The sequence below is a fragment of the Alosa alosa genome, chromosome 19, assembly GCF_017589495.1.
Source record: "Alosa alosa isolate M-15738 ecotype Scorff River chromosome 19, AALO_Geno_1.1, whole genome shotgun sequence".
Lineage (NCBI taxonomy): Eukaryota > Metazoa > Chordata > Actinopteri > Clupeiformes > Clupeidae > Alosa > Alosa alosa.
The window spans coordinates 26,189,046-26,261,134 of record NC_063207.1 but is presented as its reverse complement, the minus strand read 5'-3'; the positions used below and the strand labels follow the sequence as shown (position 1 = coordinate 26,261,134).

Here is a 72,089-nt window from a genome sequence, read left to right as displayed (position 1 = left end):
GGAATAAGTTGTGCAACAGCAACAAAAAAGAGCTATGGAGCGACATGGACTACACAGCGTTTTTGCGTCATGCAAGGACACGTTGGATCGCTGCCATAGGCCTAGTTGGTCGCTTACTGGACACCACCATGCTTACCCATTTATAGATCTTAGCCATTTAGAGGCAAATTCTTTGCCAGCTTTTAATTATCAAAAGTGATTGGCAATTTGAACGCTTTAATGACATTACTAAATAGCTAATTACCACCATATTAGTTCTGATACCAAATAAAGTAAACTTCATTAATAGGCCTGCATCCATTGCGAACATATTTTATTAGTCTTAAAATGTCCATAACATAAAATCATCGTTGAGCCACAACATTGTCAACATACTGTCGGCCTACCATAGTTTGACTTGTAGCCTACTGAGCTGCGCTGATTTCTAAAGACTGCTGCACAGTGGCGGCGACTAGCGTCTTGAGAGCTCAAACAACGCTAAGAGAGAGCTTACGAATGATCCAGATCAACCTTACGAAAGTGTGACTTACAGAAGATATACTTAGCGTACGAACGTGTCGGGAATCGTGCCATAACGTTAAGAGAGAGGTTAAGGAATAGGTTAAGAACTACTTAGCGATAAGAACCTTTTGGGAAACCGGCCCCAGATCTTTTGTGCTGAAGGATAGGGCCAAGGTCAAATAACAAGTGCCACTCAAGAAATAAGTAATACTGCCAAAATGATCAAATGAATACAAATATCTTAGCACACAGCTATTGGGGGATTCACATGCTTAAGTTAGAGGTTGTTGGAAGTGTGTCATCTGCGTTTTCTCAGTAAATCTCATACATTTTGAACAATGCTGAAGCATCTGTTGAAAAGCACCCAGACTGTACTGTGGTCACAGCTATTTACTGTACAGCTGGGAGAGCACAAATCATCCACAGAACCTGCTAATCCTACTGCTAACTGCTCAAGCCACAGTGGGGAAACATGTCTTTGCTTAGGAGAAAAGCTTTCTTTCCACCCATGTACCTTTATTGTATCAACCTTGTAATGACCTTGATTTGTTGCTCGTTCATCGGGATTCTTTCATTTTATTGGTTAGAATGTCTCCTAATAACTCTCATGACCCCCATTGCATATATTTTATGTTTGATAGGACACCTATAGTATGTCCCATATAAGGGAAATGCTCTCATGGGGGGTGTGTGTGTGGGGGCCCACTGCAGAACTCTCAAAATGCCCACAAGCGATGAGCTTATACTCTTTAAATGGTTTTCGTTCAGGCTATATATGACATCTAAGATGCATCTAGGGAGCCACATGTAAAAAAAAAAAACTGCTCACTTTCTGCTCTATTAAAGATAGGTAGTAGAGTAGATAGGTAGGACTGAGAAGTGATATGGCCTGCCTATTTGATTTATTGATGAAGTATGACCAGAGTCCTTGGTAATGCATCTAAGGCAGTTATTTTGGGAAGCTATTCAAATGAATGGGGAGGCATAGGTAAGGGAGGTCATATTGACATAAAAAGTACATCAGACAAATTTGTGTTTAAATCTCCTTCCAAATCGCTAAAATAATGCTAAAAAATGGCAAAATGCATTTGGTTACTTACATTACAGGAAGGGGCAGGATATGCGCAGAGAACTGCCATATTGGTGTTACAAACTAACCCCATGCATTTCTATGGAGAATTCCTTGAGAGCTTCCTCTCCTCTGGTTTGTCTGGTTTGACTCAGTCTTGAGTTTATACACTCTGCAAATCCTTCCCCTGTCTAGCGCTATGATATCCATCTCTTCACATTTGAAGTGTTTGATTTGTCAGGATTTCTCTCTGAATCTAAAGAGGTGCAACTTGAAAGTAGTTCTTATTTGTTTATTTTTGTATCACAAACTTTGCAAGATATTCGGTTACACTTTACTTGACAGTGCCGAGTGACATGACACTCTCATAAATGTGTCATAAACAAGTCATAAACATTTATGACATAAAACTTCTGTTATTAAAGTGTCATTCGATTTTTGTCATAACAGGTTAGGATTAGGGTTAAAGGTTATGGGATTAGGGTTAGGGTTAGGGTTTATGTGTCATGACAGTGTCATGTGTTCATGACAGTGTCATGTCACTCTTATGTCGATACTGTCAAGTAAAGTGTTACCAGATATTCAATATATATTTTTGCTGGCACCTTATGTGAAATATATGAAGATGAATTCACAAAACATAAACCAAATTGGATACTTCAGAACAGCATGTGACTTTATCTTTCTCCGTGAAGAAAGAAGGATTGAGGAAGACTGAGAGGGTCAATTGGTTGTCTTCAAAAGCATGAGCAGGAGAAATATGTCTCTACATGGTTTTCAGTAAAACGCTGAGAAGGTCTCTTTCTAAAAATAATGGCAGTGCATTATTCATGACCCGGACCTGCGCGATCATCAGAGAGATGTGAGGGCCTTACGTAGCCTCCCCGTTTTTACCCTATCAGCCGTAAAGCAGACAGATGGGGGCCTGCGATTCATAACTTCAACCCAATTCACGGTGACTCACGGCTCATAACTCAGTAATGCCACACGCTTAATTTACAGTACAAGCATCCACCACCCAAGTGACACGAGGAAAATTGCATTTTATTCAGTTGTAAATCAGGCTAGCGAAGACAAAGAGGGAGAACACCAAAATAGCTCGTCAGATGTCTGAGATAAAAAAACCCTTGGAGCTTGCACTGATCAGCTCTGTTTTTTTTTTAGACATCCAGAATCAAACTCAATCAGGGCAGATAATGGCCCATCTCCTCTAGGCTGACCACTCCTGCTGTTGACCTTTGGCTTAGAGTAGCGGCTTGTCATTTTCACTTAAAGTGCCGAGTGTGTGTGTGTGTGTACAGCATAGTTTGCCACAACACCATGCCTATCAGGCCAATGCTAAATGACTTAGTGTCAGAGCTGGTGGTGGTGGTGTGTGTGTGTGTGGGGGGTGCAGGGGGCTCATCCTCATCTTTGTCATTCCCATTTATGTGTTAATGATGTGTGAGAGTTGCATATCGTGTCTGAAATCGGTCATGTGCGTAATTCCAAGATGCCAGCCTCCATTGAAATGCTAACTGCAGAGATTTTAATCGCAATATTAAGATGTGTTTATGAGAAGATGGTTTTCTGTGGCCGCCTGCAAATGGGATAATTTTATGAGCCAGTGAGTTTTCTGATCCAAGAAATGGATCTCAGACTTAAAGCAAATTCATTTGTTGCATCGACAGACTTCATTTCGTTCGGTCATAAATTATTGATGTTCAAGAGCACCACATCCTTCTTCTGACATATCTAAATGTATTTATAATTGAATTAAACAAAGTTTGTGATTTGACAAGGTCACAGTGTCAGCTTGTCACTTCAATCATTCAAATTGAATGCATTACACAGCCCATTCAATCTGACTGATGGTGAGCTGATTGTATTGTCAGGATTGAAATATCAGTGTTCCCGTCTCCTCCACAGTCATCTTAAATTGGCTTTAAAAAAAAGAAAGAAGCCACCGTCTGCCATATTTCCTTTATTGGATCTATGTTTTGCCTGGGTGTGGAACATCAGGGCAGTAATATACCACAGAGTGATGTTTCTTTCTTGATGTTTCTGCTGACTATATAAGCCTAACTCAATCTGAAACAGGAGTGATGAATGGCTCACTCACTGTTGAGAGCACTTGGCTGGAAACACTCAAGGGGCTTTTCTGTTTGATGGCAAAAGAAGACGGCTTCAGAGATTTAGTGCTTTCATACATGTTTCATGTGAGTCACGAGAGAGATGTGCATTTGGTTCTCCTGCCTTGATGTTTTGTGACACAGGTGTTTGTGAGAGTGACCTCTGATCTTTCACATAATGATGAAGAGATGGACCAAGCCGGTGACCTGCTCTGCCTTTCTCAGATTAAATAGGGTGTTTGTTATAATTAAGTGGTTTAACTCACTTTATATTTAGTAGGATAAGTGATATTAAAATCAGAGGCTCTTGAAGGTCGGACTGTTTTTTCTTCATTTGTTTCAGAGAATTCCAAGGACATGTTTGTGATTTGGACACCTGCAGATAAGCCTCTGCAAAAATGAGCAACTGATCCAAGCAAGATATAAATTAGACAAAAGACAATGGTCAAGTTTCATCATTCACTGATTAAAATTCCTGAGATGTCCTTTCAAGTTATCATCAAGTGTCATCTTAAGCATAAGTCATGCCAAGCTCATCACTCCTCCTTCATGAACCACTGACCGCACTTGGCACACGATCATGCCAGGTGAGTAAAGTTTAGAGTCTATGAAGCTTCAACTGGTCATGAAAATGTTAAATATATTACATAACACTGCCATTGATAATATATTGAATCTATTATATTTGAAAGACATATGAGTTACTTGAATTTGAACAACATGTATTTAGTTCAATTTAATCAATTGAATTAAGATTAATTAAATGCAGCTCTTTGCAAATGACTGTGCCACACAGGAATATTAAGGTTGGCATGCTAGAACTCCTTCTTATAGGAAAGTTGGTAGCACAAGAAAAGTCAAGGTTTGGGACTTATTCTGCATTTGTTCCCTGGATGACACTCTTGAACTTTGACTCTCGAACCTGACTTTTAGCACATGTGTCTCCATGCTACGATCATACCATTGCGCTAGTCCATCCATTCTACTTAAACGGAAGTGCAATCACTGATCATCATCTTTCACTGTGACCCTTGTGTCCATCGTAAATCATACTACATGACAACACATCCAGACAATTTTAAAATGAGTGGTGACGTCGCATGCGGCCAATGTCATAACTGTTACCTTGAGGGGGGTCTAACGGCAGGCTCTTGTGACTCCTGTGGGCGAATTGCAAATCAGGAGCATGTGATTGACCCGTCTGTGTGTATGTAATGGAGACGATAACAAGGAATTGCACCGAGAGGAAAATTAAAAAGCTAACCCGGAGGGCATGACAGGCAAGGATGCTGGCCTCTGCCGGCCCCATCTTCTCCTATCTGTAAAATGTTAAAATGGGGAGATGGTTAAACAGCACTGACAAACACGTGATTGATTATCATTGTGTTAAGGTCAGTCCTTGACCTTGGCTGCCGATAAAGCCATATTGAGAGGCACTGACACACACACACACACGCACACTCACACACGCATACGCCCCAACATGTGCAGGAGAGGGGATCTAAGCTCAGGGCCACCCGCTGGAAGAGTTTTCATTTGACATGATGCTGAGCAATAGCCATCATTTCCATTTGCTTGTGGCTGATAGGTTAACTCATTCCAGCAGGTCTCATGATGGGTTGCATGTTACCAGGTGGTCCACAGGAGACACTGGGTCATGGATGTTCGGGCCCCCTGCTCTTCTTATCTGCAGACAGATAGGCCTATTCATGACAAGGGCATTATATCAGCCATACTCTCCACCTATTTATCTTCAGGGTCACCATCAAATCTCTGTGACCTTTTCAGGGCTTCAGTTGGATAGTTTGTGTGAGGATTTATAATGAGTGCAGCATTTACTTTTTAGCGGTATATGCCAACATATGCACACTCTTTCCCATTTCCCTGTTACCCTTTAGAAGTGCCTGTGGAATAATACATGCTTAGCCAGTGGAGACTCCTCATTTTCTGGTCTTAGTTAGGGAATAGTGTTATAGAGTTTGAACAGCTATAAGTCAGACTACGCCCCACTCCCATTCTAAGGTGTCACCATTAGCTGATTCAAAGAAAGCTTATTATTAGGAAGTGACTGAACCCTATGGAATTTTGAAAATTAAATTGTGACAAGAGGGATGCTGGAAAATTAGAATTAACAAAAAGCTTCATTCAGGAGATGAAGGTGGAGAGCACACTCACTCACTGGGGGAAGCGTGGCCATGGCAGAGCTCTCTCCCCTGGGGCTTCAGGGAGAGAAGTCACGCACAAGGGAGGGGACAGGGGAATCTCCCTCATCTTACATGAATCACTGCAATGACCTACAGTGAAGCATTTGGGAAGCATTCTCTCCAACTGCTCTAGTTTTATTTACAATATACCCTTACCTTTTCTGGCTTTATCTTCTGTCATTTAACGAGCAGTACGATGGCATGGGCCCAAAGCTGTGTATTGATGACAGCAGGTCTGGTAGCAAGTATACCCGTCCTTGCCTACACATTAAGCATTGTGTGGTGTGGTTCAGTTCTATGATTGCAGCCCTTTCCATTTTCATTCTCTCATTTCAGATCTACTCCAGAGTCTCAAAGACTGACTGTATGCTGGCGTGACATGAATAACCATTCCACTTCCCTTCTCACATATAGCACTCTTTAGTGCTGGGGAATCCATCAAGGTGCTCCATATGTTAGGAATAGGAGACAGAGTTATTTTTTTCTCCTCTGAGTCCGCTGTGATCTTTGAAGTTAAAGGGGACCAAGGTATGCCATATTTTATGAAGAGAGTGAAATGAGCTCACTCTTTTCAAATGGGGGTCACCCTCAAGGGACATATTCAGAGATGGATGCGTGCAGTTTTGCGATTAACTCTGCATGTGCTGACGTTTTTACTGGAGCTGGGTGATATCACTTGACTTTGCAAGGATTGAGACAATGCACTCTCAGGCTTGAAAGTCGTGCTGATCACACATTTTTTTGTAATATATATAAATGGAGGAAAATCAGATCAGTGTAGAGCAATGCATTGCTCATCTCTTTTAGAATGTGGTTGTTTCACGTTTCCTGAGAATTTCAAAAGGAAATGTACTTACTTACTTTAATTTGGCTAAAACTTTTATCCAAAGTTACTTACATATATACATTCTTACAAGGGCCAGTTTACCCAGAGCAACTCAGAGTTAGGTGACTTGCTCAAGGACACAGCGACAGCCAGAAATTTAACTTCTCTGGCTAACATATATCTCTATTTTACTTGAAGTTTCTTTGGATAAAATAAAAGATTAAATGTATGGATAAAATTAATGAATAGACATATATTTTTTATGTTTTCAATCAGTTACAGCAAAAAGCATCGTTTGATCAAACAGTGAGTGCCACTGCCATGAAGTCTTGAATTGATTATGCTATCACTGGAAATCTGGACTTTCCCCTCTGGAGCCCAAATATTGGCACCTAGATGTGATTCAGTAAACATCTGGGTGTCCCCGCATGAAATGACCCAAAACAAGAGATGGTATTGCGCTCTCTGGGCCTCCTCAGAATAGCTCACTCTGCCTGAGGTCAATCGAGTACCTGTGGAGGAGCGCTTCAGCAGGGATGGATTACTACACGTGCCTACCGGGCCCAGGCCCAGGGGCCCAAGGGGTCAGGGGGCCCTGAAGCCCAAGCCTCTGCATGGAATCATTGCCTCAATATCAGCAAATCAGGATGAAGGCTATGAATCTGATTAAATTTAGTATTGGCCATCCCCAAAATGCACCAGAATACAGGAAATCACATCAAAAAAATGTAAAAATTTCTGGGGGAGGGCCCCCAAACCCCCCCCCTCCCACATATACGACAATAAGTGGGGGGCCCTTAATACATCTGGGCCCAGGGGCCCGAAAGTTCATAATCCGCCCATGCGCTCCAGATGCGGCCCGGCCTCTCTGGCTACATGCCACAGCATAATAACTCAGAGTGCTGCTCTGGCCTGGACCGGTCAGATTCCGCTGCGGCTGCTGCTGCTGGTATCTTTACTAGACTCCCCAGAGGATGACACATATTCACTATTCTCTCCAACAGACCGGCGGCTAATTGCGCTTTCCAAAGAAAAGAAATAATGGCATCAGCGGGGCCATCGTGAGCTTGCAGGATATGTAGGGTTTAAAGAATCTTCTCCAAACAGAAGGGTCCAGATGGGGACTACAATAGGCTGGGGCCACCAGGGTGAAAGCAAAGTGCTGGTGACACAGATTGAACCTCCTCCTCCTCCTCCTCCCTCTTCCTCTTCAACTCTCTCCCTCATTTCCCCCCTAGTTTCTGCCCCACTAGGTAGGAGCCTACAAAGACATGAATACTGCAATGATATGGTCATGAAATTGATACTTGCAAAAAGGAACTTCTAAAAATAAAGAAAACTATTCTGCTGAACTTCCTCTGATGTCAGAAGTTCAAAATGGGGCTTCATGGCCTTATTTAACCCCCGTTCAGTGCACGTTCAGCAATATCTCCTGGATGAAAAAAAAAACATAAATTCCTCCCATCACTAAGCCTTTGGAGTGTTTCCCAACATTAATTTGACACCTGATGAGTTGCTGTGCTCGATTGTCAGTGAATTTTAATGATCAATGAATATTTATATTGTTGGATCTGGGCACTGACTGAAGAAAATCTGAGCTATCTTGTGTAAGACACATCAGAGCTCAGGGCCTTGAAAATTGTTTGTGATTTTGAGGCCATGATCTGATCTCAGTTTCTGTCAAGTTTTTTTTCACAACCTGTTTCAGAACATTTTTAAGAGCAAGCAATGCTCTGGAGAGGCAATGTTTCATGCTTTTGTATTTCATCACAGTCATAATTACTTCAGTTTTGACTTCTTTACAGTTCTCATAGGAATCTCTGTGTAAATTACAACATGGCATTTGTGTGTGTGTGTGTGTGTGTGTGTGTGTGTGTGTGTGTGTGTGTGTGTGTGTGTGTATATGTGTCTGTGTCTGCTCAGGGTAGGACATGGTTCATAAACCTGAATGTCCACTCTGGTCTGTGTTATGCTCGGGTGTGGTCCTGCAGAAAGAGCAATGGATTATTTCTGTGGGGAGTATGTTAAAAGGTCGTATTTATCCGCACGGCTCATGGAAACACAGGATCCCTCTCCCATGGGTGAAATTATGTTGGAAGCGCTCATGACAGAAGTGTTTTTAAAAATCAAATCATCATAATCCCATCTACGGCAGATTAATGGATGCTGGACATGTACCGTTTCAAAAGCTTTGAACCTCTCAAATGATTTTGCTCACTTCAGAGAGAATGAAGGTCAATACAGAACAACTTCTGCTTGTACTTTTGTTTGTGTTTATGGCAAGTGACACTAGATGGCAGTATAACCCAGCAGAAACGAGAGGAGAGTACTACAAATAGCATGATGTGAGACTGTGTACATCACCCCAGCAGAAATGGAAAAGGCTGGAGGAGCAGCTTCTGATTAGCCGTCCTGCTGGAGGTGGTCGTCAATCAGCGGCTCATGTAACGCTATTGCTTTTCATTTCCACTCCGTGGCTGTTCATCTTTAGTTACAAGATGGGAGTTAACAGCCGCAGCAAATTTCGCTTAGGTGACACGGGGGTGTGTTGCAGTGTTTTTCCTGGAACCTTAATGGATGAGCTAGCGTGGAGTCCTAAGTGGTTTGTCCACGTCACCCCGAAAGGCTCATTTGAAAATGAAAAATAGAAATCCCCCGAAATGCGTTCCTCTGGCCCTGTCTTTTTGAGGAAAGAGCGGAACAATCAGATGGCTTGTTTGGAGAGAGCGCAAAGTTTACTCAATATGGAATCTCCAAAGCAAACACTTGTGTGTCTCCAATAATATAAAAGATGTCTGCTGTGACTATGCAGTGGTGCTGTAAAATATGTACTCTGTGAAAGCTCCCCACGGCTGCAGAAGAAGCCAGTTTTACACAGAGCATGTGCATCTTTGTAAAGATAAATAGCAAGAATTTCATCTTAACGGTTTATTCTTTTTGAATTCAGAAGCTGGGACAACCAGTCATATTTGTGGTTTAGTGCTGACAGTATAAACAGACGCTTGTTTTAAAGATGCAGTGAGGCAGGAGAATGTATGGTGTTTAAGAGAGCAGGTTTACACAGTGGTCCTGAATCAAAGCACTTGACAGCCAAGTGGTAAATTATCAACTGGCTTAATTAAAGGTGGTTCCCCTCCCTCCTTAAGCCTACTGCTCACTCCTGGCATGGTACTAAATAAGGCTGAGTCTCAGAGAGAGAAAAAACTCACAGGAATCACAGCAATCACAGCTGCTGGATGTTGGAATGTAAGCATTTAAACTTTCTTGGTGCTAAATGACCGTGGCTGAATTTCAGGTTGTTATATCACTTCTGGATATGGGGCAGCAAACTGCTTTAGTGCAGTACTTTAAAATGGATGGATTTAATACCCAAGAGATAGTCCTCGAACAATGGCCTTGTCCTTGCCATCACTACACACAAAGAAACTGCCTTTCCAAGCACGCCTCTGTGGACCATGCGCTATCCACCATCCTGTTCACCTTTTGCTGCATCTGGTTAAAGTTCTCTCCAGCTCTCCACAAATACTTTAGCCTCCACCGTTCCCTTGTGTGTAGAACATGGGAAAATATGTGTTTTCATAAAAAATATATATTTGTACCCCGACAAGGAATGTTCTACTTTTTCAGCTTTCTAGAGAATGTGTTTAACTGCATTGTCTACACTTGAATGCTTCGAGCAAATGGAGTGGTAGCAAATCTGTTGTTGACTGCATGTATACACAGCCTGTTTTAATTCACATCACACATTTAGTGCTGGGTTGCAACAGAGAAGTATTTTGATTCAAGCCATACTGTATATATTAAAACACTTGTAGACATTTGGTATTCCTATGAAAACTATTCACTACTTGTTTTTTGTTCTCCATCCTGCATGAAGATTTATTCTTTGCAACGTGTTCTAAAATGTAAGTAGTCTTGTTAAAAGATATGTTATGTATGGTTAAGGATTGTTTACCCACAATCAAAGTGGGAAATTAAGCAAAGATATCTCTGATGTTATTTAATTTCGGAGTAGATTTTGAATGTCAGTTTTGAAATGAGATTTTCTTTTTTTCTGTCTACGTCTGGTACATCTGTGATTAGTTTGGCAAAGGAAGCCAGACCAGAGTTCTCTGTTGATATATTGAAATGACTGCTCTAAAAACATCTATCAGAAAATGTGAAACAGATGACAAATCTATTAATTTTATTCAAAATGCATATTGAAATTGGACAATTCAATGCATTTATTTTTTCATGATACAAAGGCCCTGCTTGGCTTGATAACCCCGTTGGCAGGGAACTGGTAATTCACATTTATGCTCCAACTGGACTCAACACAAATGCAGATATACTTATACACAGACTATGACGCTGGCTATTAAATATCTCTCCACAGTAAATCAGAAGCTGTTTGAAATGTGCCGTATCTTGTAAAGAACAAGCAGCAGATACAGTATTGCACACCTGGCCTGCATGCTTTGTGATCCATTTGCCTCTGAAATACCAATAACCCATTTACTTGTAAATACAAAATTGCAATACTTGTCTGCGATTGACCAAAGAAAGGCCAAATCCAGGTCAAATTCTGTTGTGCTGACCAGTACTATTTTAAAAGGTTTGCTAAATCGATAGCCGTGCCAGCAACGATTTGGAGTTTTGAATTACCAGTAATCTGAAATTTGATAACAATGAAACACATGCCTGGCAGTAGACTCGCTCCCCTCCAAATAGTTGGCAGCAAAGGGAAGAAAGAATGATTACTCACACATTAATGTGATTATACTGAGGGAAGTAAGCAGATTGCAAACTCGCAATAGCCAAGCCTCCATGTAAATGTAGACTTTTTGGTATGGTAAAATGCAATCTTTCATGGTTAACAGGAGAATTTAATCCAAATATCTTCTCAGTGGATACCTTCAAATAGAACATTTTTCATTGCTTTTGCCTGATGATGAAGACTCTGCTGAAGACTACTTTACTATCAAAAACAGTGGCCTGCAGAAACAAGCAAGGGAGCAAATTCACTTAATATAGTTAACTGAGCTGCTAAGCCAATGCAGGAGCCACGTCTGCTTTTGTGGTTGTCCAGCAGAGCGTGTGACCACTGATGTTCACTCTGGACAGAGCTGGTCTCCCCTGAGTGTCTGTCTCACACAAGGGAGCCACAGTACAGTAGTCCTTGGCCTCCGCGTCCGCCAGTGATGTAATTAGGTTGACTGAAATCTCCTTTCCTTCAGCACAACTCATGGCAAACAGCCTCTCCCCAGTGGTGGGAACAAGGCTCAGCGTGCCTGGTGAAAAGCATGGAGAAACGCGTTGCCGGGACCCATATGTTAATCGTTTAAGCGCTGGCAGAGGCAGGATGTAGCAACCGATGGTCCAGATTTTCTGGTTCAGAAGACAGGAGATAAATCAAGTCGACTCGGAGGAAAGGTTCTCCTGCCCCCAGCGATCCAAAAAGGTCAAGGCGAAAATAAGCTCTGAAGAAGTAACTTCCTGTTTGAGATGGTCAGCTATCTGGACTGCTGAAGATGGACTATAAATTAGACATGTCTGCCATGTAATTCATGAGGCAGGAACCTTGATCTTACTTGGGAATAAATACTCACTTTTACACATTCTGTAGGTATACGTAGGTATATCCAGACATCTTGCTAAGAACTATCAAGCTATTTTTTTGGACTGTCAAAATGTAAAAACTCATGTTGGATGAGTGTAGAAACAGGCACAATAACAAATACTACTTAGGATATATATCCTGACAAAAAGTAAGGCCACTGCAGAGTTGGATCAAATCTGGCCTAGTCCCATGTGCTGCTTGTCTTATACCCTCACCACATGATCTCAATTTGTATATCGATTATGTTTATACATTCATCTGGTCATGTCTGTAAATGCCTTGAATATGAAACCCATACAGTAATCAGATGGTTAAGTAGGACCCTGCTAGACAGTCAAATGGTGTGAGTTGTTTTTTTTAACCTCCTTGAGACAATAAAACGCCTCACAGAGGTAGTCTGGCTAATGGTGGTAGTCTGACAACGGCTGGGTCTGCAAGAACTAAAAAAACAGCCGTAAAGATGTCACCGATTGTCATAAACGGGGAAAATGGAAGTGCGTTTTGGCCATCCTGTTGCACTGCTTTTCATCCAGATGATTTCCCGCCCACTGTTTTGCTATGGTTTCAGAGGACCTGAGGAATCACTAGGAACCGCGTCTCCCTGTTGCTAATTCAACTGTTCCATACCATTGAATCGGGGATGTCATTGTTATGACTGTACTGTAGGGTTAGCATCTGTTGTCTTTTGGCGTGTTTATGTGCAGCAAGATATCTGGGGAGAAAGGAATTCTATATTAAGTGTTTGACCAAACGAGTGAGGAGTTGAGAAGAAAACCATTTGTGCAGAGATGTTGACAGATTTCATTTCCTGAGAACTGTCATGTTTGAAGTTGTGTGGGAGCTCTGTTTCTCCCATTTACAATCATTTACAGTAACTTATGACCACAAATGTCACAGCATTGAAAAGCAACAGTGCTTTGGCATAAATAGAGTGATTTTAAGGTTTCATGGCACAAACTGCATCTGGCATAAATGCAACATAACTTCACTCCAGTTCAAGCATTGCTTAGGGCATATGTGATATAAATTTAAATAGCCCTCCTAATATGCCAGGAGGTTGTTTGATTTTTGTGTGCTTTTGGTGCAGAAAAGACAAAAAATGGTTAAGCATTCAGTGTCTACTCAGTACAACGCACAGTTGTGGACATACAGAAGTGATGAGTAATGTAAGCCTCCATGGAGTAAGAGCTGCCTTTCCCTTCCATCATCCTGGCTTTGGGGTCATCCTTTGGCAAAGTGAATCTGACTGGTGAGAGTGGCAGCCCAGCCAATGCGGTTCAGTGTGGTTAAACCCCTCATGAAATGACACAAATGCAATTACGAGCTTTTCCGAAGAGCACAGAATCCGCTCAATGTGCCATGAAGTGCAGTAAGCGTTGACCTCACCGCCGCTGCGGCATCACTCTCGGTTACCAGACGTGGCACAGCAGCAGCGACGGCAGTGACGGCAGCGACGGCAGCGATGGTGAAAAACACCAACGGGGTCATCAGGGAGAGAGGAGGATTAGGTAATGAGTTTGTCATCTCGCAGGGCGGAGACCTCTCTGACTCTTGCGGTCAGGACCGCTCTCCCCGGGACGTGGTTTCGTTCAGGGCGGGGGTGTGGAGGTGGAAGGGTGTGTGTATGTGTGTGTGTGTGTGTGGGGTGCATGGAGGACTGCACTACTGCCACTGACTAATGTCAGCTTCAGTCATCTGGCACCATGGGCAGGCCACAGCCAACACTGACTTCAGCCCCACCGAGCGCAAGAGCGCTCAACAGCACGATTATAAAAAGAACAGTTAGTTCTCTTTTTACCCACAAGGGCATAGGGATGTGACATTACACAGAAAAAAATGCTATGAATCACAAAATGAGGAGTATGTGTGTATATATATATATATGTGTGTGTGTGTGTGTGTGTTTGTGTGTTATTTATGTATTTGTGTGAGGATAGGTGTATGAATGCCCATGTGTCTATGTGTGTGTGTATCTGTGTGTAGTTTTGGGGCCTTAGGCTCTTTGACATGGCCCTCTGGAGAAACAAATTAACAGCATGTTCACTGGTCCGGTTACAGATGGCTCGCATTTCCTGCACTGTTTAATGTGCTCTGAAGGGACTTGACAAAGCTGGGAAAAGAGCGGGGAACGGGGCCCGCAGCCCGTCCAGGATGACTTACAACCTCGAGCTGCTGCCTCGCTTCCAGCTACCCCGGCCTTCCAGAGGGCGAGGTGCTACAATCACACAGGCCATTTTCAAATGGGTTTTGAGAGAGGGCATGTTATGTCAATGACCTGTCCTATGTAATGAATTAAACTTCTATAGGTTCTTTAAATAATCAGGTGCCATATCTTATCTAAGTTATATATTATGTGAGAAGAGAGTGGTGAATTAAGTGGGGGTGGTTCCGGCTCTGGATCTCCCTATTGCCTTATTGGTTATTCAAATCCAGAGGCCAGAGCAGATGTGTGGCTGACAGTGTGAGGTGGTGCGAGTGTGTGCAGGCTAACCAACACAGACACAGCTCTCAGGGAGATAGGTGATAAATGCACACTCATGACCACTTATTTCAGTACCTTCAAGCTAAAAAGAAATCTGTCCAGTGTTGCTGACAAAAGGATTCTGTGTCCTCACAGAGGGCAATGGCATATCATAGTTATAGCAGTGCGAATGAGGGAAATTACTTTTTGTAAAGACATTCACAGATAAATGTCCATAAGAAAGTTTTGTATCTCATCTTGTGTCACTCATTCGTCTTGCCAAAATATACACAGCATAGCATTTCTGAATCTGCACAAAACTGCACGTACGGTATAGGAAATAAATCAACCTTTTGAATTCCAACCTGTTAGGATAAAGGTGATTGCTCTACCGAACAATGCACATTTTCTATGCAGAAACAGAAACTGTAAAACAAACATGCTGTTCTAATTCCTGGGGGTAAAAGCTGGATTTCACTGACATTTGTTATATTGATGTGAATACGTGGAAACTATTAAAGTAAAATACTCTACAAAGTTTGCTTCTATGGGTTGCACATTGCTTCCATGCCCTATAAGCTGCACAGGTGTATAGGGTTTGTTCCAAGTGGTTTAGTATTGCCTTGCCTTTTTGGCTTCTTTGAGTCAAACCTGCTGCTGGCATGATGCTTTCACAGACATGTGCTAAACAAATCTCCAGATAGCTAATCATAATTTCACTCCATTTTACTTTATTGGTTGAGATTCGTTTCAGTGCCAAGGTAACCTTTTTTCACGCAACAAACAAACAATCAAAATTCTCTGGCACGTTCCAGGCCTGTGGTGTAATGGAAACTCTGAGGCTTCACGTCCTTCACCATGTGATTTGATTTCCATTTTCTTCAACCTAATACATTGTTTTATTTGCAGGTCAGAGGTGGAGGGAACAGTGGGGTGGGTTGGACTCAACAGAACTGTTTTCCTCAAGAAGCCTTCAGGGAATTCAAATCTTTGGAGGAAAAGCTATGTACAAGAAAAAGGAGCAAGAGGCAGTTTCGAGGAAAGAGTGATCAAAGCATAACATCCGAGCAGAAAGCATAAGCTTGTAGATCAGACTTGAGAACCTGGATTATTTCACAGGCCCAGAGAGCTTTGCCGTCTGACTTTTTTTTTCTTTAAATAAAGAGAGTGCTCAATTAGGGCTATAGTGTTAAATGGCTTTTAAAGTTAGGCTGCCATGATGGTCTTTTTTTTAGGCATGATATAAAAAAAAGGAAAAGGAAGAAAAGTCATGTCTGCCTATAAGTGCACAGTTTGTAAAAAAGATGACTTAAATTAGGGAATTATGTATGAATGGATTAAGATGTTTGTAGATTTTCCATCATCTTGTGAGATGTTTTGGGAAGCCTGCTTTAAAAAGCGGCTCTATGTACCAGAGAGCTAACAACTGTGTATCCAGCATGTCTGTTGGCTTTTTTTCTGTCAGTTGTCATCATCCTTGCAACTGAACCAAATCAAAACAAACCAAAACAAACAAAAACTAAATCACTGGCTCAGTTAAAGTAGATGTACAGAATTCAAAACTAACTTACAGATGGAACTTTAAATGATGTGGCCACAGACCACAAATTGCTTTCATGCTTCAGAGCTCCTTGTCCTGGAGAATGTGGCTATCTTCATATTCGGGAAAGCTTACATACATTTTGGAGAAGACAAGAAGCTGACAAAACGCCTCCTGGCATGTAGCACCCTTGAAGCACCACAGCAACATGAAAAATACAATTACAATATCAAAACAGCTCACTTCAAGCAGTTAGATATGAATAGGGGAATTGGCGAATATTACATTTAAAATCTTACACAAGTTAAAATTGTGTCTTTAAAAGTCAAGTTTAAGCCAGTGGCCCAGGCCCTGGACATGTGCTGCCCTCCCCTCCCCACTCTGTCCTCCACAGAGGAGGAATGCTGACTATCAGAGCTGCCGACACGACTTGAAAGTAGTGTTGCTGAAAAGTAAACACCAGTACGCCTCACGCCCCCTCCCCACACACCATCCCCCTCCTCTCCACAGCGCCTCGGCCGTTTACAGAAGCCCCTGACAGTGTGTGTATACTATATGCACTTCCTGTAAACCCCCCAAACTTTTTTTTTCCTCTCCCTCCAACCCCCCAACCCCCTGTTTCTTCCTAGAAAACCTCAGAGCCCATTATGGCTGTGATGGATCATGTCTCTGAGGAGGGCCAGTGGCTGCAGCGATCTTTTATGGGACGTGTAAGTGCTCTTAATGGCGCGGCAGTGGGGATGCGGAGGCAGACATCATTCTTCTCGGGGATTACCCAACAAACTATTCCAGACAAACAAAGAGGATTTTGCGAAAGGGCAGGAGCATGGGGGCGAGCCGGGGGAGCAGTGTGTCCTCAGGACGGGCCGACTACTGTGCGCCCTTGGTGAACACGGGGAGCTGAAGGCTTTAAGGGGAGCAGAGTGATGCGTCTGCGTCACTCTCGACCCCTGCTTGTGGCCAGTGCACAGACGTGCCTCTGTTTAAGACCAGCAAGGTGAGGACACCTACGGTTTTTGAAAATATTTCACGCAAAGTCAAAACACAAAAGTGACCGAGATGAAAAATTATGATTATTGCCCTGATGTCCAGGGGGCTCACGCTCAAGTGAGTCTCTCCCTGCTAGAGTGTGTAGGCTACTTTCCATGGGGTAGGCCTAAATATAGCACAACAAACCCTGTCTTGCTCATGCCAAATTTTGAAGGGGCATTTTCTAGACAGTAGGGGGAGCCAGAGACTCAGATTTCCCCTTGTGTTATGGCTCTCGGGAGCTGTTGCCACAGATTTCACTTCAGTGTCCGTAATAACTTTATCACCTGTGACGCAGGGCAATGGTCACACAGAGGTTACGCCATCAGATGTTGCTGGCTGTTTGATGGATGTCAAAGGGCCAAGTTGCAGGTGGGATGAAACCTCCGTCTACACCCGAGTGGCCTAAATTAGACCCAGCTGTATAAATTAATAGCGCATTTGTTAGAAAATCAAGTCGACGTACATAAATCTCACAGCATCAGCAAACCAATGATCTAAAATATTTATAACCCCTCTGAGTTGTGGCTCACAGACCGCTGACTTATCCAGTAGATCAGTTAGTGAAGCCCACAGGCTGATTGCTGCTGGGGCCCCCAGAAAAAAATGGCTACACAAGATGAGGGCTCATTTTTGGAGAGATATCTCTGCAGATTAGCCTTACTGCTCTAATTTAGCATAGCCATTTGTCAGCTAGATAGTGGCCAGTGCCAAAGGTATGATGAAATAGTCTGTTTCTCTCTGGATGGATCACACAGCAGAAAATCTCTTTATTCATGCACACTGAGGTTACACACTTAACCTACAAAGGATTAAAATCGTTTCTTAGTGGATCTTAAAAATCTTTTATTGTGTGCTTTTCCTGGTTTATTCATTATTTGACAGTGTGCTGTTATGTTTACTGGGGACAGAAGAGTGAGTCCATGACAAAGTAGTGTGTGCTACACACAAAAAAGTAAATGCCTCTCTTGCATGACAAATAGAATACACAGTGTGGGAAAAAAGACATTAAGCATTACAGCTGATTGAAATTAATGAGCATACGGCAATTAACAATGCAATTTGTTGCGGTGGTTTCTTTCCTAAGCACCTGGGGTTGAACTGGGCCACAGGAGGTTTTTCAAACTCACCAATCGCACTGTTTCATCAGCGGGCATTTATCTGGAGACCAAAAATAACCCCATGGGTTTGACACTTGTGCACCTAAAGCCATAAATCTTATGGAAGAGTCCCATGTCTAGCGCAGAGGGTTTTATTTTCTCAACAGATCCTCTTTTACCACTGTGACCCCTCATGCTGAAGTGAACTCTTCTGAAAGGAGTGCAGATGAACCAGTGGAGTAAGACATAAAACACACCAGACATTTGTCACTTTCTGTGGCGCTCTAAAACATTTTTAGGAGAAAAAAACGGAGCTCTCTGTCTTTTTTTTTCACCAGGCACCCATGATGCATTGTGCTCTGGCTTTTTTCTGGCAGCAGCTTTGGGAGAATGTGACAGTGTGCAGACTGTGCGTTTTTTTCTTCTTCTCTCGTTTGGTGAACGCGGGGCGGTGATGACAGGACGCATCTTGCTGATATTAACAATAAATAATGTCTGTGACGGAGCAGAGGCGAGCTGTGCTGCTCAGCTGTCTGCCGGTCCCCAGGTGGAGCGCAGCATGACAGGATCTGTTTACATAGAGTCCGCTGAGAAAATGGGGTCCAGCCATTGACAACCCTTCACCTCCCCCAACACACACACACATTATATGCACACACAGTGACCTTCAACTTTCAACAACTTTCTTCTCGGTTGAGTTTGGACTGATTGGTAAGATCAAAGACCCCATCCAGAGCCTTTCATCTTTCAGAGGCTACTGAGGCTAATCATAGAGACAATGCTTGTGGTGAAGTAGTCAATAGATGAACATCAACTACATAATCTCCATCTAATCACTACTTTTCCACAGATTTAACAAGAATGTTTACTTTGCTACTTTATCGATATTTTGTCTCAAATTGCTGTGATGATGTGTAAGTCCATAGAAATATCAGCAGCTTTCTAATTGTTGAAATAATGAGAGCTGAGAATAGTTTCACACAGAATTAGACAACATAATACAACAATGTGCTCATGTCTTCATGTTCTCCCTTTGTAGTATGATGTATTTTATTCCTGTGAGTGTATATTAAGAGTAGGTTTTTTACCGCCTATTTTATGGGACAGAGGTATGAACGGAGATATGAATTCCTGTAAAATACTCCATAAAACAGGTAGTTCTTTTCAAAAATGCACTCTATTTTTAAATAATTGACCAAGGATGATGTGAGGGTCTTCATATGAATGAGAAAGGAGGAAGACGTTGGAATGTTATGATATGACTTGGTGAGATTTTTTATGTCGGGAGCGAGAGAGACCAGACAAACTGATAGACTTCTGAAGCAGGATGGGGGGGGGGGGGGGGGGGTGTTAGTGAGAGTCCTGACATAAGTGCTCTTACTTCAGATATCCTCCTACATAATATTCTAAGATTAATTATGACACATGACTAGAGGTGGAGAAGAATACACAGAGATGGGATATAATGTACATGGGCAGGAATGAGAGAGAGAGAAAGACAAATACTGATATAGAGAGATGAAAGCGAGAGAGAGAGCAATAGAAAGGCAGAGGTCTACGTCCTGACGGAACCCTGAGTGGACAGGCCAGTGCGGGCCTTGGCTCTCTCTTCCGCTGTCTCTGTGTTTTGGTTAAGCCCAAACAAATCCTCCTCCGGCCAAGTGGTACCTCTGGTGCTCGCAGGCCCCTCCAGCACGGCTCTGAACTCTCCGGCTACTTCACAGTAAACTCTTCCAGATGATTTATGGGAGCTCTCTCAGGCTTTGCTTCCACCACCATGGCTGCTGCTGCTGCTTCAACTCACCCCAGCTCTCTCTCCCTCTCTTTCTCTCTCTCTCTCTTTCAGCCATAAGAGGAGCAGGCTAGACCACCACCCGACCAGCTGCAACAAAGACCACACGGCACAACAGAGCCTGTACCGCCGGTAAACAGTATCAAACAGTATCCGGCAGTAACTCTCCACAGACTATACAGCATGTCACTCAAGCCCCAGTGATCTCCCAGCTGTGCCCAGTACCGTGCCACCCATGTGGAGCCGCGCTGGGCTGCTCTGCGGCGAAGACACAAGAGCTACAGAGGAAGATGTGGCAAACCACTGCACGGCAACAGAAAATTGCCCTTATGGACAATCTCACCACTAATAACCACCCCCGCCAGTAGTCCAATTGGGCAACATCAGAGAGGTCATCTGTGCATGCCACTGTGTCACCAGTATGTCGAGACTGCAGTGATGTGGGATGTCAAGCACCAGACTGAGGTCTGTGGGAGTGTAAACAAACAGTGGTTTGTGCTGGTGGAGTATAGCATAAACACAAATATGTCTTAGCCTTGCATTGCCATTTGTTGGAGCCACTGTTGAACATTTGAGGCTGTGATCTGTTAACATCCTCCAGTTTTATATGCACAAGACCCATCTCAGTCCCAGTAGTCTTTTACCTCCCCCCCCCTGAAACTGCTCACCCACCCTAACAACAATAATAAGGGGGTGCAGCTTCAACCACAGCTAAAAGTAAATAACACTCTCCCCTTTGAGGACGGCATTTCCTCTCCCTGTGTAAACTGTGCTAGCACGGTGGCACACTCAGAGGCAATCTGATCCTCAAAAACAGCAACGTGAAGAGAGCCTAGGCTAGGCTTAGCTCGTCCGCACACTGACAGCCACAAACATGCAGTTATACGCACCAGCCGAAGTCAGCTCGCTGGCTTACGGAGAGGCCCAGAGGATGTGTTATTCTATATCCCTCCTGATCTGAGTTTTACGGCCTTATCACTCGACGAGGACTCTGCTCTCAACCGCCTTTTTTTTTTGTAAATTAATGGCTGCCCACTGCAGCAGTGCAATAACACAATGAGAAATGACGACGGAGGATAATTTGTCGTGAACACAGAGAAAAGTTGAAAAGTTCAAGGGAGATCTCTGCCGCTCCGACGGGTTGCGGGGATGTGCGCGGAGCGAGCAGCCAAGGAAAATAAGGCCGCTGTTTTCCTTCTGCTCGTGGTAGGCTTGGCCCTCGGCCAGGCCGTATTAAGAAAGATGCTGAAAGGCAGAGATAAATAATGGCCGCATTAATCATGGAGAACAGGGAGGAGAAGCTGCAGGTTGCGCCTTCAACATCCCAGCAACCAACCCGACAGCTCAGCTTTTGATCTCCTCCACCTAGACAAAGTGTATGAGAGTGTGGGGAGGATTGTGCCATCATTTTTTAAAACTACAGTGTTCTTTAAACCTGGTTTTATGAATGTTATTATTGCGAACGTTTCTCATATGGCATCCTGACACGTTCTTCGAAGAAAACATTACAACTACTGGCGTAGATACAGAAACAATCTCTACCTCCAGTATATCCAAAATTATTTCCCTCTCTCCCATAACTGTGTTTACTCAAGTTTGAAATCAATTTTAGTTGTAGACATTGTACTAACCACCATCTTGTGTTCCCATGAAGTGATTCACAGGTTAAATGAAACATGCTCAGAACCTGGCTATGGGCAGAAGCATGGGCGAGGAGCCAATGCTAAACAACAGGCAGGAATGCCCTGTCCAAGGGATGATTGGGTGATTTCAGAGAATGATGGAGATCCCCTGGTTCAGAGTAAGTCACTATTTAATTTTGGCAACAGTAGGCTTTGAGTAAGAGTGAATAAGAAAAACTCCCAACCCTTGTCGCCCATGTTATTCACAGACTTTTTTGTCATGTCATTACTTTGGATTGAAATAAATTAACAAGACATAAACAGTGGTGTTTCTTAAAACACTAATACTACAACTTATTTACTTATAACTTATTATAAGATCGTAGGATGCTTGCACACTCAATATCATGGTGAATTTGTTTCCCAATCATTTTACCATTTTTATGACCATTTATGACCATTACCATTTTACATTTTTTCACTGGCGTGGATGTAACTTAACAAATTTATTTTCTGATGGTATTCAATACATGTATGGGTAAAACCAGTATGTGCAAAAAGCAATACATCATCTTGAAGCCGTTCCCTGGATAAGTTACACAATGATGAACTGAAGTTTGTACAGATGACCCTCATAAATGATTGATGTGACAAATTGTCAGGGTCAACTTTGTTCATCAGTAACTGTTACACTTATATTGTACATATTGTTTTGTACTGAGCAGATCTCCACTGTGTTCATCATCACCAAAGTCTGCTGAGAATGCCATTCTCAGATCTACAGAAATCATGTTTAGCATCACACGTTTTGATGTGGGACCTGTTTTGTCTCCAAGCTTGCAATAGCTCACAGAGTGGTCGCACTTTGGCATTTATCATTGCCAGGCCGAATGCCTTGAGTAGCATGTCATTGGCCATGGTGACTCCAACTGTCACACTGATTACTGCAACACAGGAAAGATGTGGAAGGTAATGAAAGGCTATGTGGTGCATGAAGTCCCTGTGAGAAGTCAAAGTATACTCTCACTGACCAAGCATATAGTCCACAGGAAATCCATGACACCATAAATTCAAAACGAAGGCCACCTCACAATCAGCGTGATAAGAACACATGTGCTTGTTTGAGGAAACAACATATTTTGAGCATTACTGTTGTACAATGAACTCTTCACAACCTCGTATACCAATATGCAGAGATGAATTCTGTGGTTGTGTTGGTCATAAGAGGAAATGCAGACACTCCCATAGGTGCTTTGGCGATAAGTTTACTCTGATTTTCATAAGCCAGTCTGAAAGGCTCTTACTATGAGTAAATGACTGTAAAATACCCCCTTCGAACTATTGCAATTAAATTGAAGCATGGAGGCTTCTAATGAGCTAGTGATGAGTGTTTCTTGTAAAAATGTTGTTTGCTTTTTTTTTAGGTCTATCATAGTTAGCACATAATATTCAACTATAATTCTTTCTAATGCAACAGAGGAATTTAACACAACTTTAGGAGTCATTTGTTAGGTATTTAGTTCTTCATCAGAATGACAAGAAGAATGGATGGTGGTAGGCCTTAATATCTAAAAATACAGATTCAAGACTTTGGACTACTAATTGAAGTGCTAATGACATATTTATTGTAATTAAAAGGATGAAGAATGAGGTCTAATACCTCACATAATATCTAGCATTTCAACATTTTCTTTAATAGATTTTCTTCTCAATCTTGTTTTTCCAATAATAATGATAAGTTGTTCATGTAATTTGTTTGGAATAAGTAAAATCCACTTTATTACTGTAAGGGTCCGGTGCCATGTGCTCCTTTGTTTGTTTTGCCATGTGTTTAGTTTTGCCTGTTCCCCATGTGCTTTGTGTTTACCTGCCTGTCACCTGTCTTTGTCTCCGCCCCATCTCCTTATTTGGTCTGTGCTTCCTGTCTTGTTAGTTTTCTCTCCGTTTCTGTTTCCACACCTGTTCCCCGTTATCGTCTTGTTGGTCTCGTCCAGTCCTCTGTCTTTCTGTTAATTAGTCTGTTAGTTTAATTATGGTTTCCACCTGTCTTGTTTTACCTTGATCATTGTCCACCTGTGCCCTGTTACCCCTGTGTATGTAAACCCTCGGTCTCCTCTCAGTCTTTGTCGGTTATTAGTCTATGTGGGTTGTGTTTAGAATAAAGATTCTTGCAATTCTAAGATTCCCTTCCCTAGCCATACTTTGCCCTGTGTTTGGGTCAAGCTCTCCCCATGCAACCGTGACAATTACGACAGACCACAATGTTACCCACCACCACACCCGGCCATTCAGTCCAAGTACGCTGTACGCAGAATAGATGGAAATTTGATTTAAATTGATTTATTGAAGGCTTTCAGACACCAGACAATACCAGTTGGCAAATAATAAGACCAAAATCTGTTGTTAACATGTCACATCAATTGTAATAGGTTCAAAAATATATCTAACTTTAACCACTTCAATGTTTAAAAAGGAGCTTAACCTATGAAAAATTTACACATTGTCAGCCTCTGAGGATTGTAAACATACTACTGTGTGAACTGTGTTAATTCCACTGGGTGCTCAGGCCAAAATGAACAGTGACTGCAAGCGCTGCAACTGTAAGAGGCCGCTTTTAGTGTAAACCAGCCCCGTAAATCACGACTTATCAGTTACACTGTGGGACCAGTCAAATCCCATACCTTGGCAACTGCACACTTCCCATGAAAATGATTCAGCCTCTCATTCAGAGAAATCACTTCCATGTGCGAATGCCACATAAAAATTGAATGACGCTAAAAAATATAGACCAAAATAATGACTGGATGTTTTCTTATACTTGCCACGGACCCAAACATTTCTTTAAACCCTGAGAAAAATCCGTTTTGTTTTGAAGAGTACGTCAAAATATAGCACGCTACCTCTTGGAAGGATGTTAAAGGGCCTCTGCTCAAAAGTCATCTTAGCCAAAATGTTGTAAAATGCAATGTGTTCTCAATCAGAATACCTGAGAACATACAGAAGAATGCATCTTTGCCATTGAATGAACACACTATACAGCACAACAGAGAGCTGTTTACTGTTAATATTCATTTCTCTGTGCCGATTCCTGGACCTTCCACCTCTGTGCATGGCTCAGGCATTGTTTGCATTTGGACCAGAGCATTTCACCCTGACGCAACACATCAAATATGTCAAAATGATCCTCCTTGCATGACTGCAGAGAAAATCAAGTAAACAAACCTATCTGTTGAGAGTCAGTCCACTGAAGCACATATGAATTAACAGTGGTGACATGTTGGCAGCATCTTTGCCATTGAATGAACACACTATACAGCACAACAGAGAGCTGTTTCCTGTTAATATTAATTTCTCTGTGCCGATTCCTGGACCTTCCACCTCTGTGCATGGATCAGGCATTGTTTGCATTTGGACCAGAGCATTTCACCCTGACGCAACACATCAAATATGTCAAAATGATCCTCCTTGCATGACTGCAGAGAAAATCAAGTAAACAAACCTATCTGTTGAGAGTCAGTCCACTGAAGCACATATGAATTAACAGTGGTGACATGTTGGCAGCACCTTGCAAGTTGCTTTAGGTCAATAAAACTCGATCTCCTGTAAGGCTTTCTCCAATCCGTCAGACACTCCAATTTCCACATGCTTCTCCTCATGTACTGTAAAACAAACTCACTGGACGATAAACTTGATGGGAGTTCTTTGCTTTACTTGGAGGCCACAACCAGCATAAGCACACAAATTAGAAAAAATAATGCTGTCTAGCAGAGGGGGAAACTAAATATTCAGAGAATGAAATCGGTGATCCTTACAAGAATTATGACATTGGGTGTTTTGAGGGGAAAAACCTGAATGGATACAGAATTAAAATCCTAGTGGCATATAAAAAATGGCAAAATTTAACGTTTTTTTTTTTATCAATGTAAAAAGGTAAAAAAAAAAAGTTACACACATCTGAGTAATGGCGACCATAAAAGTGATAGACATGTTGGATGAAGTCATTATATTACAATTGTCTAGTTATTATTTGTTTGCAGCTATTATTTCTGAGTTGACACATTATAACTGTGCCAATCTCTCTCTCTCTCTACATCTAGCTGCCACTTGCCTTGTAAATATGCTTCGCCACACAGAGGGGGTACATTTTTGGGAGAATACCAATCTCAAGCTGGAATGAAAGCTGTGTAAAGCCTGAAGAACCTTCGTGACAAAAGCCGACAGGAAAAAGCAATGAATGAAAAAGGAGCTTCTCGGTTTCAAATGGAAACAGACTGGCCCTGTTTGTTGATGGTGGTTGTCTACCTTCCTGAAAGCTCACACGATAAGTAATCGTAGCATTTTGGCAGAGAATACCACCGCTGATGTGGCATCATTGCGGAACGCATCATTAGAGGCCTTAACTCTCCTAATTTCAGTCATTTTCTTTATTTGTAAAACAAACAGGCTTTGGCTTCCACAGTGAATGCACCGAGACCTCCCTTATTCTGTGGCAAGGCTGGATCAGATTAATTCGGCCTTTCTTGGATCTTAAATGTTTTCTGGCTAGTCAGTGCTCTCTCTAAATGATCCAGTAAATGCACTAATGACAGTTGCAGGTGGTAAAAGCATTAGAAATGCATTGGGGAAGGTTGCTACCATTTCGACAGGGACACTTAATCTACCGTTAATGTAAAGGGAAAACATTCCCCACTAATAGCTGTATGCACTGTATGTGCAAAAGAATGCATAACCATGGTACAGTACCAAGTACCAGCATGGTTAATTAGAGCCCAAGTGAACTTTGAAAATATACTGGTTTGTAGCAGCTTTACCAAAATCAGTCAGCAAATGAGGCCAGTAATAAGCAGCTTCATTTTTAACTGTGCTTATTTATGATATGATATTCAGATCCAAGGTATGTGACCTGAACAAATCAACACTGACTGAGCAGAACACACATGAAGTGCGTCTTCCTCATTACTCTTCATTCTGCCATATTAACTAGGACTCACTGGTTTAATGAAGAATGAGTATTATCATAAAATAAACACAATACACAGGATATTAATTCAATTAACCTGCCTTCATCAACATGTGAGGTCAGTCACAAACACTCAGATACAAATTCAAATCAATGTCAAAGTTAATTGAGATATTGTTAAATATTATCAGTCAGGTTTTTTCATCAATCTTGATTTATTATCTATAAGATAACTAATCCAAAACAACACTTGCATAGGAAGTTATTAAATATTTGAAATGGATTGTGTTGTTACAGCAGTGTTAGTGAGAGGCACTCTTTGGTGTTTTCATAGGCATTCTTCTCTTGGTTGTCTATAGGCCCTCTCCAACTGGCTATTAGTGTACCAATTAGACACTGAGTAAAACCACAATGTGCTTCCCCTATATTGTCAAATGTGCAGATACACACACACACACACACACACACACACACACACACATATAAAAGATAAAGAGCAGACCATTATGAGAATTTCATGTTGTTATTCTGACCATAACTTCACTGATGTCCCACAGTTTCTTGGCAATGTCCTCATCTGTAGCCTTTGGCAACAGCTCCTGTGGCTGACAGTTGGCAAAGCATTTCCCTTGGACACCTTCCACATCAGGGGAGCAGGCCAGGTACACTGATGTTTGCGCTCCTTCCTGAGGACTCTTGAAAAAGGCCCTTGAGGCCAGGTTAAAGAGTGGCTTGGCTAACAGAGGAATTTGGATGTGCCTCCCTAGGTTTGTCCTCACAATCCCTGGGGTGAGGGCATTGACAGTTACCCCTGTATCGGCTAGACGGCGTGCAAGCTCATGAGTGAAGAGAAGATTGGCTAGCTTGCTGCGCCCATAAGCAAAGGCCTTGTCATAGCTCTGCTCGCTGTTTAGATCTTCAAAATTTATCTCACCATATTTGTAGAGTTTGGAGGACACCACAACGATACGGCTTGGGGCAGACTGCTTCAGCAGTTCCAGCAGGAGGTGGGTGAGAAGAAAGTGTCCCAGGTGATTCACCCCAAACTGCATCTCAAAGCCATCTTCTGTCTTGGTGTAAGGACACTGGTATATTCCAGCATTGTTAATCAGCACGTCAATCCTTGGCTCTTCCTAGTTCACAAAACCGATAATTCAACATTTTAATAAACAAAACATTGTAGGCTAAATTGTATAAAATATGTTAGGCTATATTAGTTTAATGCATTGATAGTTTGATAGTTCATATTCAATATTGTTGTTCATTAATTAGTTTATAGCATCATAATAAGTTTACAATAGTAGACAATAGGCTACTATCCAATTTGCTAAAAACTAATTATTGTCATTTTGTTCATTTTTCTCATTTCGTCTGTCCCCTACATTGATTCTACAGTAGGCCTACTCACATTTGAGAGCTAAATGTGCACTTTTTGACAAAAGCATGACTACCGGTTTGAGGTTTCAACTCTACTCTGAGAATTGATTCTTGTGAGCAGAACTGTGTAGATGTTGATGTTGATTTCATGTTTTAAAGCTGAATGATTTTGTCGTCAATATTAGCAAGCACAACATTGTAACGTTAGCCTAAATCTTAATAGCCTACGGCATATTTTGTTAACAACTTACGCTTAGGCCCACTGTTTCTGATTGCAGTTTATTTCAGAATATCTGAGTCGCAGAACTAAGGTGGACGCCCCTGAATGTCTGTTTAGTCTATGACCAATGACTGAGCAGTTTCTGCAGTCATTCTATGCAACGTTAGCTTAAGAGGTTGCTTCGCTGCTGCATGGACACTTTTCACGTAGTTGTAGCCTAGTGGCTAAATACCTTAATGATCTCTTCACAGAACGTATGCACCGATTTAAGAGAAGCAAGATCCAGGTGTTTAATCAACACTTCACCGTTATCCTGACCGCCGGCCTCCTTCACGATTTCCCGAACAGCCTCCTCAGCTTTAACTTGGTCGCGACAAGCCATGATAACACGTCCCTGCTGCTTTAGCATTTCAACAGTTGTAGCTTTTCCTATGCCACTGTTGGCCCCAGTTACTACTATAGTTTTTCCTCGCATCATTTTGAGGCAGGAGATAGAATTTCCATAAAAGGTTTTTGGACGGTTCAGAGAAATTAGTGGAATAATGAAAGTCCTGTTCTTGATCACGAGACCGGTTTATTTACTAATGTCATTGAAATACATTACCCAGTGAGCATTTGGATTTCCATTCTTAAAGACACAGCGCATCATTTATTTTAAGCGTAGTAGGCCTTAATTTGCTGGATAGCGCGCCAACATCAGTGGGCCGTGTTGGCCTCCTACAAATGCACACAGGAAAGCTGCTTTACATTAATGTGTTTTAGTGATAATTTGTGTCATTTCCACCAGCAAATAGTTTCTTAGTAAATTACCAAGTGTAACGGGGTAGATTTTTGCGTTGTGCTGTTATGACCCAAACGAACATGGAATAGGCCTACTGCAACGAAGCTAAATTCTGCACACAAGCACATTTTACCACGGTGAGTTATCTGTAGTCAACCGTCTTTCCATATATTAAACAGTAGAAATGCATTCCAAGTAAATAATAAAAACATAGCATCTGCACGCAAGCACACCAAGTAGGCCTACAAATACGTGAGCTCTCTGTCAACTCCTGTAACAATCCACAGACCAACTTAAAGGAGAATTCCGGTGTGATATTGACCTAAAGTGTATTGAAACATGATACCGAGTGTGAACGTATGTCGCATAGCCCATCTCGGCTTGTCCCCTGCACTCCAAAATCTGGCTAGTTAGCGATGCTACCAACAGCTTTTCAATAGTGGTGCTTGACATCGGGCTAGCCATGCAAATAAATCACTGTTTTACACCCATTTATGAGGCTCAATGTATCTCCACACTTCATTGGTAGACTTCCGAGGGCCCTGACATTTAAAACGAGACATTGAGAACTTTGAAAAAGCACTGGTAGTTTACTTACAAGACGACAGTCTTCCAGTAGCAGCAAATGGAATCCATGCATTTCCACTGAATTATTTTTGGAATCTGATCCCTTATCATACCTGTTCATTCTTACTCGTTGCTCGACTTACCGTGACTAAATTCAAGATGGCTGCAAACGCTAAACTTCGTGAAGATACTGTCTGTATAAATCGTCTTGTAAGTAAACTACCAGTGCTTTTTCAAAGTTCTCAATGTCTCATTTTAAATGTCAGGGCCCTCGGAAGTCTACCAATGAAGTGTGGAGACACATTGAGCCTCGTAAATGGGTGTAAAACAGTGATTTATTTGCATGGCTAGCCCGATGCCGAAGCACCACTATTGAAAAAGGGTCATTCTACAAAACCGGTGCCTTTTGCGTCCGGTCCATTTCATGAGCTCTCAACAATGTAAAAATGTGTCAAAATGTATTTCAAAGGATCAAACCTGTTAATTTAAGTGTTATGAATTACATAATGCAGGGTCATTCCACGTCAATTCAACCAGGGCCCACGCACTTAGGTCTCAAAAAATTCTGAAAAAATTACCAGGTGTACCTATGTTACCCAGGAGACACACTGTAAAATTACTCTTATGTAAGATCAATACTTTCCAAGATACAGCCAGTTTACAGGGGGGGGGTGTCGATTTTTGTTAGGGCTCTCTTTTTTTTGTCAAAGTTCACAAGCCCACAAGCGCCAAGAACTAAACCATGTAGGAGGCTCAAATTTTGCATGCTGGTACATAAATAGGAATAGTATGTAGCAAAATCGTCACGTTTGGTCTGGATAATCCTGCATGGTCATAGCTGTCCCTCAAAGTTTATACAAATTGTATTGGAGTTTTTGGCTGGGCTCTGTTTAAGCCTTCAGAAGACATATTTGTACTCAACATAGGCTCTTGATTTATTTTCCTTACTAAGATAAGTAGAAACACTCTCACAAAAAGCAATGAACAGAAAATAAATCCCTTCAGGGTCTGAACAGCAGACCTCACAAGTCTGAAAAATCATTTTGGTTATCATTTTCAGAGCACCCAAACACCTTGTGGGAATATACAAAGATTTTTTAAATATGTTTTTCCTTATTCTCCATGATCCCTTCTTTTTGAAAACACCAATTTGACTTGTCTTATGCAAATCTTTCTTTTTTATTTTCCACCCTGAACATGGGTGAAATGCCCCATTGACATCAATATGTTTTATATAGAGTCACCACACTGCCACCTGTGGTTGTATAGAGTAACCTGTGGTAGCTCTATACAAAACATATTGATGGTCTGCTGTTCAGACCCTGAAGGAATTTATTTTCTGTTCATTGTTTTTTGTGAGAGTGTTTCTACTTATCTCAGTAAGGAAAATAAATCAAGAGCCTATGTTGAGTACAAATATGTCTTCTGAAGGCTTAAACAGAGCCCAGCCAAAAACTCCAATAAAATTTGTATCAACTTTGAGGGACAGCTATGACCATGCAGGATTATCCAGACCAAATGTGACGATTTTGCTACATACTATTCCTATTTATGTACTGTACCAGCATGCAAAATTTGAGCCTCCTACATGGTTTAGTTCTTGCGCTGTGGGCTTGTGAACTTTGACAAAAAAAAGAGCCCGAACAAAATCGACACCCCCTCCCTCTGTAAAACTGGCTGTATCTTGGAAAGTATTGATCTTACATAAGAGTAATTTTACAGTGTGTCTCCTGGGTAACATAGGTACACCTGGTAATTTTTTCAGAATTTTTTGAGACCTAAGTGCGTGGGCCCTGGTTGAATTGACGTGGAATGACCCTGCATATTTCAATGTCATTGTAAATATATATCCTACACTTTTTAGTCATCTTTACCAAGGACATGGCCAATTTCCCCACGTCCGGAAAGTCACATATGGAATTCGCACCTAATATATTAATTAGAACATTTCATTTTTTAACCAAATTTATGCTCTTGATACTATACTATATGTTTTTTTAAAATAAAAGTATGATTTCCCATACAAAAATCATGATTTATGCCCGTCCCGTAGTTTTACATACCACCCCATAACGCTTACATGTTCTGGCTATTACAAAGACACTGTTTCTTTAAGTGACATCACAGACAGCAGATGACATCACTCAAACCCTTGCAGGAGCCAAGGTCTCAAGCAGGCAAGTTCCCACACAATTTGATATGATTTATTTGCTCTTTTTGGTAGTTAGATAGGGTCCGTTAAGCTTAACCTTACCACCCCATAACGTATAATAGATAGGGAAACTGTTAAATTAGGGTTTTTTTTTCAACTGTAATGTAAAGTGAAGGAAATTTTAAACTGAATGGTATATTTGCTATCTTAGCTAGTCAATTACAGTGCTAGCTGCAGTCATTCAGAGGTGAAATTTACCACCCCGTAACATACCACCCCATAACACTTTGTATCGTTATGGGGTGGTAAGGGGAATGTAGAGGAGGTGATAAGGGGAATATAGAGTGGTTGTCATTGCCATTTAGATTACACAATTCATAAAAATTATATTTATATATAGTTTTACATACTGTGATGACTGGGGAAAACCTCTGTTCTTTCTGCAGTGAGCCCGTAGCAATGAGTCCATAGCAACCAGCTAATCTGTTGAATGCTGGTTCATCAGTATGCATTGGTCACTGTTAATATTTTATGACTATATTGTATGCCAATGTTAGCCTACTGGAGACTATTGTGGTGAGAAATAATTATTAACTAGTTGTGATGGACTTGTTGGGAAGGGCTAACTACAAGCAGAACGGAGGTTTCTGCGGTCATCACAGCAAATGAATGCATTTCAAAATGTGAGAGTACTTAGCTTTTTTGTGTATCTAGTGACAACCCAGTCATGAACTATCTCTCTCTCTCTGTCTCTCTCAACTTGGCACACACCCCTAGTCAGTGTAAATAATTATGATAATTTTCATAATTTGCAGACAATCATGGCTCCAATGAGTAATGCTGTGACTATTCTGTGCTCGCCGCAATGCTGATCCAGAGAGGAGGCAGCAGTATCTAGAGATGGAACGGCAAAGATGGAGATGAGATGTCGAAAGAAGGAAGAAGTTGTTAAGTTAAGGAAAAAGTGGAAGGAACAGAATGAGGCCCCGTCCATTTACTAGAGAAGTGCGGTGTAAGGTTAAATGTTACTAACGAAGGTATTATAGCAATATTATAAATGTGGCGATGGAATAGCCTAGAACTTGGGTAGGCCTAGCGTTCAGTAGCCTATGCACTTGCGGTGATAGCCAAAACTAATGTGAATCGCGGACTATCCTACAACCAAAGAAAGTAAAGCAGATTATTTGTACCTGCGTTAGCCAAATAAAGGACGGGACTGCACCCTTCACAAACCGTAAAAATGAAGTTTATTAGTTTTACAGTTGACTACAGTTGACAGTTCACTATCAGTCCACACAAACAATTCTGGTTTTCTTGCACTAGCCATTTTCGTCGTAGCCTATTCTGTCTGTTTGTATAGCCTACAGCACGCAAGCTTTGGTCAATTTCTGTAACAGAAACAGTGCCACCTCTAGGCCTGGGATATGAAGTAACGTGTTGAGATGGATCCGTTTGGACGCAAATATTCTTGATACCGTTCCAGGGAAGACGGAGGAAAAAAAGATCGGTTTGGTACGTGTGGACTAGCCCTGAAAGGAGAATACGGGCAAAGGCTAGCCTGGAAAATCCACACCCTGATAATCTAGAAAGATTAAGGGTCTGGCCACGAACAATCATGTAATGGCCCAACTCGAGGGGTGGCACCAAGCATGCATTTGAAAATCTCACTTCACGCAATTGGATAACACCAGACCAATGTTTACTCTGAATGATTCCGGACTTAGACGCAATTGGATAACACTACGATCAATGTTTCCAACGTTGCAGTGCTGTCGTCATCAGTTTAGCGCGCCTCTGGCCCGCCTATGTCAGATACGATTTGATTGGTTCCACGGGATGCAATGGGAAAAAGTAACGTGCATCAATGCTCATTGCCAGAGTGTCTCCAGACAATTCCATAGTGCTCTTTATGAGAACTCTGGATTTCCAGGGTAGGCTAAGGCTAGAATGAAGGCTTTGACACCCCTCCTGAGAGTACTTTATCTTTTTCAATGTACCCAATTTTATGATCATATTTCAAAAATGAATGTACTCAATCTTCTGAAATCTATCCATGTTGAATGTACCCAGTATATCATGACATAAATTTGCATTTTTAAACTTCATATCAATAAATATGTTTATATATACTTTGGATCTTGCCTTATTACGACATTAACAGTCCACACATATGTCCAGAACTAATCAAATTATTGTTAAATTATGGAAACAAACAAAATTAACCACCCCGTAACAGGATTTACCACCCTGTAACATGACTTACCACCCCATAACATGTGTTTTTTTTTTTTTAAATACTAGAGAGTGAGTGAATATCATAGTGTGATGAAGTGGGCCTATTTACACATGTAACTTTAATTTGACAATAGGGAGTAAAATAGCCAATATTGTTCAAAACACCAACCAATGGGCATGCGGAATTCACAGTTTGAAGATTAGAATCTAAATTCTGCAAATCTCCAATTAAATGTTCTGAATTCAATTTATGCATTATGTCTAAATGGAACGCATCTTGTCCGTTACGGGGTGGTAAAAAAAAGACACCTGGGCTACAATAAAAAGGAAAATATTAATAGGGATTTTTTTTATGCAGGTCATATATGTCTTATATCATGTGGATGTCTTAAAATATGGCTTGTCCTACATGATTTTTAAAAAAAATGTCAAAGTGAAAAGGCACCGGTTTCGTAGAATGACCCAAAAGCTGTTGGTAGCATCGGCTAACTAGCGTCAGATTTTGGATTGCAGGGGACAAGCCGAGATGGGCTATGAGACATACGTTCACACTCGGTATCATGTTTCAATACACTTTAGGTCAATATCACACCGGCATTCTCCTTTAAGGGCTAGCCTACTGTTAGGGTAGCCTACTGCTAATTACCTATCCTGCTATGTCACACTACTGACAACTTGCCATCCAAATATTCTTTTAGGATATAACTTCTCTCATTGACCACACACAAAGTAGTAAATCCTCGGCATTCAAAATCACTTGAAATCACAATGCATTTTCCCACGTGCCATCTATCTATCTATCTATCTATCTATCTTATGTTATGTCTTGTTTCAATCAACAGGGCATCACTTGTGGGTAGGGGGACCATTTCCATAACACCAAAAAGCATGACATTATGCGGCATATCAATAAATTACTATCGTGTACATAGGACTCTGATATACTCTCATTTACAATACAATTTTGTGTGGTTTAACTATTATCCATCACTTGTGGGTAGGGTGACCATTTCCATAACACCAAAAAGCAGGACATTATGCGGCATATCAATAAATTACTATGGTGTACATAGGACTCTGGTATACTCTCATTTACAATACAATTTTGTGTGCTTTAACTATTATCCATCTCAGGCCATTTCTAGGCTTTTACCCTGAAATCGCACTGTTCTTATACTCTAGAAGCCTCACCCAATTTGGCCCACCATCAAATGCTTGACCTCTTTGGAAAGCTGAGACACAGTAGTTTCAGTAGAGACCATCAGAATATAACTGTGTGATGTACTGACACAGGGCTACAGAGGCTAGAATATATTTTTTTCTTCCTGCCGGATTGCAAGCATTTCTGAACTGACCACAATTCAGCCCTCTAGGTCACTTGAATGGACTTAGAAACACAACTGAGCCCTAGCACCAGGTCTTGTGAAGCTTTGTGCAAAAGTAGATCAATGTAGAATGAAAAGACTATTTAGACCATTATTTACCAAGGTAGGCTATGCTCATGCGTTTTGTAAAATGCCCTATGGAAACTCCCCATAGGACTTTTGGTTACCCAAAATGCATACTGACAATAAAAGCCTTACTGTGTAGCAACCTCTCCAGAAGCATAATCTTGGTCTCAAATGAAAGGTAGCACTCTGAGGTTTCTTGTAGACTATTTGGATTGTATGTCAGGTGTTCTGATATAAAATGACTACACAAAATATGGAATAGTTACACAAAAGTCTCTATTTTTGCATTTACTTTGTTGGTTCAATGGTTGTGTAAGATAAACTATACATCTGCACAACTAATATTGGATAAAACAACATGAAGATTCAATTTCTATGGATTCTTGTGAATATTTCAGTACCCAATATGTTGCATCTACTTATTGTGCTGCTGCTACACTGCAGCCAGAGGTCAGGGTAGCACCAAAAACGGAGGAGGGCAGCAGGGATTAAATTTAATTAAGACATATTATGATCAATCTGAAAATGTAAAGCACTATACAGACTACGTAAAAATGGTCATTTTTGGATTCCCAAGAGTCACAGCATTCACATGGTGTATAATATTACTATGCTACATAGCAATATGGTGCATACAATTGATTTTGAATGTTGGGGGGAGGTGTGTGTGTGGGGTGTGTGGGGGGGAGGTGTCCGTTAAAGTTTAAAGAAGATATGTTTGTGTAGCTGAATAGTGAATCCCAATCCGTGAATTAGTGAAACACACTCAGCACACAGTGAACACACAGAGAGGTGAAGCACACACTAATCCCGACGCTGTGAGCTGCCAGCTACAGCGGCGCTCAGGGAGCAGTGAGGGGTTAGGTGCCTTGCTCAAGGGCACTTCAGCCGTTCCTACTGGTTGGGGTTCAAAGTCCGAAGCGCTAACCAGTAGGCTAACTTTCTGTCAATGAAGCCGGAATACATATGACGTAGGAGCACATAGAGCCTTGGTGACGTTTTTAACCAATGATATCTGCTCAGATATTTATCTGACACCGCTCTTAGCCAATCATTTGTTAGACTAGATATGTTACTGCATTGGATGTTGTGCTGCGTCCCAGCAAAGATTCTAGAACTCCGCTCTTCAAGCCTGTCTCAAAAAGCAGGACAAATACGCGTCCAGCTTGATGTTGTGCAGGACGCTGGACAGGACTGTCCTCCCTAAAGCAGGACGTCTGGCCATCCTACTTGTGGGACAGTAATATTTTTTTGCCTTTATTCAGATAGGACAATGAAGAGTGACAGGAAACAGGAGAGTGGGAGAGAGAGAGAGAATTGGGGGTGTCAGCACTTGGACCGAATGTTACACACAAAGGATACAATTTGTTCAGTCTGAAATGTATTTTTCTTCATCTCAACAAATTATGTACTCGGTGCTTGAGTGTTTTTGTGTTAATATTTCGTCCAAAAATTTGGACTTGGTGTAAAGGTAGAGTTATGGACTCTACCTTTACTAGCTTTTTTTTGTCAATTTCTTAAATTGCTTTCCTGTAAGAGATTCCCTTTACAGTTTAGTATTTCTGTCCAATTCCATAGGGTACATGAGCAGCAATTGTTCCCAGTTCTTGGGCTCCTTCAATGTGGAACATTTGATCATCAAAGAAGATATGAGGCCTGATCTTTCGCAGCAGGGGTCCTTTTGGAGCTACTGCCAAGAACAGTGCTTCGTCCACCTCCAGGCCCCAGCTTCTGAAGGTCTTCAGGACTCGAGCCCCTGCACTGGCTGCACTCCGAGCGGTAACAAGGTATGTGCGGATGGGACAGCTCAAACGTTTCCCCTTGGCATAGAATTTTGCTGAAATTTCCCCAGTGCCCCCAGAAATCCTTTCAGAGGCCCCTGTGAATATAGACATTTTGTTTTTCACTATTTCTTATACAGAATTTGTAAAGCTGTAAAATATATGTAATGATATATGTAATATATAATATGTAAAATACATTACATATATGTGATATATGTAATATATTTTACATATTAATATATTGTATTCATTTCACAGTCCCACCTGTGCTAGGGGCTTGTTTTCAAATGTCTTCTCGTGCTCAAAGAATGTGTCCAGTCCTTGCGTCTTCGCTATGATCCTTGATTCGTCTGAGAACAGAACGGCATCTCCATCAAAGGCGACGCTTGGCTGTGTGTCACTCAGCTCGTTCTCATTGTCACAGGCAAACATAGTAGCGGCAGCAATCCCTTTAATCACAAAGACATCAATATACCTCTGAAATGCATTATAGCTTCAACAGTGTTCAGGTTCAAAAAGCAACCTTTTTAGCATTACTTAATAGAGGAGTCCAAAGAATCAGATACATATTTGGTAGATTGTCACTAGCTTGGTTTCCAATAAAAGGAGAAGTTCAGTGTGATATTGACCTAAAGTGTGTTGAAACATGATACCGAGTGTGAACTTTTGTCTCATCTCGGCTTGTCCCCTGCACTCCGAAATCTGGTGCTAGTTAGCCGATGCTACCAACAGGTTTTCGATGGGGGTACCACGGGCATCGGCCTAGCCATGCAAATAAATCACTGTTTTACACCATTTACGAGGCTCAAAGTAGCTCCACACTTCCCATAGGTGTGCGCCGATTACGACCGGGTACGTCTCGTATACAGCTGAGGAGGCTTCTCCTGGAGGCAAGTTTGCCAGCTCTGGAGGCCAGGAGCTGGCAAACCAACGACTGTTGAGGTAACCTCTGAACCCGATAGAAGGCTCTGCATCAGTGAAAAACTGGAGATCCGTGGGGGAAGAACAGCGGTCATGTAGAACATGGACAGACCGTTCCATTGCGTGAGAAATAATCGCCATAAGTCTAGATCTAATAAGCATTGCTCGTCTATAACGACTAAGTCGTGAAGAGCTGGTACTGAATTTGCGGCTGAGAGGAGGTTGGATATGAAGGGTCTGCCTTGGGGAATTACCCTCATTGCAAAATTGAGATGGCCCAGAAGTGACAGGACTTCTTGCTTAGTTTTGGGGGCCGCATTGAAGCAATCTATGATTATTAAAATGTGGTCGATTTTCTCTTTCGGGAGCGACGAGGATGAGTTAACTGTATCAAGGGTGATGCCGAGAAATTCTAGAGTAGTAGCGTGGCCGCTTGTTTTCTCCTCTGAAATGGGCACGCCCAGGGACTTGAAAACTCTCAAGACAGATTCACGCCCGGCCGCGGGGGGATCTGATTGAGGTGTGACAGTTAGAAAATCATCCAACAAGTGGACTAAGAGCGGTACTTTGTAGTTGTTTTGCAGAATCCAACACAAAGCTTCTGACAGGGTGTCGAAAATTTTAGGGCTGCTGCGGCAGCCAAACGTTAATCTGACGGCAAAGTAGAATTTCCCTTGCCACTGAACACCGAACAAATGCCAAAAATCTGGGTTTATGGGCATTACTTTAAATGCTGCAGTAATGTCCGCTTTAAATAACCAGCAATTGGCGCCCGCTATCTTAATCAGCTGGATAGCGTTATCCGCCGTTTTGGTAGCACATATAATAGTCTTCGAGAGGCACGAGGCTGTTGATGCTGGGGACTAACCCGTTATGGGGAGCGGAGAGATCGACTATTAGTCTCTTTTTGCCGGAATATTTCCGAGTCGCGACGCCGATAGGATTGATCCTAAAATTTGGATAGGGAGGAGAAAGGGCCGATCATGAAGCCAGACTGAAAGGGCCTATCATGAAGCCAGACTGTACTTCGTTAGCCAAAAGCTGGTCTACGGCCACTGGTTCTCTCATTACGGATAGCAGATTTTTACAGATAAAGGACGTGGTTGGGATAGCAGTGATGCCAGGATGGAAACCGTTTTGGAGACCTGAGATCAGATACTCTGAGAAAGCTCTGTCTGTATGAGAAACTAATTCTGCTTCTGGCCTTGACACATTGATTGGAGTAGACAAGTACTTGTTATTCTTTTCTATTGTAGGGTGGACAGGACAAACAATGCGTGCATGAGCCTGGCACAGTAACTGCATGGAGGTACTTGCAGGAAGACATTCGGCACTTGGAGGCGTTGAAGCGGAAGCAAACCTGCTGCGTAGGAAAGGCAGCTTGGGCTGGAACGGTGCCGGTCGATTGAGGTAGATTAGGGACGGAGGAGGTGGATTTTGGCACCGCAGTTTTTCGCTGGTTGGAATTCCCTTCAATGAAAAAGCAGTTGGCTGACTCATGGTCAGATCTGCAGCATAAGGCACAGGATATAGAGCGGCAGCCCAAGAAAATACGGTTATGTATTTCTACGTCGAGAGCTCCCCAGTAAGGGCATTGGTTCCAAAGACCTACTCGGGCAGCGCATTTAGACGAAAAGAGGTGGTGGTAAGCATTGAAGTGAGTGCCCCCATACGTTACGGCTAGCCCTGCTATGATGTTAAAATATTTGTTTAATTCTCTACGCCTGTTAGGGAAGATGGAGCAAATTACCTCCAGGTAGCGTGAGAAAGCTAGCACAAACTCAGGGAAAGACAGAAGACAGAATGCGAGTAGCGGGCCGGATGATTTCAGGGACAAAACCACGGAGTCACAATCGATGTCACGATGCTGGGATTGTTCGGAAAAGGGGGACGAGAGATGATAAGTCAAAGTCCGCACCTGATAGGATTTGGTTACTGAGGGAAGGTCAGGTGGAGGCTCGTTAATCGGAGCATGCGGCGGAGGGGGTAGCTGAACAGCTGACGCTAGAGTGTAGGAGGGCAAGCGCCAAGCAGCAGACCTTGCGCCAGTTTGGCCGTCGGGGGGAGCGAGGTGGTGCAGAAGACCGGATCCTGACGCTGAAACGTGAGCCGTAAGAGGTGGTTGGTAAGGACCGTTAGGGAGTGAGCTATACGAGGCGGGGGGGAGGGTGTGAGGTGCGGAGAGAGGATTACGTGGTGGCGCAGCTCCGGGGAAAGAGGAATAAGGGAACACCGATGGCGCAGCCATTGGTGGGGGAAAGGGCACTGGCTCGAACGCGGTTCGAAGTCTGCGGACTACCATTCGCCTAGCTGGTGCCGTATCGGTTAACGGCGGGAAAGCCAAGCCCTGCGCTGCGTCACTGGTGCTTGGTTGAGTGGGAAGGGGAGGACCAGAACCGGGGGGTGAAGGACGTAACCCTTCGTCGCTCTGCCCTTCGAAAGGGTCGGGGAAAAGGAGGGGAAAAAGCTCCAGAGAGTACTGGCCTTGGTTTGGGGGCGCATGAGCGCTTTAATCGGGTGTGGGAGTTTGAGGTTGGCTGCTGGAAGCCTGGAGCAGCCGTAGTAGCTCGTCCTTTCTTGCGTTGCGGGGGAAGCGAATGCAACGCTTACTCAGTTCACTCCTGATGCGGGAAATTGTCCATGGATTATCTCCCCTGGTGGAAAACCGGCGGCAGCTGGGGGTTGTTGATCGTACGGATCCCCGAGAAGGAGCTGGGGAACAATTCCGGCGCGACCGGAGTATGCGCTTCCGAAGGGACTGCGGCTTGGCTAGGGTGACCACGACGGTGAGATACCGAAGTCTCTGAGGGAGGAATAATGGCTGAATCATCCTCCGGATCGCTGGCTGAGGCGTAGATGTCTAGTTCCATTGCGAGCTGCTTGATCGACTTGCGAGCAGAACAAACTGAAGCAGTGCGTCGGCAGGTGAGCCTTGACTAAGTTACCTGGTTAGGGGGAAATGGAGGCGTGGCAATTTTCGTCAGGTGCCTCTTGAACTTCCGTTTGCAACAACATTTAAAGAGATGCACATCAGCATGCGTTTTCATCCTCTGTGTTATGAATGTGCGAAAAGAGTTCTGAACAGATGTGGGGTCAAAACGTAAGGTCGTTAGGGCAGTGTTTACAGAAACATGTTGGGAAGCTGTTTCCATCAACTTTAATCACATTATATTAGCAAATTGAGAGTTAATCCATCCCCCTCTAGTGAATCAAATTTTTATGTGCTTTAGAAGATTGTACATTTCAAGTGTTTCCAGTCAGGATTAAATCTTATTCAAATGGTCAAACTGCATTAAAAAGTTGAAAGGAAACACCACTACTGTGTTTACATACCTTCCTCTATGGCCTCTCTGACCTTCTCTGAGTCCTTGGACAAGTAGAGGTCAAGTAGAGAGTCAATGTGTGTTTGTCTTTCCATTACAATGAGTCAGAGGCAATGAATAAACTCACAGGCAATGAGCTGACATCCATATCATACAACATATCATGAGGTGATACTCCCTCTGGTTCTAAGAGCTTGGTCTTACCATAATGATTGATGCTGTTGATGAGACGTACTCCAACCTGGGCCTGGTTGTTTGTCATTAGGACAATGTCAAACAGTTCCTCGCTGTCTGGATAGAGTTCTCGTAAACGTGAGTTCACATTCATGAGAGCCTATTCCAAAGAGACACCGTTGCTAGTCCACACATTTGTATTTCTCACAAAGAATTCTAGCATAGAACACAAGTACAAATTATGTATGTTATTGAATACTGTATAATACAGTGTTCTTTAGGCCATTTTGACTTTATCTTTTGATCTTTGATCTTTATCTGCTTTGTGCCTAAGGAAGTGAAAAGGGTTGCTTTCTGACTTTGACCGTAACACGCGGAAGAGCAGAATGAGTCATGTGTTCAGTAAACAGTAAACAAGAAGCTTTCTGTAGTTGGTGTAGTAATATCAACATGTAGATCTGGATCTGGTGTAGTGTATAAAGTAGCTTTTGATCTACTGACTTTGTCAGTAAGTTTGTAGAGGTGTGGTAAATATTTTCTGATGAAAAGGTGAGCTGGTCATTATTACACTTGTTAACAGAAGCATAGCGTGCATGTTTTTCGGCCCCTATTAGTGCTAGACTACAGCTCCTTTTGTTTGTGGTGAACACATAGAGGTACTGTAACTATGACACCATCTTTTCTGACCTGCACATAAGATTTAGAACTGAGAGGAAATGTATAGCATTGTACATCGGTTTGACTTAAAATTAATCTATAGAGTGATGGCATATTTTCCTGTTCTGTCTTGTTTAATAATTTCTATCAGCCCTCACTTATGAAGACAAGTGGATGTGGTAGTCTATAGATAATGTAAAGGGTACATTCTCTCTGTTAGATAACTTCATAAAATTACTTTCTCTATCCAGTGCAAGTTCTGAAGTAAACAAACTGTTTCAAATCCCCCTCAAAAACACCACCATCATGTTGTCACTACAGAAGTTCATCTTTCTTTTCCTTGTTTGTCTTTCCTTTGAAGTTAACTTACATCCCAAGAGTCAAAACCATGTTGGCTACTTCTGCAAGTTTGAACTTCTCAGGAAATAGGCTACATGTTGTGTAGTATGCTGGGTTCTTAAACTTAAGATAAAGCTCAGAGAGTTGGAATGTATACGAGTCCAATGATGACTCACAAAGCCATCTCTCCACAGGTCAGTTATAGAGAATGGTGTTGTTCACGGTGTTGTTGGCCATAAAAATACAAATTAGTGATACAGTTAAAGAAGACATTAATGAGGAATGAGAATCATTCACAAAATAATGTTTTACCTTCACAAATGGAAATGCCACCCCGGGTAAAAGAGGTTGGTCTTCATGCTCCAGTTGATACTGAACATATTTCTCCAGCCCTTCGTCTTCATTTACTTGTCTCTCTTTTTTCATATTGAATAATGTTCGCGAAGACACAGCGATTGTGATGGCATCATTTGGTTTTGGCTGTCAGTTCAACACAAAATGTTACTATTGACCTCACCCCTGTTGTCTCCATTTATATTCTAACCATCATTGTCTACATGTTTACATGATGCAAGTGATATCAAATTACTTGCTGCATACTTACTGGACGAGGTTTCTTTTTTATAGACAAGTTATCAAAATGTTCTTTTGGTGCTATCCAATCATTCTCCTCGCACTTTCGCCATTTGACGGAATGTCTCTTATGTTCTTGCTCATACCTAGCCTGGCTAGCGCCACCACTTCTCAATGAGACGTGGTCTGGGAACCAAACGTTCATTTTCTCGTATTTGAAAAAAATGCCCAGATCCGTTTATTGGGTGCCACGGATGTCTATCAAATGCGTCTGTGCATAGCTCATCATCGTCTTGCTTTCCCCCCCTGTTCTGTGATTGGTTCCCTATCTCAGGCGAAAATTTGCTCCATGGTCTCCAGGCTGCCTTAGCAGCGTGAATCAAATCGTGCGCAAGCCAGCATGGGAACACCCAGGCTAGCTCATACCTGCACTCTCCAACTAGGCTACAGCAAAGACTTTGTGACAGTATGAGAATCAAGCTATTTATGTCAACAATTCTGCAATGATGGTAGATTAGGCTACGTCACTGAGAAGGAACTCTTTTCTTGTGTTGTCATTTCCTTATTTGATATTTTGCTTTGATGCCTCTGTGAAGAGGACAATAGAATAAGATGTTTTGAAATTCAAAGAAGATTAGGCTATTGCAGTTTACCGTGAGTTGAGTGAGAAGTTTTATTTCCCTTAAATTCTCTCTAGTCATGTAGGCTATTTAGGATCTATTTTGTATTGTTTTAGTTTCAGCTGTAATTTATTTGCTATTATTAATGTTTGCTTTGACATGTTAGACATCATGATACATACAGTCTGTATTTACCTTGAGGAATTAAAGTAAATACATAGAATAAATAAAAAGTACATTGCCATTTCCAAAAAAGATAATCATACTATTGTTACTCAGAAAGACCTGAATCATTTAAACATGTCTTTGTTGAAAATAGTGTTGAAGTAGGTATGCCAGTAAAGATAATGAACTGTCACTACAATAGCCATTTTGAAGGAATTGCCTTGTTTGCTTCTATTTAAATAACAATTGATATAATATACATACACAGACAGTATTTGAGTTAGTGAGATGACTTACGTAAATTAATGAACCCACCTATGAGGTAGGCCTGATGAAACGTTTTCATAATTTATCCTCTCAACTTCTCAGTAAGGAGTAGTGAACATTTCTGTCATTTTCTGATTAATTTAATTATGAATTCTTAGCAGCATCTGTACCTCTGTATACGTTAATCTTATTCCCCTTAGTGCTCTTAATAAAGTAGTGCATATTGAATAATAACAACCAGCAGTTTTAAAGTTGCATGTCTTTATTGGTGTGCGTAAATACATTTAACAATGCAATCAAAGACACCTTCACATTGCTTAGCATTAGGCTACAATATAAGTATGTGATTATCATTTTAATCTAGAGTAAAGGAATCAGGAAAACAGGACAAGAAAGAAATATAGTTCAAATAACCTTTGTATTACAGTATGCCAAGTTAGGGTTGTATGCATTTATGTATATGAATGCGATTCCTGAAAGTCTCCTAGAACTGTCACCACTAATTGTACGTTTCCAGGGGAAGAGAAGAATATGATCAAAAAAATCAAATCAAAAGCCCTTTTACTGATTCAGAGCACACTCTTCAGATTGGTTTAGTCACCTGTTGGTTGAGGGTGACCATGCTATAGTGTGATATCAGGTGTGTACTGGTCACACTGGTCTCCAGTCAGATGATCATCACAAGTTAGAGTGTAGGAGAGTATGACAGTGCTGGACCCAAAGGAGCGTATTTCTGTGTTTGATCCTTTTTTAAGATTGAAGTTGAAGGATCCTAGACTTTCATTTCTCCACCAGTCTTTATCATACACATTAATTATCAGAGACGGACTGAATGTTTGCACATTTCCAAAATCCAGCTCGTCCCAGTCAGGATCATCAGAGTTGACTTGATTGGTTGTCCTTATGTCTGATCCATACTGAACAGTGGCAAATGCCTCAGTGACACCATACCAGTCACCTCTCAGACCTGTGGCTCTCAGGTTAATCTGCAGTTTTTTGGCTCTAGAGGTCTCTTTCGGGCAGCAGTTGCCTGACTTGCAGCTAAGGCTGTCAGAGTTGGGGGGGTTGGCATTGTCCTTCAGGTATTCCTTAATGGCAGTCTTCACATTGTCTTTGATGACCTTATCAGTTATCAGCATGGACAGCGGGTTCAGGGAATAGCTCACCACACCTGGATCTTCCTTCAGCTGGTCAAACCAGAATTCAAACCCTGTGGTGTCATTGTTGAGGGTCCCGATCCACACATCCCCAGGAACTATTTCTGTGATTTGGTTAATGTATCTGTAGGTGCTGGTGACTATCATGTCTTTGCTGTTCAACATCGAGGAGCATACCTCTGCTTTTGGGGTTACTTTAGGGTCAATAATGGACAGACCAAAGGTCAGAGACAATTGAGCAGACAAACAGTCTTTTATTTCCCCGGTGGTTTGGCTATTGAGTATGGTAAGGCAGGTGCGAATAGCACTTACTGTCCTCACTCTCCCTCCCAGGTCTACCTGTGATAGATAATGAGTACCGTAGGTGTTAAGGAGCTGTTTGTACTGTTGTTTTTTGCTATTGTAGTCCCTGGGCAGGCGGCTAATATCTTGAGAAAACTCTCTGCTTAGACGTGCAGTGTTAGAGACTCGGAAGCTGTGGGAGCAATGAAGGAATGGGACGGAAAATACGTCATTTTCATAATAGGGTATGCCATGCTACTTTGCCATCACCATATTTCATCCAGCCACTATTGTAATGTATATACAAATGTGTGTGCAGATGTGTTAAGAACTCACCTGTAATATGTGCAGTTGAACTCATGGATGAAGAATGTGAAGCGGTCCTTCTTGGCCTTTGAAAAGGCAAATCTGGCTACATGGGACCTTCCCATTCCCACCTCCACTCCTGCTCCCACACCAAATTTTTCCAAATCGAGCCCCAATTTCCAATCGTTTTTGATCTGTGAGGCAGTGCTGTGCACAAGCTCTGTGGCTGACTCATACATAGCACTGTTGAGGGAGAGACTGCACTTGGAGTTTGAGCGCCAATCTACAACAGACAACGGAAGCTTCTGGAGCTCATGGTCCATCTCGTCGTTCTCACACACTTGGCAAGTATTATCAGCATTCAGGTATGTCTTCACGTCGATGATGTAGGCCCTCTTGCGCTGCATCTTCACAATGTCAAAGCCTTCACCCACCAGGTCATGGCCTGGAATGAAAGGAGCATCCATGCACTCATTGGGGCTGCCCTTCCTACAGGTGCAGAGGGCTGGGCTCAGGTATGCCAGTACCAGAAGAGCGCCCAGGGGCATCAGGTATGGACGGGAAGACAGCGGACGATATGGAGCCATTTTAAAGCCTAAAGTTTCGAGAGGCAAAATCCAAAATCAAACTCTGCATCAAATCAAACATAATAAACATAATGTGTAACAGTTTATTTAGCAAAATAGAAAATCCTCTTTCCGAAGATCTTCTCAGTTATGCTTCTCTCAGTCTTGTTCTCAGATCTAAAAGTTTATCGCTACTATAATTCAGTGTGCAAACCCCATTTCAAGAAAAGTTTGAATTATTATATAAGAATAATTATTTAACTAATTGCTTTGGAAACTTAACACAGTTCGCCAATTCGTAAATAAATGCAATCTGAAATTATGCAAGGAGATATTAATTCTATACAGAAACACCACCAGAGTACTTTGTCTCCAAGCTCAGCCCAGATTTCCCCCCCCAACCAAACCAAACCAGTAGAAATTTAGCAGAAAAGACCATATCCCAGATTGTTTTTGAGAAAAACAGAGAAAATGGACCATCCAGATTTATCACTGGATAGTGCAAATGCAAACAATGGTAAACTTGCCTCTGGTAAACATTTTTTTCATTCAAGTCAGTCTGTGAAAAAAGTAGAAATATTTTCCAGTCAGTTAAATTAAGGTTCAAGAGAATGAAGACATCACAGTTACTCGTTTTTAAGTACTTTAGAATTAGTATATCAAGTCATTTCAAAAAGAGATCACTAATACATCAGACCAGTAAGCCGTGACTACCCAATCACTTACCTTTCTTTGCTCTATGCAGCACTGTATGATATCTGACTTGTGTGCAGGTGAGTTCAGCATCGCTTATATACTCTGACACGTAGGTCAAGGTCGATTATCTTTTCAAAGTGAATGTTATTGAAGTAGGTCCCACCCATGTTCTTTGCAAAACTGTGCAACAGGACATGTAACATTCCATGTTTTGAATACATTCACCAAAGCATTTCTTTTGTAATGTCTTGGCAAGTGTTTCCCTGATACTGTAGATTAATTTGCATGGATGAATTTTGAAGCTTTCTTTTCCTTTTCTTTTCTATGGTTATGGATATAGACGGGTCAACATAGGGTTCAACCTCAGAAGAAGATAATACATGTCTTAAATGGTATTATCAGTCATCTATAGGTTAAATGCTTTTAGAAAATATATAGTTTAGGGTGTTTAATCTGTTTTCCCTGGACAGTTCAAGACAAAAGTTGTGGGGGAAAAAATATAGGTTAAAAACTAGCAGAATGAAATTATGTCCATCACTCTCTATGCTTTGAGTAGACTGAATTGGCAGCATGGTCGGGAAGTTGTTGCGGTTAGGTGGTTTTTTCCCCATATATAGACCCGCCTAATACTTAGTAGACACGTTTATCCATTTAGCGACTTACATCACAATAAGTTAGTAGTAAGCCAGTAAGCCTAAACAATACACAGATATTGTAAGAACATCAATTATAACAAGAACATTTAAGTTTAGAAATTGGCTAATCATTAACATCAATCAGCATTGTCGCCGTCATCATCATCATCATCAATCGTCATAAATCACATAAGAATTTACTACAGTAAGGCTCAATTAAACGAACTGATTTGATAGATGATATGTTAAATGTTTCTGAAATATACCAAGGATATCACAAGAACAGCACTAGGTAGGCAATTCCAGCACCGAGGAATCATGAAGGAAAAGATTATTCTGTGATCTCGTCATCCTGAGGGAAGGTAGAGACAACAGATGCTCTTCATCACACCAGTGTAGTCGAGATGGGCAATTGAGCTGAATAGTGCTCAGATAAGATGGTGCTGATTCAATGGTTATCCTATAGGCGACAGTGAGATATTTATTTCTAGCAGCTATTTGTAGTCATTAAAGAGAGACTAGATATAAAGTAATTTTATTTTAGTGGTAATGTCTGCAGTGGATAGTCTTCTCTACCTATAGAGGCTGTAATTAAGTTGACCTTTGGATTAAGACATCTTTGACTTTTAGGTGCCAAAACCCCTAATTTCTGCACAGTTTGGATGAAATCCAAACACATACTAGGCTGCAGGTTTACATTTTTCCATTGTGAAAATTGTATGCTTTCATTTTCATTTCTGTGCCTTTTTTGAATGTTTCTGAGTGTGATACTGTAGTTGTTCATCCTGCTCTCCCACATAGCTGACTGCTGGGTGACATCCTCAGATTTGAGTTCATCAAATGATGTGTCATTGATTAGTACTAATAAAAGCTTTAGGTGTTGGCACGTCAAAAAAATTAACACAGAGACTTTGAACGTCAGAAAAAATGTTAAGAATGAAAACTCAATCACCTAAGCTAAACGATTTCAGCGGCAATGCTATGGCATATGCTAAAGCATCTATAGTATTATCATGGTATTATTTTTTTTAATTTTTTTATGGTTAATCAGCAGAGCCCTCAAATCTTTTAGTATTATAATGTGAATAGCATAGTCCAGGGGTCTCCAACCTTTTTGGGAATTAGGGCTACCTGAAGACCTGAAATCATGGGGCTACTCATTTGAAACGAACAGACCCTCACCCCTTTATTGCGAGGGTAGTCCTCCTAAATAATAGGCCTACAGTATGTGATTTTTACTTTTAAATTATCAATATGTTGTAGGCCTATAAGTCTTTATAACTGTATTTTCATCTGATTCTTCAATACTTTAATATCAACATGCAACACTACCAATATTTTTGTTCAGTTTGCTCATTTCAAAGTTTGCATGGGGAATCTAATCTAATTTTTTTGAACAAAAAAAAAACAATCTTTTTGTGCAATTAATAATTTGGGTTACAATTTGTACCCAATTTACATGTATACCCACCATTATGGATTCAGGGGTTGTTTAAGTTCTGATTTCAGTGGACAATTCGGTTTTACATTTTAATAGTAATCGCCCCCATACCACCCTAACATATGAAGACGCCTTTTAAAGTTATTGCACACCTGAAATCTCTCCATGATCTGACAAAAAAGGTAATGCACAGTCCAGCTCAGGCCACAAAATTTTCAGTGCTATTATACGGCAGTAGCCTAGCCTGGCTAATGTCAGACCTCATCTCATTGAGATGGGATCTGGGAACTAGGCATTCATTTTCTCGTATTTGAAACGTGGTTTATGAATGCCCAGAGCCGTTTATTGGGCGCTACGAATGTCTATCAGATGCGTCTGTATGTAGCTCATAACGGCTTCGATGTGTCGTCATCGTCTTGCTGCCCTCCCTCCGTTCTGTGATTGGTCCCCTAACGGCTCCCACACATAGCTGGGCTCACGTGATCCATTGCCGAACTGAAGGAGTTCAGCTGTTGCTGCACCGACAGACGGCACCGGCCAATCAAGCCAATCTACGGACGGCACCAACCAATCACATTACGATTTTACTTCAAGTCATTTGCATAGCTACCGTCGGGAACACCCACTGGCATGTGTTGACGGAACGCAGCTGTGTGTGGGAACCGTAACTGAGGCGAAAATTTGCTCCATGGAATCCAGGCTGCCTAGCAGCGTGAATAAAATCGTGCGCATAAGGCAGCATGGGAAAACCCAGGCTAGCAGTAGCCTACGGAGGACAAAAGCCCTGTGAGCTAAAGCAATTGTTTTTGTTCCTTGAACAATCATGCAAGAACCTTATTTGACAAACATGGAATGGCCACAGAACTTTTCCCCTTTACTGTCTATGCGTGCAAGCAGAGAGTATGTGCTCCGCTTCTGTTTAAAGATTGAATGGGAAACGGATTTGGAGCCAAAGGTTAAAATTTAATGCAGCTACAATTTGTAAGGTATCCCCAATATCAATTTAATGTTATAGATGTATGGCTACATACAGTACATTCTTAAAATGGTTCTGGTCTAGACTTAAATATCTATTGAAAACTTCACAATGGAGCATGTTTTTAGAGCGTGATCTGCAGGCGACCTGTTGGCTTTTTTTAGAAGGTGCGCTGGGGGCGCCTCATAGCACCGTGTTGGCGACCACTGGCATAGTCTATCCTTTGTCTAGTGTTCTCAGTGGCACAGAGAATTCCTGTAACTGTTTAAGTTTCTATTTGTAGGAAACACTGTTGGCCAGTGCTCAGCTTCAGGTGAAATGAAACTAAAATGAAATGTCCTTTCGCTTTACCTGAATCTGTGTGAGTGTCATGAAATCATCATTTTCCTTTTTAGACAAAAGTATAAGGGTGTGTACTTCAGTCACCTGCCAGATGTCAAAATGCCTTCCACTTAATGTGCTATTGGAAATCTATTGTTTTGTATGCTCAGTGTGTGTGTGTGTGTGTGTGTGTGTGTGTCTTGAGGACAGACATATTTCTAATCTACAGAAACAGCTGAACTGCCTATCCACAATGTTTTATGGAAACAACTTTTTAAAAGGTTCCCTCACTGAAGATCTAGATCAGCCTACTTAAGTCTAAGATCAATTATGTGTGTGTGTTTGTGTGTGTGTGATTTTGGCGTTATGTCGGGGAGCTCGAGGTACAAGTTTTTTAAACGAGTCACTGAGCATAAAATGTGATGCGTTCAAACCATTTTTCTTGAGTCGGAGGGCGGGATTCCCAAATATCCGACGTATCATGAATGCACCATTAAAATACCTAATTTGAGTGTGTGGTGTATAGTATAACTGTGTGAGTATGTTCCTGTGTGTGTGTGTGTGTGTGTGTGTGTGTGTGTTGTGCCAGTGTACTGTATGTGTATTTGTCTCTGTACCAACCTGTGTGCATTGCCTGAGAGTGCATTGAGTGAGTGCCACCAGAGGTGGACGAAGTACACAATTCCTTTACTTAAGAGAAAGTATAGATACACCTTGTCAAATATTACTCCTATACTAAGTGAAAGTTGCTAAGTCAGATTTTTACTTAAGTTAAAATACAGAAGTAGTATTCAGAAGTACAAGTTGTTTTTTATCTTTTTGATGTATTGAAATAATGTTTGTTTGGTCATTAATAGGGTATACATACTTTGGTCGGTCATAGGACTTGAAGAGACTTTTAGTTCCTTACACCCAGCTAAAACATTTGACCTATTTTCATAATGTGTACCACCACCCCCACCCCCCCAGCTACCACCACAAATTGAATCCAATTCTGTGGGAAACACTGAAATATGGATGATATCAGGTGCCTAAAAGATGTTTGGATATTTTGTGTAGCCTAGCCTACTTTTGGAAACAATAGGCTATGACCAAAATGGAGGATCTTCGACAGGACGTTCCAATAGTGGGTGGGAATTTTCAGATGGGGGTGGGTAGTCAGCGTCCTATATGGCTCTGGGAGTAATAACATTCAAATTTCCCTTATTGTGACGTCTCAATAAGGGAGATTTCTGACTAGCTCACAGAAGCGCATAGTTTCTGACATCAACCTCTCTCAACTAACCCATAAAAACCTGGAGTGTTTGTAGAAGCATCAGAGACCCAAATAAAAGTACAAAAGCACAGAAAAAGCATTTTGCATTATATGGCCCCTTTAATATCGTGCTATCAATGTGGCTAAAACAAACCAGGCTTGTAAACAAGAGCTGGCAAAAGGGCATTATGAATACTTAAATACTCGATGCTCTTAACCACAAAGCTACTCACTTAGGGCACTAAAATGGCCAGAAGTGGCACTGAATATTGGCATAAAGCTTATTGTAAAAAAATATTTGTTTGACTCTGGAATGATGCAAATTTCATTTTCCAAAATGACAAGAATTGTTTTTGTTGTAAAGAATGCAAAATAAAATGCAAGAATGCAACCCAAACAAAAATGACAATCATTGTGAACTAAGTAACACAATGATTGACAAATACTTGTAGCCAGAGGTGGACAGTAACTAAGTACATTTACTTGATTACTGTACTCAAGTATGATTTTTGAGTATCTGTACTTTACTTCAGTATTAATAATTTTGGAAACTTGTGACTTTTACTTCACTACATTTGAAAGACTAATAATGTACCATTGACTCCACTACATTTAAAATATGAGCATGAAGTACAGTCTGTGTATGATTCGTTAATTTGATATTCAATAGAGAATCCAAAATCAAAAAATGAAAAAATGACTTATTTCATTATTTGTTTACGAATGTGATACAAACAAACAAATAACGCTTTGTTTTTCAGACTTTTGATTTCATGGTCAGATCAAAAGGAGAACAAAACTGCATCAGGGCCGGTCCGTGTATCATTCGTTCATTTGATATTCAATTGAGAATCCAAAATGAAAAAACGAAAAAAGGACTTGTTTTTTCATTATCTGTTTATGAATGTGATACAAACCAACAAATAATGCTTTGTTTTTCAGACTTTTGATTTCATGATCAGATCAAAAGTAGAACGTTTAAAAAACGGCCTCAGGCCCAAAACTGATTTTGATATTTATTTTTTCCGATTGCTCTGACCCGGAAATTATTTATTGACTTCCATTGCCAGCTGCTGCTTCTGTTTTGCAGTGTTAAATCGGACTAGGCCTACCAGACAATAGATTGACCATATTGTAGGCCTACAACTGCAAAGCCTTATCATATGCATGTTACATTCATGACATGAAAAGTAGAACTTATTGAACAAAAATGGCAAATTACGCAGTCGGCTAAACATTTTAAACTTGCGCAAAACGGCATGAACCCAGCAACGGTGCATCGCATAACTTAAAACACAAACTGAAGCAACAGCTTGGACAATCCTACTGCAAAGCCTTTTCTTCCATAGGCATGCAACGTCTATGACATAAAAAGTGGAATATGAACGCATTTCACACCTGACAATTAAATGGAGCTGCCGCCTGTTCGCGATTTGACTGTTTCTTGAGCTCTCAGAGCAGTGTTGACTTGCGCGTCTTTTTTAGATGGTGAACGTAGGCCTAGTTGGACGGGCAAGACTGACAAGTAGACGGGCCTAGGCCCGCCTATGGCTCGATTTGAATTATTTGCTCTGTTTGTGAATGAAGTTGTAGCCCCTCTTTCCTTTGATCAATGTGCTTGTTGAACGATGTGTCCTTAGTTTCCCTGTCATAGCTACTGTCTTTGGTGTAATCTCACCAGAAGGCTACTGCAGCTGGCTGCCTTCCAGTGACGTTGGCGACAAATGATGCTCTGAGCTGATAGATCTAACATCTAGGCCTACTTCCCTAACATGGGCTGATACTACATAGCCTTGGCCAGTCATTACTTCTATAATGCTTTGGGCGAACGCAATGTTCATAAACAAAACAGGCATGATAAGGGAGATGATTTTTTGTCGATTCAACTAAACCAAGTTTGCCATCGTTGCACAAGTGCCCAATTTCTCGCTATAGTTGTTAGACAATATTTTCTGCAACAAAGTCACTAAATTGGCAACACTGAGCACTGACAGGTCTAGACCAAGAAAGTGACTTGGATAGACTTCCAGGTCACAGAAATCGGAAAAAATAAATATCAAAATCAGTTTTGGGCCTGAGGCCGTTTTTTAAACGTTCTACTTTTGATCTGATCATGAAATCAAAAGTCTGAAAAACAAAGCATTATTTGTTGGTTTGTATCACATTCATAAACAAATAATGAAAAAACAAGTCCTTTTTTCATTTTGGATTCTCAATTGAATACCAAATGAACGAATGATACACGGACCAGGGCCAAAACTGATTTTGATATTTATTTTTTTCCGATGATAAACAAAGAATTATTTGTTTGTTTGTATCACATTCATAAACAAATAATGATATAACCAGTCATTTTTTCATTGTGGATTCTCAATTGAATATCAAATGAACAAATCATTTAGAATCCAAAATGAAAAAACGAAAAAAGGACTTGTTTTTTCATTATCTGTTTATGAATGTGATACAAACCAACAAATAATGTTTTGGGTCTGTGTACCTTCTGTTTATTTGATTTTCAAGGTTAAAACAGTGATCAAAAAACGGATTTGAAGACCTTTACCTAAAACAGTACTTCTCAGAGAAAAATAAAACACAAATATTGAAGCATTTTGTGGAAAAAATAATCAAATATACAATGAGTGTTTGAATTTTAATATTGTAATTTCAATTAGTCATTATTCAAGTTAAAAATGAAAACCCAGGCACACAAGGCCACCACACACTCAACAAACTACTGCATGCTGACAGCATTTTTTTACCACTGCCCGAATAGATAATTGCTAGCCTATATGTTCATCAAAGGGAGCAAGATGCTGATGTTGAAGGACCGTGATCTGCACATAGAAAAAAAATCGCCCGAACATTCCAAGCTTCTCATTTTGATCGATATGTAGGCCTAATTTATGTCCTGTGCTAGGGAGTGGGATTAAGGTTGCATGCACCCTTTCGAAGAAAGAGGGGAAATGTCACTGAAAAGACAATCGACATCATGCATTTATTTGCCTATGTTTTGTAGGTATAGGCTTAGCTTAACAGTTTAAACTGCAAAAAAAAAAAAAATCTAACGTCGGTGCGTTTGACTCGTTGTATCGGATTCCCATAATGCCATATGTGCATGTTGGAATGTGATATATCGGTTTTAGTAGGCCTATTGTATTTGCATTTACCTTGTGGTGTGTTAGCATGTGTAGTCTTCCCTTGGTTGTACCCATAGACTGTATACAGTCTATGGTTGTACCTCATGTGTTTATTCATGTGTGTTGTGTGTGACTACCCGTTCGTGTATTGTGCATGTGTTAGCCTTGTGTGTTCTATAATGATTTTGACCTGTCTGTGTTCCCCACTCCTGACCCAATAAATGTACTGATTTGAACCTTGTTGCCTCAGTTGTTACAGTATGAATATAAATATAAATTAGTTGTATGTCACTTTGAACAGAAGCATCTGCGAAATACCATTATCATAACCATAACCAAATAGCCTACGTCCTTGGTCAGCTGGCTACTATGCTTCCTTAGGCCTTATCACCCCCCTCCTCCCCCGCCCCAATGCAAGGACAGCTCATTCTCGATTCTTTCTCCATTACTATTCTCCTTTACCAACATAATACAGGCAACGATAGGCTAGTCGCGCATGTCTCTAATTAAAACGTCATAGGTTTCAATGTAGGACAGCCTAGCGGGGACAGGCCAAATGAAAAATTGAGGAAAGTGCCGATTTCACATTATTGTTGTGCTGATTTTGGATTTCGGCCGTGGGGATACAAAGTTTAATATCCAAAACAAAAACACGAGGGAATTTCCTATTTTGTTTTTTAAAAATACAGATATAAGGTCGTTTTTCGATTTTCAATTTTCGTTTCGAATTTGAAAATCAAATGAACAGAAGGTACACGGACCGTTTTGTTTTTCAGACTTTTGATTTCATGATCAGATCAAAAGTAGAACGTTTAAAAAACGGTCTCAGGCCCAAAACTGATTTTGATATTTATTTTTTCCGATTGCTCGGACCCGGAAATTATTTATTGACTTCCATTGCCAGCTGCTGCTTCTAGGCCTACCAGTCCAATTATAACTTTACCACACACAATTTAACCTAAAGATCTATATTTAAATGACCACTCGGACAGAGCAACAGAATCTCTTTTTTTCCCCTCAGTCGGTAGTCTAAACGAATAGGTTTTTCTACTCCTATGCTCGATTCAGTAGCGTAGCCAGACATGTTCAAATGGGTGGGCACAGAAAGAAAAGGGTGGGCAAAGCCAATTTGATTGAACATAGCCTAAGAGAAGCCTAGATGAGATACACCATACGTGGAGTGGAATTTATTGAACGCATTTGATCACAGCTGAAACATTTTAAACTGGAGCAAAACAATGCATGGATGTAGGCCTAGCTTCGGTGCGTCACATGAAACACAACTGAGACAGATTGACCATGTTGTACAACTGCAAAGCCTTATCATAGGCATGTTACATTCATGACATGAAAAGTAGAACTTATTGAACAAAAATGGCAAATTACGCAGTCGGCTAAACATTTTAAACTTGCGCAAAATGAAGTTCTAGCCCCTCTTTCCTTTGATCAATGTGCTTGTTGAACGATGTGTGTCCCTAGTTTCCCTGTCATAGTTACTGTCTTTGGTGTAATCTCACCAGAAGGCTACGGCAGCTGGCTGCCTTCCAATGACATTGGCGACAAATGACGATCTGAGCTGATAGATCTAACATCTAGGCCTACTTCCCTAACATGAGCTGATACTACATAGCCTAGGCCAGTCATTACTTCTATAATCATGGGGCAACGCTTTGGGCGAATGCGATGTTCATAAACGAAACAGGCATGAGAAGGGAGATGATTTTCTTTTGATTCAACGAAACCGAGTTTGCCGTCGTTGCGCAAGTTGCCCAATTTCTCGCTATAGATGTTAGACAATATTTTCTGTTTTTTCGTTTTTGATTCCCCACCAATACACAGCATATTGTCTCATGAGGAAGCTTCTCCAACACACATATAGCACACTGCCCTCTCCCCACATACACAGCACACTATCCCATCTCCCCTGTCATCCCCCCAACACACACACCAAGACCCCTGGCAGTTGGGTTAGCCCCTTGAGCCGTGGATCTGCCCAAGGTTTCTTCCTTGGTAAGGGAGTTTTTCCTTGCCCCTGTTGCTCTTGGGTGCTCCTTGTTGGTGCCCCCCCCCCCATCCCAATCCTCCCCCACCTTTCTTATGCAGCCCTTGCCACTTAATCTACTAAACCCCTCTTATACTGCACTTTTTACCCCCCCCCCCCCCATAAATGCACAAATAGGCTGACACCAGACATAAGTAACTATATGCATGTGACAGTAAACTTCCTTGTATCCTTGTAAATGAACGAATGATACACGGACCCAAGTAGCCTACTTGTTACTTTTAACCACATTTGATTCTTTAAATGCAATAATGTGATGAACCATCTTGAAGTTTTTTCAATAGTTCAATTTGAACTTGGCTGAATTGGCTGTGGTAATGATGGTGACAACAGAACATCCTCAATGTAGTCGGGGAGAACCCAGACGAACCTGTTAGCAATTGAGATTTGAGAAGTGGTCTGGTGTTAACCAGGCTATCCTCCATGATCATTGTGAAATTGGAATGACATTCAGCACATAGCTAGATCTTTAGCCTACATTATTAAAAGGCTACTGATATGTGTGGATGCAATTCATAATGTTTTCTATGTAGTTAGGTAAAATAAACACAGCTGGGCTTATATACCGACCCAAATAAAGTTTTACCCATTGTCATTTAACATGTTACATCATACATGCAAGTGTCTACGGTGGCGCATTGCATTCACATCACAAAAAAAAAATATGAGATAATTACGAGATAATCATGATTTAGCCTATGACACATTTCCAATTCTGCCCGCACTTGTGTGAGGCAATGACATGGTCTATTAGAGAAGACCTAACAGCTTCTCAAGAGAAAGTCTGAAGCTGAAGTTCCTTTCAAACCTTTACTTAGGATTCACTGTAAAACTATGCAGACCAACAGAGTACATCTCAGTTAGCCTATCTCCTTCGATGTTTTGTTTAAGAGCAATCATGTAGACTAGCATTTCAAGTTACAGAATAGAAACTAATGTGTTAGCTTATGGCTAATGTATATGAGAAATCCCATAGAGATGCTAACGGTTAGCATAATCAATAAAAGTAGATATGTAGATCAAACTTCAGTCCATTTACGAAAGGGTTACATAAGAAGAGTTCTTTGTTTACAACCAGGGGTGAAAGTAGTTTCACTTAGCCTAATTATTTATTATTTATTTATTTGTTTATTTACTCTATTATAGTCTACTTATCAAGCATTCACTAGGACTTCTTATCACTCTAGTATCACTCTTTAACCCACCTGCATCTGTTTTTGATTATGAATAAATTGCAAACACTTAATTTCAACATTTATTTATTTATTTATTTATTTATTTATTTAATCTAGTTACTCTGCTCGCTCCCACTTCCAATCAATTTTTTTTTATATAGGCTACTGTATATCATGAAACACGTTTCTTTGAGTCATGCCTTTTTATTTGGGAGACTGCAACATACTTCTGTCCGCTAAAACACTTTCATTATTGCTGCGCTAAGATCTGGTTAAGCCGCATTACGCACTGTCTGTCTCCTGTCTCTCCAAGCCAAACACTGCACACATAAAACCAGAATAGGCTATTGAAACATCAACATATTTTTCTTTTTAGCCTGTATGTTTTTTTATTTGGGAGACTTTCCAAGAAACGTCCGTCTGCTAAAACACTTTGGATACCAGTGCACGCTATGCGCAATTACTGTAGGCTACTGTACGCCAAGGCTATAGCTTGCTCGCTGTCTGTCCAGCTGCACGGAGGTTTAGACACAATTCAGATACAGTTCAGAACGATGTATATGAAATATATTTTGGGGGAAACGTGTTGCTTCTGGTAATTTGACGTTAGCAGTTGTGTTGTCATGCTGAAAGTGCTATATTTTTCAGAGACAGTATAGTTTTCTTTCCGGTACGGCGTATCCTCTCCAAATATTTTAGTGGAACTCCGTACCGGCCAGTACCGGCTTACTTTCACCCCTGTTTACAACTGACTATTTTCTCTCAACTGACTATTTTCTCTCAATATACAGTAATACGTGTAGGAAAAATGTGACTGTTTAATTCATCAATGCCACTTGAACAAGTAGCCTAGCTGCACAAAATAAACAATAGGTGTGCGTGTGACAACGTGGATGGAGGTAGCTCTATGCGTAGTTGTACCTCCACCTACTGGTTAGGACTGTAACGTGCAACATTGTATTGCCTTTGGGCAAAGAGTAGCCTATAGAAGCTTACTCTTTGCTTTGGGGTTGTTGGCGATTTGACAGGCTTATTTTTCATGCCACTTAAAGACATGTTAATCTCTCAAAGTACGAAAGTCATTCAAAGCAGGAAATCAGTAGGAAATATAGCTGCAAGCAGCAATGAGGGGGCCAAGCAGTTAGGCCGGGGTAACCATGGCAACGAAATGCTGTTAGCTCAATGCTGCAATCAGATGTATGGCCATAAGCTGTCAAAGCAAGTTTCACGTCTAGCATGTCAAAAGTTACAAGGCAAAATGCATTTTTGCTAATTGCAGTGACCCTAGAGGTCAAAGGTCACAAAATTTCTTCGGCATTCACCTGATGGGGTCATGAGTCCATGTACCAAGTTTGGTTTTGATACATGCAACGATTGCTGAGATATGAGCTCACTTCCTGTTTGGCGGCTTCGCCACAAATTTCGATTGGATGTGACAGGCGAATGCTTCTATCAATTGTTACAGAAATAAATTAAGTGACAAGGCATGGTCTGAAGATGGTCTGTGCCAATTTTGGTGAAGATCAGATGAAATTTGTGACCTGTGCGAAATTGTTGGTGTTTTTGATCAAATCAAATATGGCGGCCGAATAAATTATATTGATGTGACAAGTTGCCCTCAGTTGACCTAAGGACCTTTCACAGTATTACCAGACACCACTAGTACAATTTAATTCTAAGCACAGCAGCAGCTACAGGCCAAAAGGCATGTTTATGAATTACAGCGCCCCCTAGAGGTCAAAGGTCACCAAATTTCTTGAGGGTCCTCCTGATGGGGTCATGAGTCAATGTACCAAGTTTGGTTTTGATACATGCAAGGGTTGCTGAGATATGAGCTCACTTCCTGTTTACGGCTTCACCGCAAATTTTGATTGGCTTTTATGGGCGAACGGTAATATTCAAGACAAAAAGTGATAACTTTTGTGAGGCTTGGTCTGAAGATGATCTGTGTCAAATTTGGTGGGAATCAGAGAAAGTATGTGACCCCTGATACATTTTAAGTGTTTTTGATGAAATCCAAAATGGCGGAAAATGACGTCATAGTTGAACTCGGCTTGGTCCAAGGATTCCAACAATACTGACTTTTGAAAATCGGACCAACAGGTCAAAAGTTACGTGCATGAACGCACGTCCAACTTTGGCCTGTTGGTGGCGCTAGAGGGTTTGAGTTGCCGACATGAAACTTGGTGACATGAATCATGGGACCGTCCCCAATCAGTGTGCCAAATTTCCCAACTTTTTACCATACGGTTCTATGGGCTGCCATAGACTCCCATTGCATATAATAATAATAATAGGAAAACGTAGAAACACAATGAGGTCCTCGCAGCTTCGCTGCTTGGCCCCCAAATATGTGCTTGCTTTTATTGAAAGGCTGTTTAGATCCTCTGCACGAATCCTATCCTTATCTCATAATTATGAGATAATTATCTCATAATTATGAGATAACCTGATTATTTTTTTTTGTGATGTGAATGCAATGCGCCACCGTAAGTGTCTGAATTGATTCTGCTATGGTTATTGTATTTAGCAGACGTTTCGGCTAAACTCCAATAACTTTATATTAATATTAGGCTACTTTACTATGAAAAAAAACAGAACCGTCAGTGACATTAGTCACACATTCTTTATTATTCCTGCATACCAAAATTGCATTTTATCACTAGCAGTCGGAGGCTTTCTGGTGGAGAATCCTCCATCACCGTGTCACCAACACAGACTCCTATTCCCCATAGTCATGCACTGTGTGTTCTGCACTTACAATACCTAATTTGAGTACGTGAGGGTGTTCACACTGACAGTTCCAACGACACAAAGTGCACTGCTAGTCCCCGGATGGTCAAAAAGCTGAGTGTGGAACGCTGGACACTTTTCACCCTCAACGAACGCCATCTTGGCTACATAGCGGAAGGGGAGCGGGCATTTTCAAACTCGTAATCGTGGTTGAGAAAGCTGAAGCAGCAGCAGTGGAAAACACACTTTACAGAGGTACAATCAAGTTATAACATAAACTGTTCATGTATTGACACAGTACGACCATGTCACTGTCGAATAGAGGAAACCAATAAAGTTATATTTAAATGTTGCAATCGTTATTTCCGTTAAGTGCAAGGAGTTGGTGTTTGATATGGGACGACATTCTGTTCAAATTCACGCACTCTGCCAGTAAGCACACAGTGCACACAGGGCTCTGCGTGAAGGTGTACTCAGAAGTACGTCATTTGAGACACAGTGATAGACAGTAACGTTGGCGTTGCTGCCCTTTGGCATAAACATGGAATCAGTTCCGGAGTGGGGCGTGGCCAACAACAGCTCATTTGCATTTAAGGCAACAGGCCCCAGAAACAGCCTATTCTGAAAGGGACTGAAACTGGCAAGAATGGAGCTGCTGATAATGTGTAATCTGAGTGGAACAGCTTCAGACATATTTTGTGCAACCCATGGGTCTATTTTGACTTGTTGAAAAAGAAGTATAATATGGGACATTTAACAATAATATGCACAATATGAAGTTGTTATAAGCAGCCTTTATTGCTTTGGAAATGGAAGTATGTAATGGCATGTTGCTTCACATTTCTGTTTGCAATTAAATGTGAATTATGAGTCTGGTAGCCACCTAGCTATCTGAATGGAATGTGTTTCAGTCGGCTTGGCATATCATGTGCTTGGAAACCGAATTATTGACGAGTCACCAATTCATTCTACAAAGGCAAAGTAGTAGACTAGTCTTTATATTCTGGTCCATGTTCCAAATCACATTAATTGCAGCCTATGTAAAAGAGCCCTTTCACCAATCTGAGTATAAAAATGGTCAACCATTTTTAACCAGATAACCTTGCAAGTCGCAACCACCTGTAGCCTTGTCTTTGTTGCCTTCATGATTTCCTTTTCAAAATGTCTTATAAGCCAGCTGGAATCTGCCACTCTTTTTGTCTTTCTTGTGCACGTGCAAGATGCGTTCCCAATTCGCCTTATTCACCCGGCGGCCAAAAAAAAGCTCACCGAAAAAGAAGAAGGGTTCACTGGCCTGTTCTTCTTCTTCAGTGAGTTTCTTTTATCAGTTTGCAAACTGAGTGCATCACCACCACCATCTGCTGGACTTCGGTATAATGGCAAGTGTACCCTTTAGCCTCGTTCTGGCCGCCGGGTGAATAAGGCGAATTAAGTGGAGTAAGTAAAGTTAGATCTGCTACGTGGTGGAGATTGAGAGGACCCAAAAAGCATCATCCTTGCATGTAATACCATTTTGACATAAACGTTCTCAAGGAAGAGTGAAACGCAGTTGGCAGTAAAGCTACTATTTATTGGCTACATTTGGGTGCCCCCTCTGTCCTTTGGTGCCCTACGCAGTGCGTAATGCGCAGTGGGAGCAGCGGCACTGCCAATATTTACACGCTAGGACTGGATCAATAAAATGTGGTTTCATTATCTTACACTTATTTGCAGAAGTGACCAGCTAGCGTGTGACAAACAACTGCTTTTATTGTTATTGGATTCCAGTAATTGCCTTTATGAATTGGTTCATGTCACTTCTGAAGGAACCCCCACACTATTGTGGTAATAAGTATATTTATTATGATAAGGTTAAATTTTAGTGGGTATAATTACTGTAAGCAACACAACAGTTTGTGACTTTTTCAGGTATGTTTTTATTAGCAACTTCTATAGGTATCAATTTCATTTTTCAATTTCATTTTTATGGTATATATGATGATGTGAAGGACAGATAAACACACGGGTCATTCCCAGTAACCGTCTAACTATAGAGTATGTATGGTCTGGACCACTCAGGAAATGTAGGAAAAGCCTTAACAGTAGGATATTGCCAGAAGACACCAGTTAGCATGTTAGGAAGCTTTTGTCAATGGCAACTGGGCTCATGGAAGTGTTTTCAAGATTTCTGCATGCTTTATAGGTTGTTGGCTTGCTAGTTTTAGACCAAAGCTCCATATTTTTGCTTTACTGTAAAACATAATCTTACCTACTGTATAGTGGTGCCTAAAAGGTATAGAGTTATGGACTCTAGAGCTTTTTGTTATTTTTTTCAGGATTACTGTCCAATTCCATAGGGTACATGAGCAGCGATTGTTCCCCATTTTTGGGCTTCTATAATGTAGGACATTTTATCATCAAAGAAGATATGAGGCCTGATTTTTTGCAGCGGGGGTCCTTTTGGAGTTCCTGTCAAGTAGACTTCTTCATCCACCTTCAGATTCCAGCTTCTGAAGGTCGTCAGGACGCGAGCCTTTCCACCTTCATTATCCCGAGAGGTCACAAGGTATGTGCGGATGGGACACTTCTCCTTCCTGGCATGGAATTTTTGCTGAAGTTTCACCAGTGCCTGCAGAAATCCTTTCAGAGGCCCCTGTGAATACAGACATTTTGTTTTTCACTCCTTCATAGACATGAACTTTGGCTGTAACTAAGGCTGTAACTAAGCTGTAAATATTAATTTGGCCCCAGCCGTGGCGCAACTGGCTGGGGCACCTGCACCGTACGTCAGTGACCCGGGTTTGATTCCTGCCCTGTGATCCTTTCCAGATCCCACCCCGACTCTCTCTCCCACTCACTTCCTGTCATTCTCTACTATCATGTCAATTAAAGGCATAAAAGTAAAAAATAAATAAATAAATAAAACATTTTAAAAAAAAATTGTATTTGTAATTAAGTCCACACAAAAAAAAAAAAAATGTTCTTATTGTTTTGGCCATTGTTTTTGTACATGACACCGTTTCAACGTTCCAAAGTGAAAACGTTTCGAAACGCCACCTCTATCGCCGTGTATACAGTTACAATGCTACTTTTTGAAAACGCTGATGTCACAGTTAGGACAAAACAGCCCCACCCCTTGCGTACATGTGCTTACAAAAGTGCAAATTGCCATTCTCAGCTCCCACCACAGGCAGTCTGCGGTTTTACCCAAGTGTGGCCTGTTTGTACATACTGTACCACGGCGTGTTTGTACGTGCACGTTGCAGAGAAAATACGCTTCAAGTGGGAGCAAAAACGTTATAGTCAGTATGTCACATTAAAATGTGTTTCTTTTCCCTGACATGATTTCTGTGCAAGCAACATCGGCCTTGGCTAACTAGAAGCACACTGGTTATGTTAGTTACTGCAAGGCCTAGGTTGCCTGGCTTTAGCTAGTGTTAGGTTAGTTCCTCAGTGTAACTTGTTCTACTCCAGATATTATGTCAGACATAAAACGACCAAAGCATTTCTACATATATAAGTGTCACAGACCTGTTCTAGGGGCCTATTTACAAGTGCCCTCTCATTTTCAATGAATGCCTCCTTCCCTTTTGTCTGGAATATGATTTCGGATTCATCTGAGAACAGAACGCCATCTCCATCAAAGGCGACACGTAGCTCATTGTCCAGCTCCGACTCATTTTCACAGGCTGACATAGTAGCGGCAGCAATCCCTTGAATCACAGAGACATCAATATACCTCTGAAATGTATTATAGCTTCAACTGTGTTTAAGGTTCAAAAACAAATATCTCAGTACCTTCCTCTATGGCCTCTTTAACCTTCTCTGAATCCTCGGACAGGTAGAGGTCAGTCTTGTAGAATTTCAGGTGGCCCACAATGCTATCTGAACCAATCATGCAAGGCTTCTCAATAGTTAAACCTGCACAACATAAATTAGGTTGTATTAATATCCAATTGGGTTTTATGAGTGTGTGTTTGTCTTGTTGTCTCTGTGTTTGTCAGAGGCAATGAATAAACTTACAGGCAATGACCTGACATCCATATCATACAACATATCATGAGGTTATACTCCCTCTGATTCTGAGATCTTGGTCTTACCATAATGACTGATGCTGTTGATGAGATGTTCATCCTGGGAATCTTGGTTGTTTGTCATTAGGACAATGTCAAACAGTTCTTTGCTGTCTGGATAGAGTTCTCGTAAACGTGAGTTCACATTCATGAGAGCCTATTCCAAAGAGACACCGTTGGTAGTACAAACACTTATTCATATTTTGCATATTTTAAGGAATTAGCATAGATTACAAGTATCAGCATAATCATGTCATCACTTTACAGCAGTTCATCTTTATTTTCCTTTGTCTTTCCTTTGATGTTAAGTTACATCAGAATAATGTTGGCTACTTCTGCAAGTTTGTACTTCTCAGGAAATAGGCTGCATGTTGTCTATGCTGGGTTCTCTTAAACTTAAGCTCTCAGAGTTGGAGTGTACACGAGTCCAATGACTGGGGTGACTCACAAAGCCATCTCCCCACAGGTCATTGATAGAGAATGGTGTTGTTAATGGTGTTACTATAAAAATAAAAAAGAAGACATGAATGACGTGAGGAATGAGAAGATAATGTTTTACCTTCACAAAGGGAAATGCCACCCCGGGTAAAAGAGGTTGGCTCTTTTTTTTCATATTGAATAGTGTTTGTGAAGACACAGCGATTGTGATGGCATCATTCAAACTCTTTTCTTGTGTTGCCATTTTCTTATTTGATGTTTTTGCTTTGACGTCTTCTGTAAAGAGAACAGTATAACACAATGTTTTGAAATGTTTTGAGAGGTTACATTTCAGTGTGTTGCCCAGCTTTTTAATGTTTTTTAAAGCTAAGAGTTGGATCAAGGCTGACACATGTATTTTAATTGATCCACATGTTTGTTTTTTGCCCATTTACTAAGATGTCAGGACACTCTCTATCTAAGTTTGCGCCTGTTAGTGCATTGTTACAGTCTTGTCAACATTCAATGTAAGACAGAATTGTGCAAATGCCATTTGTAAAACTGCAATAATTAATATCCCCAGTTCCCAAATGATTACAAAATATAATTGAAAGGAAAGCTTAAGTAGCAATAGTAAACTTGCTTCTGTTAAAACTTTTTGAGAGTGTTGTAGGCCTTACATTTCTATATTTGTTTTTATTTACAAAATACATTCAAGTCAGTCAGTGAAGAAATGTGAAATATTTTCAAGTATTTTAGAATTAGTACATTAAGTAATTTAAAAAGAGACCACTAACACATCAGAGCAGTAAGCCAAGACAGCCCCTTACCTCAGGTTCTTTGCTCTATATGCAGAACTGTGATGATACAGTACCTGATTTGTGTGCAATTAATGCAGAGTTCAGCATGACTTATATAGAGCATACTCTGACACATAGAGTAAATGTTATTGAAGTAGGTCCCACCCATATCAGGATATGTACCATTCCATTCCACTTCATGCATTGGAACTTCATACAAAAGTGAAAGCAGACGGTTGATCAGCTGTGTTCTAAAGAATGTTTGATTCAAGTTCAGCGTGTATTGCGAACTTTGTTTCTCAGCAAAAGCCACGACTTATTTTCCCAAGAATGACCGGCGTTCTATACATTATCCCTTACATATACTGTATCTACTTATCTCTGTAGACATGTCATCTGGAAAACTTGATTTTATCCAACTATACACTGTACATTATTAATCTTTATTGTCTACACAACTGCACAGAATACCGTACTCAACCTGCACTTGGTATTTAATGCTTCTTTGCACTTCTGCATTTCATTGGCTCTGTACCTCTAATGTACCTGTACCAATAATAAACAATGTCAAATTAATCAACAGCCTAATGGAAATAAAACAATACTATACAAACCATAACGCATAAGAAGCGCTTTATGAATTCAATGGCATTTTAGCGGTAATGTCTGCAATGGATAGTCTTCTCTACCTATGGAGACTGTAATTAAATTTACCTTTGGATTAAGACATCTTTGACTTGCAGGTGCCACAACCTCTATTTTCTGCAGTTTGGATGAAAGTGATGTAGTTTCTGTTATGGAATATGCTAACGCATCTATAGTGTATTGTCATGATCTAAATGCAGTATTATTCTCTGTTTTATGGATAATCAACAGAACCCTCAAATATTTTAGTAAATGCGATATTGAGTATTATACAACAATTGGGTTCTATGGAACTATTTATTTGTTTCTGATTGGCCGAGAGACGTTCCATGAGTTGGAATATCCCTGGACATTTCAACTCAGACTCAGCACAGCTAATAATAAATCACTCCGCGATACAATGCGAAGATTTGACACCCAGCTCTCCACTATTTCAAGCAATGGGTTACTCCTTAGCAAACCATAACGAAACAGTGCTTCACCACATCTGTGGATTAAGCCACACAGTCAACTCAATGTAAGTAAGATAAACGAGGATGCTAATTGTTCTCAGCATTGCCAGCATTGTGTATAATATGATTGTCACTTGGAGGAGACTTGTAGATAACTAACGTTAGCATAATTAGCTAACCGCTGCTAACGATGCTAGCATCGTCCGTCAGGCTGTGCACAGTAGTGTAACATTTATTCACTATACATTAATAAAGTTGAGTGGTTCTGCAATGTAGACTATGTTTCCGTTTTTTTGCAGTACCATGTCCCTTACAAGACATGGCCCAGTGTCCTTGTAACATGCATGCAGCAAACCTAGATATGAATGTGATTTCAACATTTCTTTCAAGAAGACACGTAAACCACAAAGACCCGTAACGAGGGGTCTGGAATGTTGGTTACCTAGCAAACCAAGACGCTGTCTATTGAAAAGGAACTATTTTTTGATGCGTAAGAACGATGTCGAAATTAACATTTTTAAACAATAATGGGGTGTTTTCAGATTATTTAGTTTGTGGTAGAATTGTTGTATAAAATTCTTGAGATAGGACAATGATCAACCTACTCGAAAATAACTACTTCGATAAAAAGTTGATATTTTGCAAGAAGTTTCAGGGTAATGACACACACACGCACACACAGGCATGAAGGCATTCAAAACAATAGATGTCAAATGCACATGGAAGGTATTTTGACATTTGGCAGGTGTCTGACTAATACACACCCTAATAACTCACACAGCTTCAGGTAAAGTGAAAGTTAAAGGACACTTTCTTTCAGTTTCATTTTACCTGAAGCTGAGCACTGGCCAACAGGGTTTCCTACAAATAGAAACTTAAACAGAACAGGAACTCTCTCGGCCTCCGGCCTCGTGGCTACGGCCGAACAACACCCGTGGGAATATCCATGACCAACCCCACTCTCACTCGTGCTATATTGCTTAAGTCTATCCTTTGTCTAGTGTTTTCAATTGCACAGAGAGTTCCTGTTCTTGTTTAAGTTTCTATTTGTAGGAAACCCTGTTGGCCAGTGCTCAGCTTCAGGTAAAATGAAACTGAAAGAAAGTGTCCTTTAACTTTCACTTTACCTGAAGCTGTGTGAGTTATTAGGGTGTGTATTAGTCAGACACCTGCCAAATGTCAAAATACCTTCCATGTGCATTTGACATCTATTGTTTTGAATGCCTTCATGCCTGTGTGTGCGCAAATTACCCTGAAACTTCTTGCAAAATATCAACTTTTTATCGAAGTAGTTATTTTCGAGTAGGTTGATCATTGTCCTATCTCAAGAATCCCTATTCACCCTATTCACACAGACTAACATCAGGAATAGAGTAATGGTCATTTCATGATGTTAAATCACCACAGTACTAAGTTACACATGTTTCACAAGTGCTTATTTGCCTTATCCGCATGGTGGCAATTCATTGTAACTGCAGCTGCGAAACTCTCAGCCCACTTTATCCTTTACATCTGGGCTGCAGTTCTCCTTTTATTAAACAATTCCCCTTCTCATTTTTTTCTCCTCTGGTTTCCAAGCTTGTAGAAAAATAAACGAAACACTTCGGAGGTCTGTAGTGGCCAAGCAAAATATATTTCCACTTCTACAGTCACACTATCGCTTCCACTGTTGGTACCTCTGGCATTCTTGTCACGTCGATTCCCATATGTATACAGTTCTCCTGATGAGGTATGGTCACAGAGGCAGATCCGTCCCAGCAGCGTTCAAATCAAAACCATTACATGTCTCAGAGATGCATGGCACCTTATTTCTTCTTTGTGTGGTTACCTAAGTACTACTGAGGGACTCTTACCAACCGGGTAACATTATATAGGCTAGATGATAAAAGGTTTGTTGCAACTGGCACAATACTGTATATGGGTTTGCAGATCGTCACATAGCAAGTTCCCATGTGTACATGTAGATACATACTTGTACCGTCATTACAAGCTTGCTTTTGTACCCTTATGAAGACACACACACACACTCTCTCTCTCTCTCTCTCTCTCTCTCTCTCTCTCTCTCTCTCTCTCTCTCTCTCTCTCTCTCTCTCTCACACCTGATTTGTTGACTACTGACAGACTTGGGTTGGACTCACTCCCTGTTCGAGGCCTTGGATTGTGATGTAATTCTTCTCTGTCACCTCGGGATCACTTACATGAAAATGGGGGCAGTTCTCTGTCATCACATCCAGATTGGCTTTCCCGGTAGATCACCATCCATACTCTCCTGCAAGCCTCTGCAGTTTATTTTACTTGCGACTGAGCCCAAGGATGAAAAATGGTGGATTGTATTGGACCCTAAGAGCAAGGCTTTTCTCCATATTGTCCCATAGCTTTAGTATGAAGTGATGTTTGTTTTCTCAAACACAGGGCAGTTAAGAACGAAAGGGATTGAATTTTTTTTCCTTCACCTTCAGCATTTCCTGCAGTGACTTTGGGGACCCATAGAAGTATGGCGGTCTTAAACAATATGTAGATTAAAATTAGTGAGTTTTTTTCTTTTTTCAAAATTGTGAATAATGATATGTCCATGACTTTATAGATTAAATCCAGTTTATTAATTGCCTATGTGCTGATTTGTGCTGTAGTTAAACAAGTTACGTCACAGTAGTGTTTCTTTAAATGTTTTTCCTTTTTTCTTTTGTGAGGAACTTATAACGTATAGGACTTATAGGGTAAATAGGGTCCAATCTAGCACATGCTAACATGGCAACTACTGCATGTTTAAGGCTGCATGGCAAGGCTAATGTGTCCATCAGTCAAAGGTATGTTTAACTGCACTGACTGTCTGAAAGTGAAGTGAAGCAAACTAGTTTTAGTCCCTTTTCCAAGAGGAAATTCACCAAAACATTAGTCTTTTTATTTATTTATTGTAGAGCTGTAGACCTGATGTCAGCCAAGGCACTGTCCAAACAATGGAGAACCTTTCTACTTGAACCTGAAGCACCTGGTCATGATATCATTTGAAATGGAGCATACATTTTGGTGAGAATCACTTCCAACCCACTGTGGCTTTCCTCAAACACTTGAGTCAACACATGCATGTAATTTTCAATTAAACATATATGGACCAATAAGAGGCTTGCGTTAAAGCCAGTGAAATAATCTTTTAGGAACTATGATTCCCACGATTTGTACAGCCATCTCAGATGTGAAAAAAGTCAAGAAAAAACAATTAAAAAGCAATCTGTCAACTTGCTAATAAAAACCAGCTTTAACTGACATAATGTATGGCCTGGATGACAGCACCCTTCACACTCTGCCACTTCCTCAGGCTAAGGCTAGGCTTTGATTAATAGCCAACCGATGCTCCGTGACAAGATTGGGGAATAGTGATAAGCCGGCCTCCACTCCCTAATGTCTACATTTGCTGCTGGGTGGCCCATTGGGACGGCTGCATCTTTATGAAGAAGGTAGATTGGAGCTTGAAGCATCCACTTCAACCAAGCTCACGTTTCACGCCTCAAGTGTTTCTGACAACTGGTCCCGCGTGGCCGTCGGAGGAGACATGGTGGGGCTTGACCGCAATTTCTCATCCCCCGCTCAAAGAAGTATGCAATAGAGCACCCAAATATCTTTAAAATTTCTCTTCTAGCTAATACCCCTTTATCATTCCAATTGTGACTTTCCAGCACTTTTCTAAGCATAAATGGAGGCAATACTCTCATAAGGGATGTCCGTACCTCATGTAAATCAACCATGTGTGCTAAACCTCCATTTACAAAAGGCCCTCAAGAAGATTTACTTAATGAAGAAGTCCAGATTCCAGTTTTTTTTTTATAAATAAACCCTCCTGGCTGGGTTCAGGAACTCAGTCATGCTTTGCGCTGGCTTCTGCTCTCTGTTTGTCCTTTGGCGAATCCACAAACCCAGAGAATGCCAGTAGCTAATAAGCCTGTGGCCAACTATGCACAAAAACAATCTGTTTCTATCATTTCATAACAGCAGTGGGCAGCACGTCTGGCTCTGGAGAGACCTTTGAATCTTCTCTGTACACTGGAATCAAGAAATGAAAGAAATGTGGGTGACCTTAGAAAACCTTGATGCTTATCCCAACCACTAAGGAGGTCCTGGACATCTGGTGAAAGACCTTGGAAAAGGATGATGGGAGAAGTGTATTTTAAGATCTTTTTTTCTTCCTCACTACTTTTTGAGTCATATTTCAGAGTTTCTTCCCTAAGCCCAGTGGAATACAATCCATAGTATTTTTTGAATGCTGATTATGTGGCATACCATTCATTTAGTCTCATATGACTCACACGACTCACACGACCTGCAAACTGTGGAGATGTAAATTAAAGTGTAGCAACACAACCCTGCTTTTGGTCTGGCAAGTCTAGTTAGAGCTGTCCTTGGACAGATGTTGTCACTGGAAATTGGCCTAAGCTCTTGGAGGAAGAAAACCCTCCAGGGTTCCACCATCAGTGAACAAGTGAATGTCCCTCTTTGTAATCACAGTAGTCAACACATCAGCTGCTACTTAACAAAGGATGTAGGAATAACAAACAATCATTAC

General features: G+C 41.1%; 3 protein-coding genes and 1 pseudogene across 4 annotated transcripts; all 4 read right to left on the bottom strand.

Moving 5' to 3' along the window:
- Window positions 1–24,171: 24,171 nt before the first annotated feature.
- rdh14a (retinol dehydrogenase 14a) lies at window positions 24,172–29,012 on the bottom strand. Its single transcript, XM_048227908.1, has 2 exons — window positions 28,647–29,012; window positions 24,172–27,950 (listed from the first exon to the last, which is right to left on the bottom strand). The coding sequence occupies exons 1-2, from the start codon at window positions 28,890–28,892 to the stop codon at window positions 27,333–27,335; spliced, it is 864 nt and encodes a 287-aa protein (XP_048083865.1). The 5' UTR covers window positions 28,893–29,012; the 3' UTR covers window positions 24,172–27,332.
- An 8,141-nt stretch (window positions 29,013–37,153) lies between these two features.
- On the bottom strand, window positions 37,154–45,045 carry LOC125312369 (annotated as a pseudogene).
- On the bottom strand, window positions 44,668–47,523 carry LOC125284125 (perforin-1-like). Its single transcript, XM_048227905.1, has 4 exons — window positions 47,461–47,523; window positions 47,262–47,293; window positions 46,199–46,763; window positions 44,668–46,055 (listed from the first exon to the last, which is right to left on the bottom strand). Exons 2-4 carry the CDS (start codon window positions 47,281–47,283, stop codon window positions 45,047–45,049), a joined length of 1,596 nt encoding a protein of 531 aa, XP_048083862.1. The 5' UTR covers window positions 47,284–47,293; window positions 47,461–47,523; the 3' UTR covers window positions 44,668–45,046.
- Window positions 47,524–63,108: 15,585 nt separating this feature from the next.
- Window positions 63,109–66,496, bottom strand: LOC125284126 (cytosolic 5'-nucleotidase 1A-like). 2 transcript variants are annotated; one of them, XM_048227906.1, is made up of 6 exons: window positions 66,465–66,496; window positions 65,777–65,931; window positions 65,245–65,374; window positions 64,943–65,065; window positions 64,676–64,857; window positions 63,109–63,797 (listed from the first exon to the last, which is right to left on the bottom strand). In XM_048227906.1, the coding sequence occupies exons 2-6, from the start codon at window positions 65,897–65,899 to the stop codon at window positions 63,483–63,485; spliced, it is 873 nt and encodes a 290-aa protein (XP_048083863.1). In that variant the 5' UTR covers window positions 65,900–65,931; window positions 66,465–66,496; the 3' UTR covers window positions 63,109–63,482. The 2 variants fall into 2 exon arrangements, with proteins under 2 accessions (XP_048083863.1, XP_048083864.1); XM_048227907.1 differs by lacking the exon at window positions 66,465–66,496 and having other exon boundaries at window positions 65,777–66,027.
- Window positions 66,497–72,089: the final 5,593 nt, after the last annotated feature.

Excerpts from the sequence above, each read along its gene's own strand:
- rdh14a (XM_048227908.1), bottom strand. The coding sequence starts at position 28,892 with ATGATGCGAGGAAAAACTATAGTAGTAACTGGGGCCAACAGTGGCATA. Across the intron at positions 27,951-28,646 it reads TCTGTGAAGAGATCATTAAG|GAAGAGCCAAGGATTGACGT; the intron begins GTATTTAGCCAC and ends TTTGTGAACTAG.
- LOC125284125 (XM_048227905.1), bottom strand. The coding sequence starts at position 47,283 with ATGAAAAAAATGTTTACCAGAG. Across the intron at positions 46,764-47,261 it reads GAAAAAAATGTTTACCAGAG|GCTTTAAAATGGCTCCATAT; the intron begins GCAAGTTTACCA and ends TCGAAACTTTAG. Across the intron at positions 46,056-46,198 it reads TTCAACTGCACATATTACAG|CTTCCGAGTCTCTAACACTG; the intron begins GTGAGTTCTTAA and ends TTGCTCCCACAG.
- LOC125284126 (XM_048227906.1), bottom strand. The coding sequence starts at position 65,899 with ATGGCAACACAAGAAAAGAGTTTGAATGATGCCATCACAATCGCTGTG. Across the intron at positions 65,066-65,244 it reads CAACAGCATCAGTCATTATG|GTTTAACTATTGAGAAGCCT; the intron begins GTAAGACCAAGA and ends TATGTTGTGCAG. Across the intron at positions 63,798-64,675 it reads TAAATAGGCCCCTAGAACAG|GGGCCTCTGAAAGGATTTCT; the intron begins GTCTGTGACACT and ends CTGTATTCACAG.